This window comes from Sorghum bicolor, chromosome 3, assembly GCF_000003195.3.
Source record: "Sorghum bicolor cultivar BTx623 chromosome 3, Sorghum_bicolor_NCBIv3, whole genome shotgun sequence".
Taxonomy (NCBI): domain Eukaryota; kingdom Viridiplantae; phylum Streptophyta; class Magnoliopsida; order Poales; family Poaceae; genus Sorghum; species Sorghum bicolor.
In genome coordinates, this window is record NC_012872.2 from 17,720,006 (window position 1) to 17,792,094 (window position 72,089).

The 72,089-nt window shown below is 43.2% G+C and overlaps 1 protein-coding gene across 2 annotated transcripts; it reads right to left on the reverse strand.

The window, feature by feature from the left end:
- LOC8075324 (2-oxoglutarate-dependent dioxygenase AOP2) lies at positions 39,582-42,028 on the reverse strand. 2 transcript variants are annotated; one of them, XM_021457520.1, is made up of 4 exons: positions 41,644-42,014; positions 41,205-41,532; positions 39,901-40,008; positions 39,582-39,841 (listed from the first exon to the last, which is right to left on the reverse strand). In XM_021457520.1, the coding sequence occupies exons 1-4, from the start codon at positions 41,991-41,993 to the stop codon at positions 39,833-39,835; spliced, it is 795 nt and encodes a 264-aa protein (XP_021313195.1). In that variant the 5' UTR covers positions 41,994-42,014; the 3' UTR covers positions 39,582-39,832. The 2 variants fall into 2 exon arrangements, with proteins under 2 accessions (XP_021313195.1, XP_002457795.1); XM_002457750.2 differs by having other exon boundaries at positions 39,582-40,008; positions 41,644-42,028.

Genomic DNA, 72,089 nt, shown 5'->3' on the forward strand with positions numbered 1-72,089 from the left:
ATAACCATTTCTCTTGATCATCCATTTCATCTTAAAAGCTGACTGATGTGCTCCACACACTCCTTCATGGATTTCACCCATCAAACTTTTAGCTTCATCATCACCTAAACATCTGAGAAGAACCCCATCTATTGTTTGATAATAAAGCTCATTCTCGAGGAGCACATATTTGGTAGCTTGAAACCGGACACGCCTCTCAACCTTCTTAGATGAATTCTTTAAATAATCAATAATCTCTTTTCTCCAATCATCGGCACCGATTGCTGATACTGTAATCAATATGGGCTGATATCCCGAGGCATGCTGAGCCAACCAATTAGCCTCCTCATTATGTAACCGAGGAACATGCTCTGATCGGAAATTTTTGAATTCCCTTAATAGTTGCATACTCTTTTCATAATAAGTTATCAGAACTTCACTTCGGCATTCATAACTTCGGCACTCATAACTGCCAGCCCGAAGATTTCAACAGCATCAGCATGAACTTCTTTTAATAATTCCAACCCCTTGATCAAAGCTTGATACTCGGCTTGATTATTCATTGACGTGGCAACAATCGGCAAAGAGAACTCATATTTCCTTCCCTGAGGGGAAATTAACACTATTCCGATTCCAGCCCCCCTGTCACACGTGGATCCATCAAAGAAGAGCGTCCAAGGCACAATTTCCAAAGTCTCCACTACACCGCAATGTTGAGTCACAAAATCGGCCATAATCGGTCCTTTGACCGCCTTATCCGATTCGTAACGTAGATCAAATTCCGACAGTGCCAAAATCCACTTACCGATTCTACCACTCATAATCGGCATAGATAGCATATATCGTACCGCATCATCTTTGCATATAACAGTGCATTTAGCCGATAATAAATAGTGCCTCAACTTAGTGCAGGAAAAATATAGGCATAAACATAATTTTTCAATGGCCGAATATCTGGTTTCAGCATCAATCAATCTTCTACTTAGATAATAAATCACACGCTCCTTCCCTTCAAACTCTTGAATCAAAGCCGAACCGATGACCAGTCAATCGGTAGACAAATATAATCTGAAGGGCATTCCTTGCTGAGGTGGAATTAAGACTAGAGGATTTGTCAAATAATTCTTGATTTTATCTAAGGCCAGCTGTTGCTCTTCTCCCCACATAAATTCTTGATCGGCTTTCAATTTAAGTAAAGGACTAGAAGCATGAATTTTACTAGACAAATTGGAAATAAATCGCCTGATAAAATTTATTCTGCCAATCAGAGATTGGAGTTCAGTTTTGTTGGTAGGAGCAACTATTTTGTTAATAGCATCGATAGATCTTCTGCTAATCTCAATTCCCCTTTGATGCACCATGAAACCAAGAAACTGTCCTGCCGATACACCAAATGCACACTTGTTAGGGTTCATCTTTAAACCATGTTTTCATGTGCACCAACATTTTTCGCAGATCGGCGAGATGCTTTGTGAAATCCCCAGACTTAACCACCACATCATCAATGTAAATTTCTTCCAGCTTACCGATGAACTCATGAAAGATAAAATTCATAGCCCTTTGATAGGTAGCACCAGCATTTTTCAAACCAAAGGTCATGACTATCCATTCAAACAACCCAACATGACCAGGACATCTAAATGCAGTCTTTGGAATATCTTCTTCAGCTATGAATATCTGATTATACCCTACATTGCCATCCATAAAGCTTATGATCCGATGCCCAGCCGCAGCATCAACTAGTAAATCGGCAACTGGCATCGGGTAACCATCCATCGGCGTAGCTTTGTTAAGATTCCTGAAATCAATGCAGACTCGAAGCTTCCCATTTTTCTTGTAAACTGGAACGACATTGGAAATCCACTCGGCATACCGACACTACCGAATAAATTTAGCTTCGATAAGTTTGGTTATTTCAGCCTTAATATCAGGAAGAATATTAGGATTACATCGGCGAGCTGGCTGCTGATGTGGCCGAAATCCAGACTTGATAGGTAACCGATGTTCAACAATTGATCGGTCTAAACAAGGCATCTCGGTATAATCCCAAGCAAATCAATCTTTATATTCCTTTAGCAAATCGGTTAACTGTTGCTTACACTCAGAATCTAACTTAGCACTAATAAAAGTAGGTCTAGGCTTATCTCCATTACCTATATCTACTTCTACTAAATCATCGGCCGATGTGAACCCCTGGCCTAACTTTCCATCATCGGCGAACCTATCCATTAAAACTCTTCATCAGAACTGACTGCTTGGATCGGTGGAATCTCGTAATTGGCAACTTTGAGGAAATCCTTCTCCCAAATCTCTCCCGAGATGCACCTGGTTCTCTCATAAGTATCTGCCTCTGCCGATGCGATGACATAAGAAGAATCTCCTGGGACAATCTCAATCTTGTCGCCTACCCACCGAACCAAACATTGGTGCATTGTAGACGAGATGCAACAATTGGCATGGATCCAATCTCTCCCTAGTAGCAGATTATAAGCACCCTTTCCACTGATCACGAAGAAAGTTGTCGGCAAGGTTTTGCTGCCGATGGTCAACTCGATGCATATTGCCCCCTTAACTAGAGACATGTTCCCCTCGAAGTCTTTTAGCATCATATCGGTCTTGGTCAAATCTTGATCTCCTTTCCCAAGCTTCCGATAAACTGCATATAGCATAATATTGATAGCAGCCCCACCATCAACTAATATCTTGGTCATCGGCTGCCCATCAACCCTTCCTTTGACGAACAGAGCTTTAAGATGCTCCCTCTCATTGTTGGTAGGCTTTTCAAAGATGGCGGTCATCGGATCCAGAGCCAACTGAGCTATCTGGTCGGAAAAATCCAGCTCCTCATCATCACTGGACGGCGCAAGGAACTCCATCAGCAACATAAATATCATGTTAACATCTGCCGATGGCCCTTTTTCCTTAGGATTCGGTTGCTGCTGATATTCAGACTTGCTAGAATTCTCCCCTTTGCTTAGTTCTTCTCGCCTTTCGCGCTGCAGTCTTCTTTTCTGTGTTCTAGTCAACCCTACTGGACACCATTGCGGCTGCCTTACCGATGGACGACGATTTTCCCTTGACTCCACTTGATAAGTATTAGCATCCCTACAAAATATGAATTCATCGGGAACTCGTGCATCCGCCATCTCTTCAAGTTCTTCCTGATTCCTGGGAAAGTACCCGACACGGTCGCCAAGTCTGTCATGCACACTGAGCCTACCCCCAAGTCGATCATGAACTGAAGCTCTCCCCCTAATGGGCCCATTAAATCGCCGATCATCATTCTGATACCGCCGATTAGGTCTATCATACCGATCATAACCATTGCATTCAGGGTAATCCCTAACAGTGGGCAATTTAATGTTTTTCTCCCAACAGTGGATAAAGAACGGGCAATTCCAATGATCCTTGTGCCGATTCCACTCTTGTCGGCGTCTTTCTTCCTCCCGACGATAATCCTCCGGTTGGCGTCGATACCGATCCTCGCACTGCTGCCAGGTCTCTCGACGCCTTCTATGAGTGATCACAATACCAGATCGGGGAAGCCTTCCTGAGCTGGATCCTTCTTGAATTAGATCCTTGCCTTTAGCGTCATCGGTAGTAATCTGATGTTGAGGATCTACCGATGCACTTCTTTCAGCTGCTTCCGACGTTAAGACCTTAGTTTTTCCTTTAGCATCCAACATATTTGTTGGGAAAGGATGTTGATCGATCTTCATCGGCTTCTGAGCTTTAGAATTATCGAACTTAATTCTCCCAGATTCTATAGCCGATTGCAGCTGTTGCCTGAAAACCTTGCACTCGTTTGTGCTGTGAGACGTTGCAGTGTGCCACTTGCAATATTTCATCTTCTTTAACTCTTGAGCCGATGGAATCACATGATTGGGTGATAACTTGATTTGCCCTTCCTGAAGTAGAAAGTCAAATATCCTATCAGCATTGGTGATGTCAAATGCAAATTTCTCTAGCTCCTTATGCCCAAAAGGGCAAGACATCGGTTTTTTGTTCTTCACCCATTCTGCCAACCCGATGACCGGTTCCTCATCAGAGTCTGAGCTTGTTGCCTCATCAACAAATGACACCTTTTTATTCCATGCTCTCTTGGGTTCAAAAGGTTTAATATCTTGGTCAGAAATCCTTTGTACCAAATGACTCAGGCTCTCGAACTCATGAGAAGCATACTTGTCTCTGATATGCAGTAACAATCCTTGGAAAGCCAAATCGGCTAGCTGCCGATCATCCAAAATTAGACTATAGCATTTATTCTTAACCTCCCGCAATCTTTGCACAAAACTTTCAACCGATTCATCATTGCGTTGCTTCAATCTGACTAAATCAGTAATCTTCTTGTCATGAACTCCAGAAAAGAAGTATTTGTGGAATTGTTTCTCTAGATCGGCCCAAGTGATCACTGTATTAGGAGGTAACAAAATAAACCAAGTGAAGGCCGATCTAGACAAAGATGATGAAAACAAGAGAACCCTCAACTCATCCCTGTTAGCAGCTTCTCCACACTGGATAATGAACCTATTAACATGTTCCATAGTTGATGTATCATCCTGCCCAGAAAACTTAGTGAAATCTGGTACCTTGTACCGATTTGGAAGTAGGATTAAATCATATGCAGGAGGATACGGTGTCCGATAAGAGTAAGTATTGACTTTGGGTTTTATCCCAAACTGGTCTCTCATTACTTTAGCTATCTTATCGGCCCAATAAGCATCGGCATCTTGCCGATGAGGTGGTTGTGGATCTGGCACCTGCTGATAATTTTCCACATGTCTATGAGGTGCACGATCTCCATGGAATGTTGGATTAGCCATCACCTGCTGACCACCGAGCTGCTGGCCAAGATTCATCAGCTGGTTGATCAACCCCTGATTCTGGAACCTAGGTTGGACTTGTCCCTGTTGAAATCCAATAGCCTGATGATTCTTTTGAGGCATCTGTGGAAAGACAAACTGCCATGTCCATCCACTATTAACATTCATTGGCGTAGGACCTGCCGATGACTGGTAATTGGGTATCATCATCGAATTGACATACCCTGGTTGTGTCATAAACCTCTGCTACGTCGGCATTGGATCTGCCGATGCGTTAGGCATCTGGAACGTTGGAGCTTGAGAATTCCCAGTGTAAGGTCTCACAGTAGTTGTTGTAGAATACTGGAGATTCTGATTCATCGGCAGATTTGGAGGTGCCGATGCCATAGGAGCCTTGCCTGTTACGTGAGCCACTTGAGAAGTTCCAAGGCTCTTTGCCATCAACTCCGGGGGCATACCATAACCCCACCAGTTGGGAGGAACAGATCCTGACATTGCCGATGCCAATAGATCTGTAGCAAGCTTAATTTGCCCATCTGATGTTGATGGATTGGTCATCACCGGTGTAGATTGCGCATTAGTAATCCCTAATGTGCTTGGAGGAGAAGTAGCTTCTGTACCCGCAACGGCTGTAGTAGCCGGTGGAGTCGTAACCAATGATGACCCTGGCTGATGATAGGCAGAACCCACATAATTTGGTGGCAATTGTCCTTCCTTGAAAGTTCTAGCCACAGCATTGAAAACTGTGTTGGACAGGACACCAGCTTGGTTCATCAAGGCATGGTTAATAGCGCTGTCAACCATGTCTTGAAGTTTACCAGGATTGGCTTCAAAAGTTATCTGCCGAGGTACCGGCAGCGCTTCCTTTTGGATGACCTCGCCACTCCTGTTAACACTGAAGGATTTCAAGCATTGCTGCTTGTACTCCTCCATACCTTTTGCCATAGCTTGCTTCTGCTCGTCTCTGAGATTGGCTTCTGTCGCGGGGACAACGTTCTCCAAGTCAAAATCGGTGTTCGACATGTTGATCTTGATCTTGAATCTGTCCCACTGGGCGTGCCAAAAGATGTGTTGATGCAAAAGCTGATCTGCAAACACAAAGGGCTAATACCCGATTCAAACGTTAAGGCGTGCCAGCCGATTTGACCTTACAACCGACAAAGGTGGTAACTCGAACACTTTGGTCCTGACAACAGCGATGCGCCGGGATGTCACGGCCAAGAGGTGCTCATGCAGAACTTTGAGAACATGCCAAGTTTGACTCGACGAATTCCTAAGAACTCATAGTAAAAGGAAAAGATGACGAAGTCATCGAAAAGTAGATGCTAAAATATGTATAAAACATGTGTTTGATTGATAGATTCATTCATTACATGGCCCTAGGGTCTACATTTATACCCTATCCGAAGAGCTACAATCAGACACGACAAGGATTCGAATTCCAAATTAACCGGAACCCATACATAAAACGAATTCTAATAACTAAGGAAAACATTAAACTATTATTTGTAACCGATCGGGACACTATCATGAATCAATCGGCAACTTCTACGTTTTCCTCTAGAGTCATCGGCAGACTACTTGTTACAGCTATCGGCAAACACCGGCATCGGTCATCAGTACAAATATGGCATCACCTCTGGACTTAATCATATTCGGTCGTTTCCCCATCGGTAACAACCTTCATCGGCAGCTTCCCTGCAGACCAGTTACCATGGCTCCATCTGCCGATCAGTATTCCAGGCACGTGTCAAAAGACACACGTCCAAAAATGGTGTCAACAATTAGTCAGACCAAAGGACATGACTAAATACTCATACAACCCATACCTGGTAGAGAAAGCTGTCTTGGGAACGTCTTCGGGTTGGATCTTGATTTGATGATACCCAGATCTCAAATCAATCTTCGAGAATACCTTAGCCTTGGCCAACTGGTCAAACCAAATATCAATGTGGGGCAGGGAGTACTTATTCTTGATGGTCACAACATTCAGAGGACGATAGTCTACACACATACGGAGAGACTTGTCCTTCTTCTTGACAAAGAGAGCCGGACAACCCCATAGAGAAGAACTAGGCGGAATAAGACCCTTCTGTAGGAGTTCTTACAATTTCTTCATCAACTCTGCTAGTTCATTGGGTGGCATTCGATATGGCCTTCTAGAGATAGGTGCGGTGCCTGGAATTAGATCAATTTTAAACTCTATGTCTCTGTCTGGAGGCAACCTAGGTAGATCCTCTAGAAAAACATCCGGAAACTCAAATACTACAAGAATTTCTGCCACAGTTAGTGGTTTTATAGCATTCGCAGCATTACAGATGTCATCATCTCTAGGAAGTTGGACTAAGAAAGCTTCTTTACTATCAGGTTCCCTCAACATGATTACCCTTGTTGGGGTATCTATTAACACACCGTGGCCACTCATCCACTTCATCCCCAGAATAACATCTATTGCCAATCCAGGCAAAATTACAAGATCGGCTAAATAGTTACACCCTTCAATGGCAAGGTGCACATGTCTTACCAACTGGTTAGTAGAAATTTGATTACCACCAGCACTAATGCAAAATTTGCCCTTGTCAATATCCACTACAGTTTGCCCATGCTTAGATGCAAATGCTTGACTCATAAAAGAATGCGAAGCTCCAGAATCAAACAAGACAAGTACAGGGTGTTGGTTGATAAGAAACATAGCAGCCGTAACCACTTCACCTGTAGGAATTTCCTCAATGGTGGTGTAGTGCATTCGGTTGGGACGTACATTGCCCCCAGCTACAGAATTCCTCTTTGGATAAGGGCAATCTCTCACCCAGTGACCAACTTGCTTGCAATTGAAGTAGGGACGGTTAGTAGGGGAAGTATTGGAGCTCCCTTGACCTGTGGCGCCCCTGGGAAGAGCAACATGAACGATTTGCGAACCCTAGTTTTCACATTAGACTTCTTCTGATGTGGCTTGTATCTTGTCACAATATTAGGCGGGCGATAAGTCAGCTTGGTTGCCACTAGAGCATTGGACTATGAAGCATCTGCTTCATAGGCCCTCTTGCGATTCTTGGATGCAGCATAGATTGCATTAGAGTTCTCTTGCATCAAGGCATCGCTCACTTACACATTGAAGGTGGTACTCTTGTTACCAGCCATATTCTTTGACAGCTTGGGCCTGAGTCCCCTCTTGAAACTAGCAAGCTTCTTGGCATCAGTGTCTACAAACTCAGTAGCATAGCGAGATAAGTTATTGAAGGCGTGAAGATACTCGGTCAAACTCTTGGTGCCCTGAGTAAGTTCATGAACTCAGTTTGTTTGATGGTCATTAAGCCCTACGGAATATAAGTGTCCCTAAAAGCAGTTTTGAACTGATCCTAGGTTACAACAGCATTAGTAGGCAAGGTGGCCCTATGATGACTTTACCAAACACCTGCTTTGCCTTTCGGCTGATGTGCTGCATATTCCGTCTTCAGCTCTTCCGTCACCCTCAGCAAGCGGAACTTCTGCTCGAGAGTGTTGAGCCACTCATTACCACTTAAGTAAGTAGCATCCATACTTTTGCACGCTGTATGGACAACGAAAGGAAAAACCCCCAATTAGTATTACTTATAGCCACCTAAAAGTCCTTATGCGGGCATAAAGGGTATGACCACTGGCATGGTATATTTTTGTTCAAACATTTTCAAAACAACCCTATGCATATCCTAAGTTGCCAAATAGTTTGGGAAAAATAAATTTATTTGATTTTAAGTACATCTATGATGGTTAAATGCTTAATCTTGCTCCGATGCCAGCTGTAACAGAACCATCCAATTTATAAGAATTCAAGTGAATTAACGACGACGAAAGCAGTCGAGCCAATGGATTTGAACCCATATAAATCCGGTAGTCCGACGAAACCTCAAAATATCTTGATTCAACCAACATACAACCAAGATCGTACATGATCAAGCATCTCCATCACAGATTACAAACATTCAACACAGAACATAGTTTTACATCCATCGGAGTTCAAATAAAGTTATTACAACACAAGTTTGATAGCGGAAGCAAAGTAGTTTTGAAACATCACACACACATGGTCTTGTTACATGCCAGTCTGGTGATCAGCCCAACAAAAGCATAAGTAAGATACAAGAGATGATCTTGCCTGAGATCTACTCTTCATCCGCAGCCGGATGGTGACAGTTAGCACAGTAACCGTGATACACGATGTCATCTACAGCAAGGGTAGATAAAACCCTGATTATGATAATGTACTCAGCTAGACTTACCCGTCGTAAACCAGAAATAAAGTGACACCAAGGATTATGCAAGGCTCATATTTGTGGGCTAGTTCGACTCATATTTTGCATAAAAGCTTTAGTTTGAAGTAACACATTTACCTCCTTATTAGCAGGAAGTTAATTACTTAAAGAGCTATTCACTAGATTAGCACCTGTTCTAAGCAACCACTTGATTATTAAGCAACACAATAATAACCATATCCAGATTATCACATAGCTATCATTATCCTGAACATAACCATCAAGTTCATTTAGTGAGTTCTACGTTGCCGCTTCTCAAGTCAAGTTCTCACTATCCGAGACAGACGGCGATTCAAATCGATTCCTATCCAGCTGGAGGGGTATTCCTAGCACTCACCTAGGCGTACTTTGCAAGAGCAGCCTTAGGTCACCTTTAGCACAACTCAGGACCAATTCGCGGATCCGATCAGCGCCGCACCCCAGGGACGATAATCTGCCAGGGCCAGGACTCTAACATGACACCTTGGGCTTATGCCATTGACTCCCCGCACATACTTACTACCAACCGGGGTGCGCACTCAAACAGAACGGGGTGCCCGGCCTGAGTTGACTCATAGGCTTCGCGGTCCGAACGACTTATCCGGCCAACTAAGTGTCAGTCATGCGTTCAACATGACGAGAGGACGTACAGTGTCTCAGTCATTAAACGACACAGACGGGGATAGATTCACACCCAAGACCTCCATGCCTTGTTGCTTCACTATCGCATTCCCACTCGGTCTCCATTCATTATATCACATGGCTATTCCACGATAGCAATATAGCCAACCGTGATCAACATATCCACCTATCTCTCGTAGGTTACATGAAATCACCCAACTTCTACCGAGCTAAGCATGGCTAAGCAATACTTCGATCCTGAACCTACTCAAGGTGAGGTATAAGGTGGACAAGGTAGTCATTATGCAGCAAGGTTATCATATCAACGCCTAACACTTAATGCCTCAATACATAACCATAGTTAATTAACAGCTGAGCATGATAACAAAAATAGTGGGAGTCTTATAATACTCCGGGGCTTGCCTTCGATGTACGTAGAAGGACGGTGGTCAGGGCACTCTGGTAAGTCCTTCCTCTTGGGGTTGCTCCCTCTGCTGCTCCTCCAGCTCTGGCGGGGTGAACTCCAAGACTTTCATGCCTTTGGGTGCACCATGGTATGCATGACAAGGTGATAAACTTAGGGAATGCACATAGGATGCAATATGTCATGATGAGGAACCAAAGGAACATGTAACAAGGTGCAAACATGATCACAAGCTTCTAAGATCAAGTAAAAAACAGATTAACAAGTAAGTGAATACTTCTTCTCCGGTAGATAGGCTAACTAAACAAACTATTCAACCTACATTACCCTTACTCAGTAACTGGGTTGAGGGACAGACTGGGCAGTCACAAGTTTTAGTTATAACTTAGTCATCTAGTGGTGAAATTAAGTAAGTAAGCACTTTCTGGAAAGCTTAACAAATTGTCTACAATTCACTTTTAGACATCACAGAATGATTCCCAACGGAAATAGGTCAAAACAGACAAGTTCTCAGGTCTACTGTGGAAAATCCAGAGAACAAGCACTTCGTAGCAGCTACTTGCAACTGCCATAACTTTTAAACCACTCAGCAAAATGCTATGAAATTTGGACACAAGGTAGATAAGTAAGTTAGCTACAAGTCTGTTATAGACAAGTTTCCCAGCAAACGTCATCTTCAAGCAGTGTTTAAGTAACTTCTATCAGCTTCACAGAATATGCTCTAGACAAGGCATAAATAGCAAAATAATATTTTAGCACATATTAAGAAAGTAACATTGGTCCAAACCAAAAGTACCAGTAGTTAGAACATGTCTAAGAAACTTCATAAAACATCATGGCAATGTCAAAACTCATTTATTTGATTATTAAGGTTAATTAATGAGCATATAGTACCATTGCTCCAAAAATTCCAACAAAATTACAGCATGCCACTTATGTTACAACAAGCTTACTATAAAACTTTCATGGCCATTGAACATGTAGATTGTAGTGTACAAAAATTACAAGCTACCAAAGGCATTAAAGGCATAAATGTGAAACCCTATCAAAAAGTGTCAAACAATAGATTTCAGATTTTTCTTAGCTTTAACTTCACATAATTACATCACCCATCAAGTTTCATCACAAAAGGAGTTATAATCTATTTATTAAAAATACCACAAGAAACACCTATTTAAACAAGGGATATTTATAACTTCATCATAAGACATCCAAAAATCATGAGCCTTATCAGAGCCTATACATAGCATAAGTAACATCCTCCTAAATTTGCATGGCCATAGGACTTACAGATCTCAAGATATAATTGCCCTCTTTTTATTAAGGATTAAAAGAGATAAATCATAACTATTTATTTCTGCAAAAACATGGCATGTTTCATATTTTTATTAAACATTAGACTAACTCAAGAGTACAGCAAAATTGGAATCACTCTATTTGGATCTGCTTAGCTCAAGTTATGAATTTTCCAAAACAGCATTGAAATCTGCCAAAAACAGAATTAGGGGGAGAGAGGGACAGAGGCTGACAGAGGGGTTCCACGCGTCTGTGACACGAAGGGCAGAGGCGAGCTCGATCGCCGGAGATCTCAACAACAGGAGGTCTTCGGGGAAACCAAGGGCACCATCATGTTCCTCACTTCGAGGCGGACCTATTGACCTACTTGGCTCGCGCTCTACTGGCTTCTAGGGGGCTCGCCGTCGAGAATGGCAGAGCGGCGGCGCTGCGCAGCGGTAGGCCGGTGAACTGGGGCCATGGTGACCCAGTAGAGGTTCAGAATGAGCAAGAGTGAAGCAACGGAAAGTTGTAGGAAGAAGAATCATGGCCAGAGGTGGACCAGAGAGGTCTGGCCACGTCGCCGGTGATCTCTGCAAACTCCGGCGAGGTGGAGCTCACGGCGGAGTGAGCAATGCGGGCCCACCGGTGCTCGGCTGGGACAACTGAGATTACGACGAGGTAGAGGATGTCGTGGTGGAGCTCTAGACGGAGTAGCTTGGCTCGTGACGCGGTGACGCGGGGGGAGGAGCTCGCCGAGCAATGGCGGAGCTCTGGTGAGCGATGGCAGGGCGAGAATGTGGTGCGCTCGGTGGACGAAGGGCGTGTCTGAGGCGTCCAGGAGGTGCGTGGCGACTTGAGGAGGGCTCCTGAGTGGGGCCGTCGATGGTGTACGGCCAATAGGTGGATGGACACATGGCAGCACACGGTGGCTCTGTCCAAACTGAACGCAACAATCGGAGCTTCCAATGGCTGACTGAAACTCGATTTTCATCAACATTTTACTCACGATTCACTCAGTGGTTTTTGCTCAAATTTATCCTAATGGATAGAGCTACACGAGTTCTACAGGTTTGCTTAAAGGATCAAGGTCTGGTTTGGCCTAGATTTCAAACTACATGGCTCCCAAGAGACCTCCCTCGAAACTGTGTGGATTCTGACTTAGGCAAATTCGGCTACTTGTAAAAACAGACCCTATGTTTGCCTTGTGAGCTAATTTTGAGTATGTTCCAGGTATTTTTGTGACAAGGTACCAAAACAACTTTTGTAGGTTGTAAATTTGACTACAACTTTTCTTTAGATGTCATTGACATGCAAGGTCTCTAACACTATATTCTTAAAGGACCTTTGAAAAGAGGTTTGTGGGTCAAACTAGGTCAACCTAGGGTTAACCATGGCTTAGTGGCATTTTTGAAAGAAACGTCGAACATAAACATTGTTCCAAATGATGTTCTAAGCCTGAATAAAGTATTTTGGAAGACAATGTGCACTTGTGTACATTGGTCATACATTACTTGTACACATAGCAAGCAAGATAAGCAATCAAATCACATAGGGTATACATAAAATGACATGTGATCATGGTATGATGCTTATGAGTGAGTATGATGATGCTCATGTTGATGTAATTCTCATGATTAACATGCAAGCTAACACTAGGAGTGTTACAACTACTATCCGTGAGTATAGTAGTACATGCAGGTAAGCTATAGCCTAAGTACCAACTGAATCTACTATCTCTACTTGAGCTCAAGAATAGAGACACCTTAACCAGATGACATAACAATTACTAATTATTGTAGACAAACACTAAAGGAATGATAACTATTACTACCAATGGTTTAAGGCCTATTCTTACTACTACTAGGTAGATGCATGAACAAGACTTGCATAAAGGCAATAATGTAAAGTAATTACTCAAATAGTAAGTACTGAAAGTAAAGTACTCAAAGTAGATATTATATTGAATAATAAATGTAATGCTTACAAAAGAGCATAGTAGACCCAAAGACCTCTAGAAGACTCTTCTGGACTCTAAGGCTGAGACTCCTCCTGACTCTACTCTTTCTCTAGCTAGCTCACTACTACTTCTAAGCATGTAGAGAGAGCTTTGCTAGAGCTAGAGCTAGAGTTAGAGTTAGAGCTGAGCACTAATAGATAAAGACTTGAATGAGCTAACTTCTAGATGTTGGTGAAAAAGTGAGCCAGAGGCCTCCTTTTATAGCCTCCCAAGGCAGAGAGAGTACTGCTTGTAGGCCGTTTGGAGGTCGGTGGCTACTCGAGGTAGGTCATGCACCCTCCAAGTGGGGCAGACGCCCCCTTGGATGCCCTGGATTCTCCCTAGGGATGGTTCCTAGGTCGGTGGAGGTAGGTATGTCAGTTGTTGAAGCGGTTTGTGTACCCAAGGTGTATGATGGTGGGCCCATGGATCCATGGCACATCAAACATGCACCACTGGATCAAACCGACATAGATGAACAATGTACAAGTGATGTAGAGCAGCTCTCATATATTGGTGATGGGCTAGGCCACCTATTTTTTGCGGGCACGCTAATGAAGAACACATAAATCCAAACATTTGTCAGTTACTGTTGGGGTATAAACCCATATACCCTTACGGCTAGACTTGGGCTAGGAGGTTTGGCCCATCATGAAGACAGTTTGAGGCTTGATCCAACTGCTCGGAGTTTCGCACAAGGAAACAAGACGTGGAGATCAAGCAGGATTCTAGTCGGTTAGAATAGGAATCGATATCGTACTATCTATGGCAATTGTAACCGACTAGGATTAGTTTCCAGATTTGTAACCCTGCCCTCCAGACTATATAAGGAGAGGCAAGGGACCCCCCTAGGACAACTCATCTCAACTCGACACAAACCACAGGAATACAATCAGACGCAGGACGTAGGTATTACGCCCACACGGCGGCCGAACCTGGATAAAAACCTTGTCCGTGTCTTGCGTCACCATCAAGTTCGTAGCTTGCGCACCGTCTACCGATAAACTACTACCGTGGGTATACCCCAAGGTAGACTGCCGACTAGCTTTCGTCGACAGTGGCGCGCCAGGTACGGGGTGTGCGTACAGCTCTCCCAACAGACAAGATGGTCATCGTTCCAGCTTCCGCGGCCATGGCTGAAGGCCTCACGTTCATCGTCGGGCAGATCACTTGGACCACTCGTGGCGGCGGCCTTACAACCATGACCTCGGGAGAAACCCAGATCTGATCTGGGACAGTAGAGGCGTCAATTCCGATCACGCCAACTCCGAGGACCCGACCTCCACCCCCTCGCTACAGGGCAAAACGACTCGACAACTCGGACATTCTTCAAGCCCTTGATTGCGCTGACCACAAGCTCCTCCAAGCCTCCAACCTGGTGGATTCGATCTCGCACAAACCCGATCAGGCGGCATCTGCAAATTTTTTCGACTCCCGTCGATCAACTCGTGTCACCACGCAAGAACAACTGGAGACGTCCTTGACAATAATGTCGACCCCCACGGGACGAACCGTCAAGCTCAAGACAGCCTCCCCAGACCAGAACTGCCCTTATGGTCTGAATAATGTGGCCGACCAGTATTTGCGGCATACCCAATCTCTATTTGGCAAGGCGGGTTTGTCGCTGGGCTAGAGCAGTCGAGCAGCTCGTCACTTCGTCAACATGGTATCCATCCGAGTCCTGCCTGATGATAAGGCTACCAGTACAAACTCCAGTATAGGATTTGTCCCTACTGAGGTTTTACACCCCGAGGACGAAGACTACGACCTGGATCTACCACCCTACCCCCCAGGTTTTTCTCGTTTTCCAGTCTTTCCACCCCGGTGAGGAGATCTGATCTTCAATGTCAACAACGATGAACCAGTTGTCGATGGTGAAACCGACGAGCAAAGACAACTCCGTGAGCAGCGCAACGCCGATCGTGCTCAGCGGTGAGTGGATGAAGAATGGCAACTCACACCACACAACCTCAGCGATGCTTTCGACATGGTCGGGAATCAGCAAGTCTACAAGACGCCAAGCACCAACGTGGTTGTTGCCATGACAAACCTAGACCGACTCCCCGATACTCCAGAGTACCAGGGCATCCCATCCAATATACGAGCGCATCTGATCACCGTGATGGGGCAGACCGCTACTTTGCTCAAAAGGGTCCAAGCCGTCTCCTACATGGAGGTTTCCTCCGATCAGACTCATCGCAGCCAGACTTCACCACGACCCAGCGGGCGCCATCATAGCCGCTCCCCCAACGATCGCAGGAAGGACACTGGACGCAACAACCGTGGTCAGGACACGGGCGGTTACCGCGACCAGAGGCGTGGACGTGGTCAGGAAGTAAACTAGGACCAGGATCTACGCTAGAACATCCCTCCTAAGGATGCCCGTGACCGCATTAACAGGCGTGCTACGGAAAGAGCAGTACACGAAAACGTGTGACGCATTGAGTACGATGCAGCACATGGCCCCCGCGGCCTAAGACAGTTCTCCTCGCACCTTTGCCAAGTCATATGGCCCCGCAACTTTAAGCTCGAGAAGCTTAAAAAATATGACAGCAAGGAGAACCCTGAAAACTGGATCACTCTTTACGAGATCGCAGTCCGGTCAGCAGCGGGAGACGAGCACGTCATGGCAAATTATTTTCTAGTCGTCCTCAACCAAGCTGGCCATCAATGGCTCCTCGGCATACCCGAGGACTCTTTCAATTCTTGGGAGGAACTGCGCTAGGCGTTTATTGACAATTTCATTGCTACCTGCGAGCAGCCTGGAAACAAATACAATCTCGAGAGGATAAGGGACAGGAAGAATGAGCCCTTGCCTGATTACATCCGACGCTTCTCGGATATGCGCCTCAAGATTCCGAAGATTTCTCACGATGAGGCTATATCGGCCTTCATCAAGGGCCTATGCTTCCATGAAGCATTAAGAAGCAAGCTACTACGCAAAAGGCCGACCACGGTCGCCGAGCTCCTCGCCACGGCCAAAAACTACACCGATGCCGATGACGCAGAAAAGCTCATCCAAGAAGATGTGAGAGGCGCCAACCAGCCTCCCCGACGAGACGACAGTCGTGGACGCTTCGACAACCGGAACACTCGCCGCGGTGACTGGGACAGGCGTCGCGACAACCACGACGATTTCAGAGGCAAGCAACCTCGTGACAACGATCACTAGGTGAACACAGTCAAGCGCCCCAATGGACGGCGAGATTACCAGGAAGACTATAACAAGATGCTGAAAGGACCGTGCCAACTCCATCCCAAGTCTAACCACACGATGGAAGAATGCCGTTTCCTCAAAAGCATCTACACACAGCGGGCTGCTCAGGGGGACCCCATCAAGAAAAATGGGAAACAGGATAGACACGGTCAAGAAGACGACGACGACCAGGATAGGGACCCACGACACCGATATGTCAGTCCCACTAATGTGGTGCACTCCATCTTTGGTGGCAAAGTTTCCATCGAGTCCAAGCGAGAAAGAAAGCTCCTGAAGAGAGCCTGCCTTAATGTGGATAGCCCCGATGGCCTGATTGCCGATCCAAAATTTCCCCCATGGTCGCACAGAGAGATCTCCTTCAACAGACAGGACTAGTGGGCCACCATCCCAGAACCAGGTCGTTTTCCTCTGATCCTGGATCCATGCATCAACAGCGTTAGGTTCGAGCGCGTGCTCGTCGACGGGGGTAGCTCTATTGATATCCTTTTCCGCAACAGCTTGCCTACTCTCAAGCTAACTCTGGCGCAGTTGAAGCCATATGACGCCCAGTTCTGCGGTGTCTTGCCGGGTCAAAGTTCAGTACCCCTTGGGCAGATAACGCTGCCCGTCCAGTTCGGAACACCAGACCACTTCCGCACAGAGTTCGTGAACTTTGTGGTCGCCGATTTCGACGGGACTTACCACGCAATCCTAGGCCGCCCCTCGCTAACCAAATTCATGGCGGTACCGCACAACTCATACCTGGTCCTCAAGATGCCAACTGAGAAGGGCATCTTAACTGTCAAAGGCAACGTCTACACCGCATACACCTGCGAAGAAGAAAGCTTCAAGATCACTGAGGCAATTTATCTCTCGATTCGCATGGCAGAAACCGTAGCACAAGCCACGCAAGCTCCACCCGACCAGCTCCAACTACCCGAACAGGAGACTCCAAGGAAAAGCTCAAAGTCCAAAGAGCACAAGGAAGTACAGCTGGTCGACGGTAGCCCCGAGAAGACGGCTCTCATCGGGGCCAACTTGCACGCCAAATAGGAAGATGCGCTCATGAGGTTTCTAAGGGACAACGTAAGCGTTTTCGCATGGAAACCCGCAGACATGCCCAGTGTCCCACGAAACCTGATCGAGCACTCCTTAAAAGTCTCGAAGACCGCAAGACCCATCAAGCAGAAGCTACGACGGTTCGCTCGTGACAAAAAGTAGGCTATTAGGACAGAAATCACACGGCTTTTAGCAGCCAGGTTTATTAAAGAAGTTTATCATCCCGATTGGCTTGCCAATCAAGTTCTTGTAAGAAAAAAGAATAATGAATGGAGAATGTGCGTTGATTACACTGATCTCAATAAACACTGTCCTAAAGATCCTTACGGTCTCCCTCGTATCGACGAGGTGGTCGACTCAACGGCCGGATGCGAACTCCTTTCTTTTCTCGACTGTTACTCTGGTTATCACTAGATCTCGCTAAAGGAAGACGACCAGATCAAAACTTCCTTCATTACTCCTTTTGGCGCATATTGTTATACCACCATGTCCTTTGGACTGAAAAACGCTGGGGCCACCTATCAACGCGCTATTCAGCAATGCCTCCACGACGAGATACGTGACGACCTCGTCGAGGCTTACGTTGACGACGTCGTCATCAAAACCAGGGACGCGAGCACCCTGATCGACAACTTGGACCGCACTTTTAAGGTGCTAAATAAATACAAGTGGAAACTCAATCCCAAAAAGTGTAGCTTTGGGTTCCCCTCTGGTCTACTGCTCGGCAACGTCGTCAGCCGCAACAGCATACAGCCGAACCCTTCAAAAGTTAAGGCAGTGCTCGATATGCGACCACCCAAGAACATCAAAGACATTCAAAAGCCCACCGGATGCATGGCCGCTCTCAGTCGGTTCATTTCTAGGCTGGGGAAAAAGGCCTCCCCTTTTTTAAACTTCTAAAAGCATCAGAAAAATTCTCCTGGACAGAGGAAGCTAACGCCGCGTTCACCCAGGTCAAAACTTTCCTCACCTCACCACCCGTCCTCACTGCACCTCAGCCTAACGAGGACCTACTCCTTTACATAGCAGTAACCGATCGGTTTGTCTCCACGGTGATGGTGGTTGAACGGGACGAACCAGGCCACGTCTACAAAGTGCAGAGGCCTGTTTACTTCATAAGCGAAGTCCTAAACGAATCCAAGACTAGGTACCCTCAGATACAAAAGCTAATCCACACCATCTTAATCACCTCAAGGAAGCTGAAGCACTACTTTGACGGCCATCGAGTTTTAGTTACTACCAGCTTCCCCTTGGGGGACATTTTGCGTAACAAGGACGCCAACGGAAGAATTGTAAAGTGGGCGATGGAATTATGCCCATTCTCTCTGGATTTCTAGAGTCGCACTACCGTCAAGTCCCAGGCCCTGGTCGACTTCATCGCGGAATAGACGGATCTCAATGAGCCCCCCCTCCAGATGCCTCCAACCACTGGTCAATGTTCTTCAACGGATCCTTGAACATCAATGGAGCCAGTGCCAGAATACTTTTCGTTTCGACAAACAAGGACAAACTCCGCTACGTCCTTAGGATCCTCTTTCCGGCATCCAACAACGTCGCCGAATACGAAGCATGCTTGCATGGCATCCGATTGGCTGTCGAACTGGGAGTCAAACACCTTTACGTCCATGGTGATTCTGCCCTAGTCATCAACCAGCTAAATAAGGAGTGGGACACAACTCACGAGAAGACGAACCTCTACTGCAAAGAAATCCGGAAGTGGGAATCAAATTTTTACGGCATAGAGTACATCCATGTGGTCTGGGACAGGAATCAAGTAGCAGATGCATTGTCAAAGATAGGATCATCCTGGGACCAGATTCTGCAAGTCATTTTCGTCCTGGACATTCACACGCCAAGTGTCGGCACGGATCTGGTCGACAAGCCACCCAACGAAGCAATGCTCATAGACGATACCACTCTGACAACCAGCAGCCACGACTGGCGCACTCCGTTCATCAAGTATCTCTCGGACGGTTCAGGATTTCAAGATAAAATGGAGAACGAGCGCCTTATCCAGCGATCTAAAAATTACATACTGGTCGATGGCAAACTTATGCGTAAGAACGCAAGTTCAGAAGTCTTGCTGAAATGCATATCCCAAGATGATGGCATCAAGCTCCTAGATGACATACATGCTGGGTCCTGCGGCAACCACGCCGCCTCCAAAACACTAGTCAGGAAGGCCTTCCGAGTAGGTTTTTATTGGCCAACCGCAGTCACCGATGCCGAGAAACTGGTCCGACATTGTGAAGGATGCCAGTTCTTCGCCAAGTGGACCCACGTACCTACTCATGAGATCCAGATGATTCCGTCGTCCTGGCCGTTCGCCTGTTGGGGCCTTGACATGATTGGACCATTCAAGCCGGCTCCCGGTAACTTCAAATTCGTGTTCGTACTAATCGACAAGTTCTCAAAGTGGATCGAGTACATGCCATTGGTCAAAGCGACTTCCGAGAAGGCCGTGGAATTCCTCAATCAAATCATACATAGATTCGGGGTTCCCAATAGCATCATCACTGATCTGGGCACCCAACTGTCACTACATTCTAGGACTTCTGTGATGATAGAGGCATAGTCATAAAGTATGTGTCGGTAGCTCATCCGTGAGCCAACGGTCAAGTCGAGCGAGCAAATGGAATGATCATTGACACCCTAAAGAAAAGATTATACAGAGAAAATGACAGGGCACCAGAACGCTGGATGAAAGAGTTACCGGAAGTGGTCTGGGGTCTCCGAACGCAGACTAGTCGGAACACGGGCGTATCCCCCTATTTTATGGTTTATGGGGCCGAGGCAGTTCTCCCATTGGATGTAGCCTTCGGATCTCCCAGAGTTGAAAATTTTGACCAGTCTTCAGCAGATTTTGCCAGAGAACTAGAGATCAATTCCACAGAAGACAGACGCCTGACTTCCTGCCTTCGAACAGCAAAATATCTCGAGACCATTAGACGATACCACAACAGGAACATCAAAGATCACTCCTTCGTGGTCGGTGATCTGGTGCTCAAATGGAAAACAAGCCAGGAGGGAATGCACAAGCTATCCACACCATGGGAGGGACCTTTCGTGGTCGTTGAAGTTACACGCCCTACATCTTATAGATTGGCGTACCCAGATGGAACACGCCTACCCAACTCCTGGCACATAGACAGACTACGACGCTTCTATCCCTAAGTTTCAATACATTTTACTTGTAAATCTTTTTTGATGGATAATAATAAAATTTACCTTTTTTGCTATATACTTTTACATACGCAGAATACTCGACAAGTGCCACAATTACTTTCCAAGACAAGCTCCTCAAGGGCACTCAACATGACTCAGTGATACATCAATCAAACAAATTTATAGCACTCAAAACCATGGTTCACAAAAATCCAACTTTATTACAAACTTTATATACAAAGTTTACAATAAACACCACTCTGGGTGGCTTCTAGTCTACTCCTACAGGCTACTCTATAGACCTACTCCTCGGGCTGATCACCCGCACGGCTCCTATCCCGCCGAAGGGGTCGGGGCCACCAGCGCCTAGCTGGTCCAGACCATAGGCGTCGACCGCCCATCTCCTACAATTGACGCCCCCGAAAACTCCCTTGCTAACCTGTCTGATCCGGGTTGGTTGGGGGGAGTTGACGTCCCGCAGAGTTTTATATCACCGATCACCATCGACGATAGGTCGAGCAGGCCGACACGAAGGTCACTGCCTGCTTCGGACCAACCTCCTTGGGATATCCCCTCTCTAGCAGAGACAAGTCGACCAGGGGGTAGTGAGCACGTACCATGCTGAGGATGTGCGCTCCGGCAAACTCCCTGGCGTCCTTGAAAAACTGCTGAAGCCAGCCCCACGCTTGGTGTGCCTTTTCGACCGGGGTTAGCTTCGGCGCGCGGGGCTGGTCCTCGGGGAGGTCGGGACTGATCAGGTCAAGTAACGGGGCTACTCCTTTCCATATCTTGAAGCAGTTGGTCTTCCAGGAGTCCCTTTCCTTGACTAGCTCGTCGAGGTGCTTCTTCGTGTTGACTTTAAGCACTATGATAGAGTTTTCAAGAAAACCAAGCAAACAATCAGAATAAACAAAAGGAAAAGAAAATTGCGTGGCCGAAAAGGGTGGCACGGCTCTTACCAGCCAACTCCCGACTCTTGTTCTTCAACTCCTCGCCAGCCTTGCACCCAGTCTCCAGTGCACCGGCACGCTCCTGGTCGAGCCGATCCATCTCTTGTCGGAGGCGTTCAATCTCCTCCTCCAGACCTGAAGAAATAATTGCTTGTCATCAAAACCGAACATGCAGTTAACTGCAACTGCTCGGAACATTTGACTTACCTTTCTTCTAACGATCCTTGTCGGCTAGTTGCCGATTCAGATCCAGCAGGCGCTCCTCCTGCGCTACCTTCTCGGCTGTTCCCTCATTGGCCTCTAACCGAAGGCGGTCCACCTCCGTGGTCAGGGCTTTATTCTCGGCGACTATGCCCTCAATTTGGTCGAAGCACCTTTTTCGGTACTTCGCAATTTTCATCACGCCCTGCAAGAATTATACATATTGCACAGTGAACAAACAACAATATATGCACATTCTGGCAGAATACAAGACCACTTACCTTGACTTCATCAATGAGCCGCTTGGCAACGCGCTCTACCCTTGCCGCCACCTCGGTCTCGGCGAGCTCCTCGTGACCGATAAAGTGGTCCCCATGTTGGCGCCACACGTAAACGTGTTGGCGACCATCGCGGGGACGCCCCTGGATCTCCTCCACTTCATCATCAGAGGCCGCTTGGGCCTCGACAGCCTCCCCGTTACCCCCAGCCCTCTGGTGTGGAAGCTTCGGTCGGGACCGGAGTCGGGGCCCTCTCTTCTTCAGCAGGAGGAGGGGTTGGGACCTTGTCTCCCACCTCTGCAACGCTGCTCGGGGGAGGCGTCCTCTCCGTCTCATCACCCCTTGTCGGGGTCCTCGCCACGGCTCTGTCTTGAGCCGGGTCCTCTTGGGAGGTTTCCGCCACGGACACAACCGTTGGCTGTTCCATGGGTTGCTCGTGGTCGGTCTGGTCGGCGGCATCCTTATCGGCAACTACCGGCTCGGCTATCCCCAAGCCGGCGACATTGCCCGGATCAACATCCGAGGCCGCACTAACAAAGACAAGATGATGCCAATATCAAACTCTGCATAAGATGCAAATATAGCACAGAAGAAGCAATCTTGAACTTACAGATCAGAGCTCCGGTGCGTCACCGTGAAGAACCTCCTCCTGGTCCTCCCAGCCGCCACCGCCGTTTCAGCTCCTCCTAGGCGCCTCGGCTCGACGTGTGCGGCAGGCGGATCACTGGTTACTCGACCAGTGTCGATCGACGCGACGTCAGGATGGATGCGTGGTCTTCGGACCAAAGATGGCGCAGCCAACTCCTCTTCCTCCTCGTCGTCGGCGATCCTCATGAGCCGGCGACGCTTCGGGGCCTGGCTGGTCTCCGCCGGCATTGCCTCCGTGGGGGATGGCTCTACAGGTAGTGGCCTCTTTCCTGCCACTCTGTCTTCGATGGTCGGTGCTGGTCGGCGCTGTTCTTCGTCACTGCTGGTGTATTGGAGGCATCAAGCAGCATTGCTTGCCGGCGGGTCCACCCCAACGGGATGGTCCATACCGGGTGCCAACGATACATACACCGAGCACCGTTCAAGATCTCCTATTTGCAATACAACAGCGACAAGTCATCAGTCAAAAGGCTACAGTATTGACATAGCAATATAATCAAAAAAATGTAGTCATTTACCTTAGGAGCTGGACGTCCTAGCTTATAGGCATGCATCCGGTCATTACTTCTAATGAAGTTGTCGTCAGTCAGGTTGAACAGCTCGTTCATCCACCGCTGGACCTCTGACTTCTCCAAACCATCTGGGTGCATCCTAGTTGGGTCTTGGCTTCCTGCATACTCATACGCTGAATGCACCCTCCTCTGACAGGGCATCACTTGTCGGATGAGGAAGTTCCCGACCACTCCAGGACCATCCAGGCGGGACCAGTCGATCAGGCTCATCAGCTCTGATACTTGACCACTAAACTCTGTACGATCTGTCCAGCTAACCCTTTTCTCGGGGATGTAGCCGACATCACAGAACGTGGTGCTGCCCGGCTCTTCCCTGATGTAGAACCACCTCTTGTACCACTCAGTGAGGGAGGTGTTCCATGGGCAGCTGAGGAAGCGGTTCTTCATCCCGTCGCGAAGATTTAGGTATACTCCACCTACAATCTTGGAGCCTCCAACTGCTCCCTTCTTCCTTCAACAGAATAGATAGCGGAAGAGATCGAAGTGCGGCTCTATCCCAACATAGGCCTCGCACAAGTGAATGAAGGTAGAGACAAGGAGAATGGAGTTCGGGTGCAGATTGCAAATCCCGATCTCATAGTAAAGAAGAAGGCCTTGAAGGAAAGGGTGAACCGGAATCCCAAACCCCCTCTTGAAAAAATCTTCAAAAACTACGATCTCACCCGCACGAGGGTCGGGGTAGCTTTCCCCTTCCGTTGCTCTCCAGCCGCCGAGCTCCTGATTGTGCAGCAGCCCCATTCCAATGAGGTCGTTGAGGGATCTCGTGCTGCTCCAGGATTTTTCCACTCCTTGGCCATCATCTCTGCCCTCTTCTTCGAGTCGCTCTTCACCATTGATGCCTTAGGGAGAACTTTGAACTGGGTGTTGAAGATGGCAATGGTAGGAGGCAGCAGTGGCAAGGGCAGGAGGTTTGTAAGCAAATGCTGGGTAAAGGGTATGGATGCCACATCGAGCTTTTTATAACAACAAACCCACCTTTCCCACTTCCCATTTTTTGGGGGAGTGAGCGGATCTTGCGGTGGCTGTGATGTTTCGTTTTTCAATGATTAACGCACATAATTTGGTGGTTTTTTCTGCGTAAGTGATGGTTTCCTTTTCTTGGACCGCGCAAAGAGCGGCTGCACAGTTACCACGAGCACCTTTTTATGCAACAACCTGACAATACAGCAGGACGCCCTATCATGTTGCACATTAATACGACGATATAATTTTTAAAAAAAGAAAAGCAGGATCTTTGGTCAGATAGACATGATATACCTGGGGACTGTACCGACCACCGAGCATGTTATACTCGGGGACTGGTCGACTAGTCTGCCCATTCGACATCTTGGAGACTGTACCGACCACCGAGCATGTTATACTCGGGGACTGGTCGACCAGTCTGCTCATTTGACATCTTGGGGACTATACCGACCACTGAGCATGTTATACTCAGGGACTGGTCAACCAGTCTGCTCATTTGACATCTTGGGGACTGTACCAACCACCGAGCATGTTATACTCGGGGACTGGTCGACCAGTCTGCTCATTTGATAACCTGTTGATTGCACCGATCACCGAGCACGCCATACTCGGGGACTGGCAGGTTAGTCTCATCTTTTTGAAAGCCTGGGGACCGTGCCCAACCTCAAGCATGACGCACTCAGGGATTGGTTAATCGGTTCTCTCAGATACAAGAAAGTGCAACACGCTCTTGGCATTGAAAAGTCTAATTGCATAACGGCTGATCGGATAATTTTAATTTTTTTAGACCTTGCTACAAGACTCATACTTCGCCTTCCAGCAAGCTCGGGGACTACATCGATACGATGCATTTGGCAATGCATTTCAGTATCAAAATTTCTACGTGGATTTTTCTTTTTGGACCCTGGCACTACGTGCCTACGTCACCTACTACCAGGCTCGGGGACTAAGTGGGCACACTTCACCTTGCGGTGAATTTGCTTGCTTTTTGAAAGCCTATACTTTCTAGAAAAGTAAAGTGGGCACACTTCATTAGGAAGAAAATCTTTTTTGATTAAGAGCACCATGCATTCTTCGAACAGCCTGCTTTTTCGACGATATCGAGGTTGATCAACTATCTTTTGAGTTGTTCAAAATACCATTGCAACTGTTCGGGCGACTTTCATGCTGGTCGAAGAAGCTCAAGATGGCATGTTACATCATAATACATGGAGCTCGGGGACTAGCTGTGGGGGTATAAACCCATATACCCTTACGGCTAGACTTGGGCCAGGAGGTTTGGCCCATCACGAAGACAGTTTGAGGCTTGATCCAACTACTCGGAGTTTCGCACAAGGAAACAAGACGTGGAGATCAAGGAGGATTCTAGTCGATTAGAATAGGAATCGATATCTTACTATCTATGGCAATTGTAACTGACTAGGATTAGTTTCCAGATTTGTAACCCTGCCCTCCACACTATATAAGGAGTGGCAAGGGACCCCTCTAGGACAACTCATCTCAACTCGACACAAACCACAACAATACAATCAGACGCAGGACGTAGGTATTACGCCCACACGGCGGCCGAACCTGGATAAAAACCTTGTCCGTGTCTTGCGTCACCATCAAGTTCGTAGCTTGCGCACCGTCTACCGATAAACTACTACCGTGGGTATATCCCAAGGTAGACTGCCGACTAGCTTTCGTCGACTGTTATCATATTTGATACAATACTAGACATGACTTTGCAAATATCTTGAGAAGCCATGGGCTCATTAGTTGCCTTTAGAGTAGAGAAGTTTGGTCATACATTGGGAGGTCGATGTTTTGAACCAACCATCAAGGGTTGAAGGGTCGAGATGGCGGACTAGAGGGGTGAATAGTCCTTTCTAAAACTTATCGCGCCGGCTAACCGAAACAAATGTGGAATTAAAACTATCGGTCTAACCAAGACTACACCCCTCTATATAAGATCTCTAGCACCGTGTAAAAGATCCTAAGTGAGCTAACAAGGTGCTACTTTAGCTAGAGCTCACCTAACCAATTCTAGGAGCAATGTCACACAAACCTATGCAACTAGTACTTTGCAAACCGAGGGAGCTCCGACACAAACTAATGAGGCAAAGTGCGCCAAGCCTAAGCTCACTAGCAAACTCAATAACAAGGCAACTAATGCCAAATTAGAGAGCGCTACCTACTTAGCTACACAAACTAAGCAATGTGACTAACAAGGTTACACAAACCTAATTAGCCACGCAAGGGAACTACTTCTAGCTACACAAGCAAGAAGGTAACTAGCAAGCTACACAAGTTAGATTAATTACAAGAGCAACTACACAAAAACAAGTATATTGAATGTAAATAAAAGCTTGTGTAAGGCAAATGCAAACCACCGAGAAGAGTAGACAATGTTGACACGGTGATTTTTATCGAGGTTCACTTGGTTGCCACCAAGCTACGTCCTCGTTGTGGCGATACACCCACTTGATGGATCACGAGCTAATTGGCATTTCAAAGCCAAACCGTCAGCGGGTGCCGCACATCCACTCTCAAGATGGGGATCCTCCAAGCCACAAGCAATCCACTAGAGTTGCTCTTCGCGATCCCCGTAGGTTGAGCACCGTACCCCTCACAATCTCTTCTCCGGAGCACCACACAATCTCCTTGCGTGCTTTGATGGAGTCACAATCCACTAAGCCATCTAGGAGGTGGCAACCTCCAAGAGTAACAAGCACAACTAGCTTGCAACATGAACACCTAGTGCCACTCGATGCAATCTCTCAATGCAAGACACTAGAATCGCTCACTCACACAATCGAATGATCACTATCAAGCATATGTGAGTTAGAGGCTTCATTAGCACTCCACAAACATAGACACTAAGGTGCTCAGCACCAGCCAAGGCCAGCCACCACTTCTCTATTTGTAGCCCCAAGGGCTAAACTAGCCGTTGCCCCTTCACTAAGCAAAAGTCGTGAGCACCGGACCCCCCGCAGGGAGCCACCGGACGTTGGAACAGTGCGTCCGGTGCTCCAAAAACAGCCACGTGTCACTAGCTGTTTGAACTCGACCATTTCCGCCAATGGCTATCACACACGTGCACCTAGAACAATAGCACTGGACGCTCTGCTGCTTCACACCGGACGCGTCCTGTGCGCACCGGACGCGTACATAGAGAGCAACGCAATCTCGCAGGGGCACCAGACTCACACCACCGGACGCGTCCTATGCACTCGGACTCGTCCTATGCACACCGGACCCGTACGTAGAGAGCAACGTAAACTTGCAGGGGCACCGGACTCACACCACCGAACACGTCTTGTGCACACCGGACTCGTCCTGTGTGCAGTTTAACTTGTTAGGTTGCTAACTTCTAGCTCCGAACTCCGAATTTGATGATCTTGGACATTTTGGAAAGCTTACTCAAAGTGCTATCCAATCCATATGAATACTCAATCCAAATCAAAATGGATCAAAGTAGTATTTCAATCTAAAAGCCGTCCTAATGTCCGGAGAACACCAAAAGACTTCTCTCTCTTCACAAGTTGATCAAAATCAACTCCAACAACTTCTCCTTTGCAAATGTGCTAACACCACCAAGTGTACATCACCATGTGCATGTGTGTAAGCATTTCACAAACATTTTCCCAAAGGAGTTAGCCTCTCAAACTTGCCACGCCACTCGATCCTATCACGTATGCAAAGTTAGATCGCTCAAGCGGCACTAGATGACCGATATGCAAACAAGTTTGCCCTCTTGATAGTACGGCCATCTATCCTAAATCCGGTCATCAACTTCTCTACACACCTATGACCGGTGAAATGGAAAAGCCCTAGGTTATACCTTTGTCTTGCGCTTTCCATTCCATCTCCTCCAATGTTGATGCAACACATGCACCAACCAATCACCAAATGATATGATCCACTTCATATCATCACATGACCGTATTGGTTCATCGATCTTGACCTCACTTGCTGAAGATTCACCGTCACACGTGGTCCCTCGAATCAAGCCTCATCTTGATCTTATCCACCTTGGTCACATGACTCCATGTCATGTCTCATATGCAATGAGCTCATCCATCATCACATAATCACCTGTGGACTAATCTCCTGTGTATCTCACATAAACACTATTAGTCCACCTAAGTTGTCACTCAATTACCAAAACCAAACAAGGACCTTTCAAGGGTGCATTAGGAAGAAACCTTCATAGTCCTCTGGATCTGTGAGGTTGTATCGCTCGCTAGAGCTGTTTGGTCTCCGTATTGAGTCTATTTCTTGTGTTTTAGGACTCTCTAAAGAATTATGCAGTCTTTCTCTCAATTTCTTGGTTGCCTTCGAGTTTTCCAAGGGCATTGTCCTGCACGTGGATTTTCGTGTCTTCACCTTGGTCTTTGCTGTGTGGGCCATCCTCTAATCCACCTTTGGGTGTTTAGGGGTAATGGCTCACCTATCTCTGCTCTGCTAGGTAGGGAATCTGCTGCGGCAGTGGCTTCCTTCATGGCCCTAGCCACCTTTGATGATTCTATAGCCACTGGTGCAGGACGGGGCATTAGCACCGGTCGGGAAGGGCCTGTTGCCCCGGTTCCTGAGCCAGTGTTGTCCTTCAGGGACTAAAGGCCCACCCTTTAGTGCCGGTTCGGGGAACCGAGGCTAAAGCCACCCCCTACCGGTGTTAAAGGATCCTGCCAGGGCTTCCACGTTGCAGGACCCTTTAACACCGGTTGGTATTACCAACAGGTGTTAAATGGTTTCTTTTTTTTCGTTCAGTTCTTCGGTTCTGTTTATTATTTTTATTTAATAATAATAGATTTTTCAATACATGTTTTTGCTGATACAATAGTATATTTATATTACACACATATTAAGCATATATAAATGAAAATTATAGGCTTAGCTTTATAATTAAGCTTTGCCTATAATAAAATGAATAGGCCACATCAAAAATTAAATAGATATGTAAAAAGCTTTATATATATATAGTTTTATATGTACAAAATTCGTGACACATATATACATAGAGTTTTTTCTCCCAATGTCTACAAACGATACAAATGATCATCGTTGTTTGAAATAAGAGTTTCGTTGTCGTTGAAGTGAAACTCGCCGTTTGGATTGATCACTTGCCCGCGGAGAAATCGTCTCTTGGATAGCTTTGATTCGGTCTTTTTGTATGACCTTTTCCCTCAACCATTCCGTCTTTAATTTGAAATAAATAAAAAGGTATTAGTTATCTAAGTTATTCAATATAATTCAGGAGATAATGAAAAGAGACATGAAACGTACTCTGAGCGTCTCTATGGGTGTTTGATTGACTTGTGCCATCATGAATTTGCACACGTAATATGCACATAGATTGTTCCCCCCTTCTTGTCTTAAACACCATTGTACGATATATATATAAAAAAGTATTCACGACCACGACAATAAGAAGGCTAAAATTTAGCGAAAGTTTGCTAGCTAGTAGAACTTACTTGTGGATGTATTATGTTAAGCGGCGCTTTACATCCACTGAGATGTTCACGGTCAATGAATCTTTCCCAAACCCTACACACAGCCATTGTGGATCGTGAACTAATAATTACAGAGTCATATTATGATATTCTTCTAGCTGAGATCGACATTACGTACCTTTGAATAATGTTTACCATTTGTTGATAATTTTCTTGTGGTTTTCTCATTGAGTCAAAGATTATCAACCGGTTCTTGGGAATTTCAATGACCATGAGTATCCAGTGAAAGATGTTTACACATATATATAGTCAGGCCTATATATAACTATATAAAACTTGTCTCGAGTAATAATTATTAAAATAAAATATGCATGCACTTAATAACTATATAACTCACTCGAAGTTGAAGGGGAAGAGTATTTTTTGTTTTTCTTTTTGGTCCACAAAGAACCTCATAAGAATGGTGCAGACTTCTGTCTCATGAGCTGCTGTCCACACTGCCTGCGGAGCCTTGAAAACAATATAAGGGTCAACGAACCCAATACTATTGTCATTTCTGATTCTGAGCTCTCTCATTTGGTGCCTGCATATATACATACAAATCTTAAGTGTGTAAAGATTATATACATGTAATTAAAGAAGTTAGAAGTATAATAAAAAGAAAAAATACTTACAGACAAAAGCAGCTGACAAGAGATTTGTCGAGAGCGTCGAGGTGACATAATTGGTGCAATTCTTCGAACTGCACGTATATGAGGTCATCTCCACGGAAGTAGTGATGTTGTCTAATACGAACAGAAATCCAATTCTCTCCCCTTTTAGACGCCTCAATGCACCATTTGTTTATTGCAAACATTTGTGTGCCGAGCTCATGTAAACGCTGAGGGTCAAATAGACTCCTGCCCGGTTCATATCTTGCCCTCCATTGATCAACTATCTCAGCTTTTTCAAATGTTTGGCATCCAATAATGGTGGCCATTTCATCCATATTTAAACCGCTCTGTCCAAAGTAACGCTCAAGCGAGTCTAGCTCAGACAACGTTAAGGATTTCTTTGGCATCAAGTCTTCATTTGAGTCGTATTGATTTGGCATAATCAAAGGGGGCACCGGTTTTGATACTTCTCCGAGCTGTGGGACCCCCTTTCTTACTCTCTTTCTAGGCTGTGAAGACTTGACCAGAGACCGTTCATAGTCTGAAAGTGCTGGCTTTTTCTGAGCTTCGCGTTGCTTCTTTTGCTGGTCCGCCACCTTCTGCCTCAGTTCCGATGGCTTTACATAAAAGTACGGCTTTTCTGGGTTTAGCCACTTTTTTCTATTCTCCTTCAATTTATCAAAAAATTGTTTCACCTCAGCTTTGGATGCAGCAATTAGCTCCTCTTCACTCTTTTCATAAGATAATTTTTCTAGTGTCTTAGCTCTCTTTGCTGAGGCAGCTTTCTTTGGAGGTGGAACCGATGACTTCGGTCGTTCTTGGGCGGACCGCTTCTGACTACCTCGCTTTGGAGGCGAGAGGACCGACCGTGTACTCTTTGGAGAGGGCGGTGCAGACGGTGGAGGTGGTGGGGCCGATCTTTTCGGTGTTGGAGAACGCGGTGGAGGAGTTGGAGACCTCGGTGGAGGAGGTGGAGACCGTGGTGGAGGCGGTGGCGGGGTCGGTGTGGCCGCCGCAGGTGTTGGAGGAGATCCAGCATTGTCACCGCCAGCAGCACTATGATGCGCTGGGGAGAGAACTGGACTTAGGTTGGAGGAGTCCCTACAAAGAAAACAATTACAAGTTTTGTGAGCAAACTTTTTTTTAATTTCAATACATAATAAATAATATAAGAAGTAAAATCACACGCAAACCTATGTTGAGGAATAATTATGAAGCGCTTGCGCCAACAAATAAATGTCTTCTCAGCTTCACCTAAGGTCTTCTCTCCGTCTCCCCCTTCTATGTCTAGAGGCACATTGCCACAACCTTTCTCAACCCTATCAACCGAGACGCTAGCATATCCACTAGGTACTGGTCGATTATGGATTCTTGGAGTTCTCGTTCGGTCGATAGGGTTGACAACAACGATAGCCACCTTTTTTTGTTGCATTCCCATCTGGTACATGCAGCTCACAGGTAGTAAAAGCCTCTGTGACATCATCCACGGGGAAGTGTAGCTTCGTGTCATCCTGAATGGTTGGTACTTCCGTGGATGCGCAGCTGCTTTTCAACGGGCCTGGAGGGCTAACGTTGACCTCAGGCTGTGATGTACCTTGCCCTTTCATCATTTTACTAAGTGCTGCTTGCACTTGGCTTTGAATCTCCGCCTACATCCATTCTTCACGAGCTTTCTCGCGCTGTTCTGACTGTAGAACAAAACCTTCTAGGCGGCGGATCCGCTCTGCCTCCTCATCCTTCTTTCTCTGGCGGCTTCTGTAGGTATCTTGATCGGCTTGGAATGATTGCAGCCACGGAACTGCCCCATAGCCTCTCGTACGCCCACCGTGCTCAGGATTTTCAAGCGCATAGGTGAGTTCATCCTTCTCCCTGTTAGGCCTAAACTCACCAGACCGAACCGCCTCTCGTGCACGGACTAGTCTCTCTGCTGCTCTAGAGATTTCTTGGCCCCAAACTAGCGCCCCGGTGTCTGGGTCCACGCTTCCCCCATGACCGTAGAACCAATGCTTGCAGCGCTCGCTCTAATTCTTTGCTATTGTCTCAGGTGTGACCCCCCTAGCAAGCATCTCCTGTTCCATTCGGTCCCACTTGGGAACATCACTCTTATAACCACCTGATCCCATATGATGGTCGTATGTCTTTTTACTTGCATTCTCTTTGTTTCTAATGGCTCGTTCCTCGCCCTCTTCTGATGTTTTGTACTGCACGAAGTCATCCCAGAAGGCCCTCAGCTTTACGTATTGCTTGAGGTTGAAATTTGGAGTCTCGTTTTTCTTACAAATTTATTGTACAAAGTCTTCTTCCAATTCTGGAACAGTAACGCCATCTTCTTCATAGTCCAATCATAAATTCGCACTTTCAACTCTTCATCATTGGTGTCGAAGGTGAAAACATATGCGACGGCTTTCCAAACTACCTCCTTGTCACGATCAGAGACAAAAGTGATCTCAGAAGCACCTCGCTTATCTCTCCATTCACGAGCACTGATCGGTATTTGATCTCTCACAAGATATCCACAGTGACTAACATATTTATTTGCATGTTCACCAAGTGGTCTGTCTGTAGCTATCTCAAACTCAGAGATTACATAGCGGCCCTCCAACGACTTATTTGGCCCTCGTGGAGGTACGCTTCTCCCCGTAGAGGTCGATCCAGAAGGCTACACGTAGATATAGAAACAAAAATACTAAATTAATAACCAAGTAAGTCTAAAACCTAATGTAAGAGATGCATTAATTATATATGTTTACATTTACATACCTCGCCAGTATTTCCTTCTTGTTGCAATACAAGTTGTTGCTCAGGAGCATTGCCCTCTTGTTGCTCAGGGGCATTGCTCTCTTGTTGTTCAGTCGGATTGCCTTGCATGATCTCGTTGTAATCAATAAAGTACTGACTACCGTCGTCGATCATATTTCGAATGGCATCTTCCATATAATCAGGATCATCATAAGCACAGTCAGCCATTTCTATGTCTGCAACCATACATATATATATTCTATATAAGATAAGAAATACACTAGAATAATATACTAAAAAAATAATACTAACAATAATACTAGAATTAATAATATACTAGAATAATATACTAAAAATAATACTAGAATAATAGTACAAACAATAATATATATACATAACACTAGAATTAATAATATACTAGAATAATATATAAAAAATAATACTAGAATAATAGTACAAACAATAATATATACAAAACACTAGAATTAATAATATACTAGAATAATATACTAAAAATAATACTAGAATAATAGTACAAACAATAATATATATACAAAATACTAGAATTAATAATATACTAGAATAATATATAAAAAATAATACTAGAATAATAGTATAAACAATAATATATACAAAACACTAGAATTAATAATATACTAGAATAATATACTAAAAATAATACTAGAATAATAGTACAAACAATAATATATATACAAAACACTAGAATTAATAATATACTAGAATAATATATAAAAAATAATACTAGAATAATAGTACAAACAATAATATATACAAAACACTAGAATTAATAATATACTAAAAATAATACTAGAATAATAGTACAAACAATAATATATATACAAAACACTACTAGAATAAATTTATGATAAACAATTGTATATATGTATATATATATATCATAACAATTCAAAACACAATATATATAAATATATATATTTATTATATACATTTATTATATATATACACATATATATACATTTATTATATATATTTATGATAAACAAATTGTATATATGTATATATATATATATATCATAACAATTTATTTATTTTGCAGATTATTTAGCCGGAGTTCGATTAATCTAGTACATAGGAGTGAGGAGACGGCCGGAGTTCTCGATCGACGTGGAAGATGTGGCCGGCGCGTGCTGGTGGGCCGCTCCGCCGGCGCTGGTGGATGGCCACGGCGGCGGCGTTGGTGGAGGGCCGCGGCGGCGTTGGTGGAGACGGTCGCGGCGGCGAGGGAGTCGAAACGACGACGGTGGCGAAGATGAACGCGGCGGCGCTGGAGACGAAGACGAAGACGAAGCAACTGTCGGATCTAGAGCGTCTGTGCGCTTATATAGGGGCGGACCCTTTAGCACCGGTCCGTGGCTAAAGGGTCCCTGCACCGACAGCACCTGTCAGTAGCCGTTGGGCAGGACCCTTTAGCACCGGTTCGTGTTACGAACCGGTGTTAAAGAGGCCTTTAACGTCAGGCCGCAAAAAGGCCGAGGTTTTTGACCATTTTAGACATCGACCAATGACTCATTCTGTAGTAGTGAGCTTTTGCTCCTATCTTCATGCTCTTTCTAGGGTCATAGGAAAGTTTGAGCATCAACCACGGGTGGCCGCCAATGTTCTTCTAGACCGTGGCCTTCAAACTCTGGGGGGCGCTGAACTAATCTAGTAATCAAAAGGTGTAAAACAATAGCAGGAAATGATTCATGAAGAGAATAGCAAAACTCTTGTGGTGTAAACGGGATCACTATCCATCATCCTTTACATTGTCCACTGAGGGCACTATTTATAAGTATCCGTGTACATTACATAGGATCTAAGTACCCTCATGCCTATCGCAGATTCAAAGCACATTATCTGGTTGTGAGGGCAAATTAGTCAAATGGTTACATTAATCCAAGAGACATTGAAATACACCTGACACGTGCGGACCAGTAGGCTTCGCTTCGCTTCAACAGCACTGCCAAATCTCCTTAATCTGGGGTCGGCCTTCTCACCTGCATTTTTTCACTGTCGTTCGCTCCACCTCCACTAAACAACACTTCCTTTACATGTCGAAGGACTGTCTAGTTCCTGGCACCTACAAACTATTTTGCGAAACCCAGCGAATATCTGCGGCCAATGTCAGACGAACACAGAGTATGACGGATGAGCGACTAAAATCGATTTGTTGTCACAACATTAACTGAGTTGGGCTTCATAGGATGCTCGTCTCTGTTAAAGATTAATAGAGACTAGCATTTTCCTATGCTCCCCTTCATTAACAGAGGCGGCTCTCATTTGTGCTTATCTATATTAAACGTGCGGCCTTTCTCTGAAAATCTTTTTTTTCCCGTAGTATGAGATGGTTGTGCTAGCCAATCACGAATATTGTTAAAAAACTTTATTTCTCTGCAGTAAGGAAATCATTAGTCATACGAAACAGGACAATAATTTGGTTGTGTTGGCTTCATGACGTTTGGTGAACGTGGCTAGGGATATATTTTTTTGAGCATATTGGGTGATGATCATAGTCTTAGCATTGACAGTCATTAGTGGCGAACGTGGCTAGGGATATCTTCTTTCGAGAATATTTGGGTGACGATCTAGTCTTAACATTGATACTCCCTCCCATAATTTCAGTCGTTTGAGAGAGAGAGACGTTGTTACCAAGGAGAATGGTAATAGACCTGTATACCCCTGTCATCCCATAATTATATCAGGTAAAGATGTACTCCCTCCGTCCACGAAAGAATAAATTGCTAGGATCCGTGCCAGTCAAACTTTTTAAAGTTTGACTAACTTTATAGAAAAGAATAACAACATATATAATATAAAATGCGTATTATATGAAAATATATTCTATGATTAATCTAATGATACTAATTTGATACCATAAATCTTAGCATTTTTTTCTAGAAATTTAGTCCAAGTTTAAAAAGTTTGACTTAGAACAACTCTAGAAATTGGCTCTTTCGTGGACGGAGGGAGTACTAGTACAAGCAGCAGCAGAAGAGTGACGCATTTTTTAATTCCTGACCGCGCTCTATTGGATGGCAGGAGCCAATGGATAAAGGTGAGGCGTTGCCTGAGCAAAAGTGGATACAGATAGCTACTGTCTGCTAGTACCGTGCCTATGTGTAAGACGTTCGACCACAGTTTTTTTGGGACAAAATTCAAATCCTACAACGACACTTCTTCTGGGACGGAGGGAGTAGTCATTAGTGTAGCAGGCTTTTTTTCTTTTTAGGTTGTAAGCTTTTATGCAGATGCCGGATTATTCATTCAACTGGATGTAATGATTATGAACTCTTAATAAAACCCCTACTTCATCTTGAAAAACGGTGTTGGTGCCATAGGAATGTCTTCCGTCGTTCACCTTGAGATGCCATATTAGAACTTTTATTTCTTTATTACAACACGAACAATTATATATGGAACGCCTTCCATCGTTGACCTTGAGGTGTGTTTGTGCGTAAGCATTGTCATGAACACGACACGTGTGTGCATCGCCACTAGTATACAACAAACAATTACATATGTGGGACTAAACAAGGCAAAGCCGTTTATTTGAGTTACATGCATGACAACAACTATAACTTGATGTCCGATCGATGTATATCGGAACAAAATGATATCTTAATTAGTCCGTTCACCAAATCTCAGGTGAGGGATGCAATCTTCTAAATGGAGCATAATAAAGCTCTAGGACCGGATGGATTTCCTACGGAATTCTATCAGGTGTTTTGAGAAATTATTAAAAAGGATCTTCTAAGCCTCTTTGCAGACCTCCATAGGGAGGCCCTTGATCTCTTCAGCCTAAATTTTGGAATCGGTACCTTAATTCCAAAAATTCAAAATGCTATAAAAATTCAGCAATATAGACCATTTTGTGTCCTCAATGTGAGCTTCAAAATCTTTACTAAAGTGGGCACAAATAGACTAAATATGGTTGCAAAAACAGTGGTGAGCCCAACACAGACTGCTTTCATGCCTAGCAAAAATATCATGGAAGGAGTAGTTATTTTGCACGAAACTGTCTACACCAAAAAAAGAGATGGGTCATTTTCAAAATTGACTTCGAAAAGGCATATGATAAAGTGAAGTGGTCTTTCTTATAGCAGACTTTACGCATGAAAGGCTTCTCCCCAAAGTGGTGTAGGTGGGTTGAGAGTATGGTCACTAGGGGAAGTGTGGGGATTAAAGTCAATGATAATATTGGCCCCTACTTCCAAACCAGACGAGGACTCAGGCAGGGAGATCCTATGTCGCTAATCTTATTTAACATCGTCGCTAATATGCTGGCTCTTCTTATCAATAAAGCAAAAGTCGATGGTCAAATAAGAGGAGTCACCCCCACCTTATTGATGATGATCTATCGATGCTACAATATGCAGATGACACCATTATCTTTATAGACCACGATCCAGAATAAGCAAAGAATTTAAAACTTTTGCTACGTGCCTTTGAACAATTATTTGGGCTTAACATCAATTTCCACAAGAGTGAAATTTTCTGCTATGGGACAGCCAAAGAGATAGAACCTTATTATACTACTCTCTTTGGATGTAATGCAGGGAATATCCCGTCAGAATCCCAATGCACCATAGACAGCTCCTAAATTCTAAATGGAGAAAGGTTGAAGAACGATTTCAACAAAAACTCTCTTGCTGGAAAGCAAAGTACTTGTCTTATGGGGGAAGATTAGTTCTGCTTGACTCTGTCTTAAGCAGTCTACCCATGTTTATGATGTACTTCTTCAAGATTTCTAAGGGAGTACTCAAAAACCTTGATCATGTCCGATCAAAATTCTTTTGGCAAGGATCTAGTGACAAACATAAATATAGACTTGCCAGATGGGACATCTTATGTCGTCCTAAGGACCAAGGGGTTTAGGAATCCTAGATTTACAGTCGTAGAATAAATGCTTACTAGCAAAGTGGCTGTTAAATCTACTTAACACGGAGGGCATGTGGCAGTCCCTTCTAACGAATAAATATCTAACATCAAAAATCCTTACCCAAGTGATAGCTAAACCCAATGATTCACATTTTTGGAGAGGCCTCATGCGCATCAAAGATGAGGTCTTGTCTAAAGGTTCTTTCGAAATTAAAGATGTGACCAAAACGAAGTTCTGGGATGATACATGGGTAGGAGACAAGCCTCTAAAAGTTAAATATCCTTCTCTTTATAATGTAGTGCGTGATCGCCACACAACTGTATCGAAGGTGTTGGCTTCTAGTCCCTTAAACATCTCTTTTCGTATGGCTCTAGTGGACAATAAACTTTTAGAATGGCTAAATTTAGTAGCACAGATTTCTAATGTTCAATTGGTGGGTGGTTCAGATTTTTTAGATGGAAATTAACCAAATCTGGGTTATTTTCTGTCCATTCGCTGTATCTCCATCTCATTGATACACAATCATCTTTTCTTCATTGGGCATTCTGGAAAATAAACTGTATCGAAGGTGTTGGCTTCTAGTCCCTTAAACATCTCTTTTCGTATGGCTCTAGTGGACAATAAACTTTTAGACTGGCTAAAATTAGTAGCACAGATTTCTAATGTTCAATTGGTGGGTGATTCAGATTTTTTAGATGGAAATTAATTAAATCTGGATTATTTTCTGTCCATTCGCTGTATCTCTATCTCATTGATACACAACCATCTTTTCTTCATAGGACATTCTGGAAAATAAAAATTCCCCTCAAGATTAAAATCTTTCTTTGGTTCCTACAAAAGGGAATTTTCTTAACCAAAGACAACCTCGCTGGGAAGAATTGGAAAGGAAGCCAGAAGTATATCTGTTGTAATATATGAATGAGACTATCCAACACTTATTCATTCATAGACTGCCCCTTTACCAAAACGATTTGGAGAATTATTTTCTTTGCTACAAATTTAACTCAACCAAGATCTATCAATCATATATTTGGCACTTGGCTTCGTAATCAGCGCAAGAGGTTTAGAGGTGTGATCTGGGTTGGGGTGGCTGCCATGTGCTGGGCCATCTGGCGATGCCGGAATGATGTTATATTTAACAAACTCAAATCTAACTCCATTATGTAGGTTATTTTCAGGGGAGCGTATTGGCTCCGCTTTCTGGCCCCGTTGTAGTGTGATGAGCAAGCTAAGGACATCCTCACATCGATAAGCAAGACATTAGAGACAGTTGCTTTAGAGATTTCTAATAAAGGATGGAAACATATTTACTGTTTGACTGGTCAATGTTTAAGACCTTGGCTTGCTCTTTCTCTTTATTTTATTTCAATAGTTGTAATAATTGGCTGTGTATCGGATATTTATATATCCCTTATCTAAACAAAGCATTGTCATGAGCACGACACGCGAGCATAGCCATCAGTATACAACAACACAATTACATATGTGGGACTAAACAAGGCAAAGGCGGTTATTTGAGTTACATGCATGACAGCAACCATAACTTGAGGTCCGGTCGATGTATATCTGAAGCTTGATTTGTGATCACTCCATGGATGTACCCTTGTGGACTCCGCAGAAAGCCTTGAGTGGGTGAACCAGCTTGCGGCCTTCCTTGATGAAAAGGAAGTCGACGTATTCATCGAGCCTACAAGGATTATACATCAGAGGGTGTTCTCCGTCGACGAGGTCGTCCATCGCGCTGACCTCATCGCCGTCCGCAGACCAGCTGCCAAAAACCAAAGAGAAGCGCTCGCGGTTGCTCAGCGTCCTAACGCGGTGAACGGACGCCGGCACCCTCCCGTTGGTGAGGATCTGCAATAAGCATGCAAATATGACCCCACATTGAATTGAAACATATATAGTTCCAATTCCGGTTCCACGGACTGGGACTAAAGGTCCACCTTTAATTCCGGTTGATAACATCAACCGGGACTAAAAGGGACTATGTTTGTAATTTTTTATACAAAAATTAAAGTAACGAATAACCTAAAATTCTCTATCTCTAATTTTTCTAAACAAGCCAAATTAAAAAGACATAAAAGTTCTCTATTTTTCTAACTAATCATGAAATGTGGCTTGTATACTAGTTATAATTAACTAATTAACCTTCTCACAAATTGCAAATTAAAGTATTATAATACAAAAATTAAAGTAACAAATAACCTAAAATTCTCTATTTCTAATTTTTCTAAACAAGCAAAATTTAAAAAGCACAAAAGTTCTCTATTTTTCTAACTAATTATGAAATGTGGTATGCATACTAGTTATAATTCACTAATTAACTCGGTCACAAATTGCAAATTAAAGTATTATAAGTTTTTAACTTTTTTCTAAACTAATTAAAATAAAAACCCTAATAGCACTATTTCTCTAACTAAACCATTAAATGTGGTAGACATAATAGTAATGCAAAGTTAATTTTTAGGGAACTAATTGTAGTTGTTATCTTTCGAATATTAAGTGAATGGAGTTTAAAATAGCGTAAAATTCATAAAATAAAAAACAACATATATAACACTAGGAAATGACATATGCCGCTGCTAATCCTGAGAAGATGAAGCTAGTGACCTCTTAACAAGTCGATGACGGCGTAGAAATGATGAAATGAATCAATAGCCGGAGATGAGAGCGAGAACAAGCAAGAACACATGAAGAACACAGCAAAAGAGTGAAGATCAGGCTCGGCCAAAGGAAGAAGAAGAGTTCAAATATGGGGAAGGACATTTAATCCCGGTTCCAATTACCAACCGGGACTAAAGTCCAACATTTTGTCTCGGCCAGTGAAACGGAGCGGGATAACACCTTTTAATCTCAGTTGGTGTTACCAACCGGGACTAAAGGTCCCTTCTGCCGAACTCTGACACCATAGCCGTTGGGTAGAGGATTTTTAGTCCTGGTTGGTCTCACAAACAGGGACTAAAGATATTTTTGTCCTGAACGATGATTGGGCCGAAACTATTGTTCGTTTTGGGAAGTGATAAAAGCTTCTGCAGTAGTGTGAGCCGTACCGTGAATAGCTCGCCAGCTTGGAAGGTAAACGTATCCGGCTCGGCACGAGTGGGCAGCCAGCTCCCGTCCTTTGCCAGAACCTCGAGGCCTTCCACTTCGTGCTGTACGACCAGGGTGCTCATGTTGAAGTCGCGGTGCACCGCCATGGACAGTCGGCGGCTACCTGTGTCTTGCTGTACGCCAAAACGCGACGCGCGGAGAGAGTGGGTAAGCGAGCGGAGGTGTGAGCGGATAGTGTCTTCCCGGACGCCGAGGCCTTCCAGGGTCATCCTCTGCAATGTCTGGTCCAGTTGCAGCAAGTTGTTTGCAAATCGCAGCATTATGCCACTGGACCGACCGACAGGTTCAGGTTTAGTCCGGAGCAAATAAATTAAACTTTTGTAAAAATGCATGCAGTAGTGTTAAGAAACGACCAGGACTTGATTGGAGGTGTATTACCTGAACTCCGGGTTACCCTGCGGCCAGAACAAATTGGTGAATTCGTGGATGTTGCCGTTGTCCGTGGGTTCATTGACACAGACGCTCTCATAGTCCGTTTCTGCTCTTGCCATGTAGCTTCTGAACCACCTGGCGGACACGTTCCGCTGCTTGGTCTCCGGTGGAAGCTCAAAGAGCTCCGGCAAGGCACGGCCGAACATCACCTCCCGGAGCGCCGGCTCTAGTGCGTCGCACGCGACAACGACGCAGCCGTGGGCTACCATGGAAGCCGTCACGGCGGCCCGGGCTTCCTCCCAACGGCCGGGAACCCCAGGCTCGACACCGCGTAGGTCGACCTTTGGGATATCCATGAAGACTCGCTCTGCACAGTTCTGCGCCTTGCTTGGTACATGGAGACAATTGCTTAATTTGGCTACTTATAAACGCCTCCATCCGGGCCATGTTTGATTCTTGGGCCTTGTTTAGTTCACCCAAAAATCAAAAACTTTTCAAGATTCATCATCACATCGAATCTTGCGGCATATGTATGGAGCATTAAATATAGATGAAAACAAAAACTAATTGCGCAGTTTGTCTGTAAATTACAAGATGAATCTTTTAAGCCTGAATGAACAATGTTTGTCAAATAAAAACAAAAGTATTACAGAATCCAAAAAATTTTCGTATCTAAACGAGGCCTTGGTTAGCGAGAGCATGAAGTCGCATAGTATACCAAGAATTCAGAATAATCGGTTAAGCCGTAGTGTCATTTTTCATCGAGATACGGACGCACGCATGTGCTGTGTCAAGAGAGTCGTGGGAGCTGCTAGCTTATTTCAGGGGACAACCGCGTCATAACTGCCCATGCATGTACTTTATAATCTAATTAATGATTTGATGCTCTTTTTCAGACCGTTAGATCAGTCTCAATGTATAGTTTCATGACACCGTTATCAAGACTGTAAACTAGGTAACCGAGCCACAAGAGTTTCATGGGGATGAAACTCCTCTCTCATATGATGAAACTCCTTCATTTAATGACCCTGCCAAGTCAGCAATTTTGCTTATGTGACATCCTATTTAATGTGCATGACACTCTCATGAAACATGTTATCGTCTCCCATAATGAGCGGGGCCTCCTCACCTATGACTATCTCCAACTATTTCTTGCTTTCTCCAATATGGAATGCAAAAATGAATCTAAAATGGCCAAGGAAAGAGGACGCTCATTTTTGAGTCTTTCGGTACTCTGTTAGACCCTGTTTTCTCAGTCTAGGGCACACATCTTGGGTTTGGGTGCCCTTATGCCTAGCCTGTTGGAGATAATCTAAGCGCCCATCTCCATGTAACTGCCGTCCCATGTTGCCAAGTTCATATTCCCCTCGCGGTCTTTGCAGGTTCCCTTGGAACACCTTAGGGGGCATCATTAAAATCAGCCAAGGCGCTGCTGGCATAGAGATTTTACCTTGGGAGATCACTGTATACGCCAGATAAGTAATCGTTGCCAAACCATTACTACATGTTATGATGGAGCCGACAACAATAAGTATATCACTACTACTTTGTCACTTCAACCGACAGTGATAGCACACTCGACATTGATAGGTGGACTATCACTGTCAATTTGTAGCCATAAACCAGCAGTGATAACCTGTTCTATACAAAAAAAAATCTTAACTTTTTTCATGAGATGAGACTAATATAAACTTTGTATCATAATTACAGAGTTTAAAGAGATCTAAAACTTTGTAGTTGACAACTTGTTCATTTGGGATGGTTTACAAGTCCAAATATGCAATATACGTTCTCAAGTCGAATTTGAGAGGATTAACGATTTCAAATGGAGATGAATTCAACATCACAGTTGTTGTGTTCAATGAGATGGACATCTTTGCAGTTAACAAATTTTTCATTTGTAATCGTTTGGAGTGTCAAATATAAAATATAAGATTTGAAATTATGTAGTTAAAAGAATAGTGCCAGCTGTACACTCACATGTGTTGCCCCATCATTGCCGATTGCCCACTGTCAGAGCCAAATTAGGTAATGGTAGGGGGTTCCCACTCAGCAGTGATGTCAAATCTACCCTTTATCAGTCTTAAGATCGACGCTGATGAGGCTGCCCGTATCACTGTCGATTGCCCATTGTCGGAGCCAAATATGGTAGTGATAGGAGGCCGGAACAAGTCACTAGAGAAGGCCACAATGAAGAGCGAAGGGTACAAAGCAGTTGAGGAGGGATCCGATAGCGAAGGCCATGACAATTGCTAAGGGCTTGCTGGTCCCCTCAACCGAGATGTTTGGGGTCCCTTTTTCTTGTATGGCAGAATTGGCCAAAAGCCTCCATGTAGGGGAATATCCTCAGCATCTGTAGCAAGTGTGGGGGTATGACGGTCTTTGTAATGTAATACAAGCCCTATAAATAGTGACCTAGAGCAACAGTGTAAGAGGAGGAAAAATAGTGATTACACTATTTTTCCCAAATAAATGGTTTTCATAGTTCATCAAAACCCAGTGTTCATAGACTTTGGTCTAGAATTACATTGGCACACACCCATAGTTGTTGCTCGAACTTTCCTATGGCACCAGGAAGGGGCACAAAGACAACAACCAAAGCAGCGAAGTCCTCAAGGCGGCTGAGGCCACAAAGGAGAACACCATTGCACCTATTCACCCTTTGGATGAAACCAATAAAAATTGCTAGTGAGCCCAAACCCCCAAAAGATACATGGAAGATCCCTTGTCCGGCAAAGATGAAGACACAAAAAATTATGCATATGCCAAGGCCCTCAAAAAGTTAGAAGCATATAACCAAGAAATCAGGGACTAGCAAAAACAATAGCTATTGCAAGAGGCCACAACCAAGAATAGGCCAGAAAGATTGTACAATTCACTCAAATAAGCTGAAGATACGCGAAATAGGCTCTACAGAGAGATTCAACATCTTCAGTGTGCAAACAACATTGCATAGAACAAGATTACGAAGGCTTCGTCCATTTGCATCCTCGAAGCCCAATAGCAAACATAGGGGCTTCCAATGTATAATCACACTTCATCACTTTTATTGCATCTACAACAGTACCCTTGGCGACCTAATTACAAGCAACGACTTTTATGCTTTAATGGTCAATCCAATCCTAGGATGTTCCTGACTAGTTATGAAACAACAATCATTTCAGCAAGGTGACGTCACAACTTAAGTTGGCTGGGGAGCATTCATGGGGCGGTTGTCAGTCAAGTCCCGGAATCCCCAGCGAAGGGGCTGGTGCAGCCCCCATGGCCGTGATGGGCCTTCTTGTCAACGAGCAAGGTGGTTTCTCCATGCGCCCCCTCCTTATGATGCCTGCTGCAAATACTTGATGGTGTTGGATGGAGTTGATAGCGAAAATGTCGCACTTAGTCAAAATCACCATTAACAACCTTAGAACAGAAGTGTGAGTGCATCTAGCCCTTTAGTGGGTTTTGGTGAATTGAATGACAACACAGTTAAAGGTCTAACAAGTTTGCTAAGTGTATCAAAGGTTCAACAAGAAAGCAAACTTGATGGTATTTCACATAATGTTCAAATGAAGACCAAAGTTGTGTATTGTTATAAACTGAAGCTTGATTGATATCAACACTCATATCAAGAAGATATTCAAGCAAGGATCACAATATTAAAGAAATGGTTTTCCAATGGATGCTTAACATGTTGTGACTTGAGTATGGCTCGATAGGGTGAAGATAGCAAGGAAAGGGCTTCGAGGGACTAAGCAAAGGTGAAGGGAAAGCAATGGCTTGTATGCCAAGGTACCATGGCTAAGGTGAAGAAGAGAGTACCTGCATTGAGTTGAGGTACTAAATGAGCTATGAGGAGTCATATGTTGTTAAGGATCAAATCATTTGTGGAAGTGACTTGAAGCCATGGATTGAACTCACATGTGTTGAAATGATTCAAGTCACATGCTCAAGCTATATTTACTCAAAGAGAGGAGACAAAGTTAATTGCATTCCTAATGAAGTGATAGTGAGAAGTGGCATATGAAGACACTAAAGACTCAAGTGGTTAAATGGTTATATACTTTTGATCTTGAGTTTAAGATATGCCGTACTATAAAGAGGGATGCAAATTTAGTTGGTCCGAGGAAGATAGAGTGCTCAAGTATTAAAACTAAATCAAAAGAGAGACACTCTAGCACTTCACGAGCACGTAGAATAGTTTTGTATGACTTGGGGTGTCGGAAGTCCCAACGTACGTCGGAACTGATGACGTATGTCGAAAGTGATGACATTCGTCGGAAGTCCCGACACCTGGCCCTCTTGCTACCTCTGCTCGCGCTTGCGTCGGAAGTCCCGACATACGTCGGAACTGATGACGCATGTCGGAAGTGATGACGTGTGTCAAAACTGATGACGCGTCGGAACTGATGACGTGTGTCAGAACTGATGACGTTGACTGGTTTTGTGCAGACTTCTGACTAAGGTGAACAGTGTTTTCAGTGTATGTCAGAAGTCCCGAGATCCACGTCAGAACTTCCGACTTAGATCTGAACGGTTAGTTTTCAGCTTCTTGTATAAATTGCTTTCTCGACACCTCTAACCGTTGGCCAACTTATTCACTCGACCAAACCTTTAGAAGAGCACCTCTCTCGCTCCCAAAAGCTCCTCTCTTCTATCCCCTTTGCTCCTAACTTCAAATCTTGCAAAGGGTGGAGTGAGAGAAGGATTCTTGGTGAGAGAAACATGAAAGCAAAGCTTGAGCACTTGATTTCTTTGTCAAGCCGGTTGGATTTGTATTTGTTACTCTTGGAGCAAGGCTCCTAGCCGGCTAGGCGTTGCCTATGGAGCTTCCAACTTATGTGGTAGCCTCGGGATGTTTGTAATCACTCAAATCATCTAGTCAAATCAGCCCTCATCTCAAGAGATTGCTCTCTTGACTTGAGAACGAGGATAGGGTTGAAAGAGACCCAAAAAGCCTGTGACAATGTGTACATAGTCAAGCCTTGCTGGCAAGCTGAACCACGGGATAAATACCTTGTCGCTTTGTGTTCTTGCTATTTGTGTTGCTCTCTACTTGTTTATTTGTGATTCTAGGGTTTGGTCCCGATCTACAAATTGGTGGCTCTCTAAGGTCAAGGAAGCACTTGGATAACTTTATCTTACCACTAGGAAGTGGGGTTGTAAGTTATTGGCTTCACAAAGTTCATTTAAGCACTTGTAGTTCATTTCCCATATGCGTCGGAACTTCTGACAGTTTGCGTTGGAACTTCTAACGACGTCGGAAGTTCCGACCTAAACTGTCATCACTTCCGACTGTTGCTGACAAGTGACTTTGAGTTGTGTAGAAATTTTTAGATACGCCTATTCACCCCCCTCTAGGCGACATCAAGGTCCTTACAAGTGGTATCGGAGCTAGGCTCTCAATTTCGGGCTTAACCGCCTTGAGAGACGATGTCGACAAGTGAGGTGGTATCTATAGAACTTCTACTTTTAGATGGTTCAAATTATGCATCTTGGTCCATTAGTGTGCTTGATGTTTTTAGGGCCATGGGTCCTCATATCTTGCGGATTGTAGATGTGAGCATTTCACCTCCTAGTGATGATTTGGACTACCTATCCTAGAAAGGAAGTGAAATGCTTACAACACAATGCTCAAGCTACTAATATCTTATTTAGTGCTTTGAGTGAAGATGCTTTTGATACCGTCATATTTGGAGATGGTGAACCACTTATGGATGCTCATCTTATTTGGACTACACTCAAAGAAAGATATGATAAGTCCAAATATGATGAGAGGTACCTCTCATTGGAGGAACCACTTGAGGAGTGCTCAACTTCACCAACAAGTGACGAGCCTCGAGTGATTGTGTCAAATGGTCAAAGTGATCATGTCACATCCACTTCCTCATGAACATATGACTCATCGGAAAGTGATGAATGCTTGGTGAGAATAATGTTTTTACATGTGGTACTTCTACTTCCTCTTGTTCTTGTGAGACTAACATTTTGAAGGAAGAAGAAGATTGTGATCGATGGAGGCCAAATGATGAATCCACCTCACTGAAAAGCTCAACTCTCTATGTCACTTCTCATGTGGGTCTCATGGCTAAGAAAGAGAAGAATGAGGCAAGTGAGAGTGAGAGTGAAAGTGAAAGTGAGAGTGAGAGTGAAGATGAAAGTGATGATGATGAGATCGATCAACATCTTGCACGCCTAAGCAAGAAAGACAAGTTGATGGTGCTCAAGCTCATAGAGAAAATTGAAGATCAAGAAGAAAAACTCCACGAGCAAGATGAGTTTGTCATCAAAAAGATCAAATGCTTGGAGAAGTTGACCAAATTTTGGCTGATGTGCTGCTAGTGCGTCGGTGTCGCGCTGCTACTGCAGCTGTGTTGCTGCTGCACTTATGTTCCAGCAAGTTGAAATTTGAGACTTCTTATCTGATGTAATGATTTGGTGGATGGATGTAATGGTATTGAATTTGAATCTGATTTGGTATGTATTGAAAAATTATGTGGACACAATTGTATGTGATGAAATATTATATATGGGCTGAATTGTGTGGGATGAACTGTGTGGGCTGAATTTTGTGGGTTGGAAACAAAATGGGCTGAATTTGTGGACTAAATTTTATGGGCTGAAAGCAAAGCATGGGCTGAATTTTATGGGCTTGGAAAAAAATAACCTGAAATATGTGGGCTGAAACAGTGGGCTACATTGTGAGGACAAAAAAAAATTATATGGGCTGAATTGTTGTGGGCTCGAAATTTATATGGGCTATAACTAGAAATAATGAACCAGCTAACACCACTCTAAATAGATTTCAGGCCCATGAGCTATGTGGGCTTTAGTAGGCCAAAACTCATTTTGTGACATTTTTCTCATGCCATGTCAGCTGCCACGTGGCAAGGTCTACGATTTTGTGACAATAAACCAATGTAATATGCTTGTGACATGAACCAAACAAATGTCACATAATCATTTTATGACGCGGGCTTTTCCACGTTTTGATTTTTGTCAACTTGATGTCACAAATCTCAATTTGTAACATAAATTCCATATATTGTAACATAAGTAAACGTTAAAAAGCCATGTATTTCTTGTAGTGAAAGAGCATGAAAAACTTAAGTGTTCTCATGCTAGTTTGGTCAAAAGGTATGAAAACTTGTCAATTGAGCAAACTCGTACTATTAACTCTCTATCTTGTGTTGCTCAATTAGAAGATGAGAATGATATGCTCAAGGACAAAGTGGAGAGTCTCACTAGCAAAAATGAGACTTTGCAAGAAAGTCATGATGAGCTCTTGTGCTCTCATGAAAAGCTTGTTGATTCTCATCTCATGCTAGAAATAGGTGATGAGGTTGTGGTAACATCGGTAAAATCATATTAACCTCACAATCACAAGTGCACATGCACACAAGTTCCATATATTTTATCATGTGCTAACAATTGTTGCTCTCAAGCAAGTCAACCTTCCGTTGAGCATGTACTTGTAAAATCTTCTGATGACTCTATTACAAAAGAAAATGAATTGCTCAAGGAAGAGGTTGAGAGGCTAAAGAAGGGATTTGATTCAATGGAAGGGTAAGTGCAATGCTCAACCATCTCAAGATAACCGTGAAGACATGGTGAAGAAGCTTGAGAAGGGATCAACCAATGCATGCATCAAGCTCCATCTAGAAGGCCACAAGTCAAACAATGGCAAAGTCAAGGGACAAGCTAGAAATGTGCAGTCTGTCCAAAATGCAGCAATTGTGCTCAAGGCTGTGAGGGTTCAAGAATGTGGTAGTGCCGCATCCAAGTGCGGCGGTGCTGCACCTTGACAGAACAGGAAAGTCCCCAAGGTCACAAAGGTGCAATGTCAACCAAAGAAGACTCTTATCACTTGCTTCAAGTGCAAGAAAGAGGGTCACCATGTTAGAGATTGCACTCTGAAGAAAGAAGAGAAGGGCATGAGCAAGATCCAAGAGAAGAACAAAATGGCTCATGTCAAGTGCTCCAACATGGGACACAATGCCTCTATGTGTTCCAACAAGGCTAATGACCCAGCAACACTTCCAAACATGAAGATAAGAAGAAGCAAGAGGAAGTGTTATGGATGTAATACGAAGGGTCATGAAATTGCATCATGCCCCTACATGAAGGATGAAGGCTTGGCATCATCAAGGAAGAGGCTTGTCAACAAGGTAGCAAACAAGAAGCAAGATAAGAATATGTCTTGCAAGAACAAACATCACACTTGCTACACTTGCCGAGGAAAGGGACATCTAAGTATGGATTGTCCCAATGGTAACACTCCTAAGCTCAACTCATCAATTCATTCAAGTGTGCTTAGGAGGCCTAAAAATGACACTTGTGCGAGGAAGGTGATTGGTTCACCACGTGCTAGCACAAAGGCCATTTGGGTGCCTAAGTCTCTTGTGACTAACCTTGATGGACCCAACAAAATTTGGGTACCAAGCTATGCTTGATGAGTATTGTAGGTACTTGAAGGTGATATGAAGTTTTGGGGTGCTTGAGCAAGTTGATTGAAAACATTTACTCAAGCTATCAATCGATTCATATTGTATTTTCTTATATGATTGACCTAAACATGAATCAATGGAAATATTTCAAACTTCATATTTCTTGATATTTGGTAACGCAATAAGGAAATGGTCCGCAAGCGCACGGATATCGGTGAGCATTTCACCGGGAGGTTATCCAGAGTATCGTATTTATATTTTTACCACTGGGAGAAAGGGTGCATCTGACTAACCAAATCTATTGCCACTACCCCTTTAGGCTACAAAGAATGTTTCTCGATGTGAGCGATGTATAGAGAAGACTGCAACCGTAGTCTCGTTCTAACCTTGGTAAGGATGATCTACTGTTCTGTTGGGGAGGCTCACGGAATCTAGACACCACAAAGGATGTTCGACCCGCACCTATAAACCCTACCCGTCCTGCTAACAAGATGTGGGATACAAAGGTAACTTAGAAATGTCACGTTCCTCGCTACTACCACGGTCCAGCTAGTCAGGGGATATCTATGAGTACCCTAGCCTAAACACCACGTTTACGCTAGCAATGATTACTCTAATACTCAACCAGAAGAGATTAAAGTAAACTCATAAACCAAAGAACAATAAGAACAAGAACTTACTAGAATTTTGAAGTCGAATTACTGAAGAATCCTAGGAGCAAGCCTTGGGTTAGAAGACTTGATCCCGCAGGTACAACCTCGGAGTAGACACCGACAGGCCGGGCTTCCTCCTATCTACACCTCCACTCTATATCTCTCAATCTAGTAGAAACTAGAAGATCTAATTCTACTCACATTGGATGCTAAGCCTAAAATAAATTTTATTTAGAGGAGAGGTATTCCTTCGAGGGCTCCTCTCAACTCTATGAAAATTAAACTTGTCTCCTCCAGGGGCCAAGGGGTCTGGTTTTATAGTCCCCTCAAGTGAACCTGGGCCGTCGGATCAAACCGACATTGATTGGACGGTTATCCTTGATCCTTTAGGTCAATGGAGAGTAATCCCCAAAGAGAGTCCTGATCGAACTCTAGGACAGGGCGGGCGCCCAAGGAAGGAGGGCGGGTGCCCTGCCTCTGGGCCCGTTCGGCCTCCGCTTCCTTCCTGTGGCTTCTGGAGTCTTCTAGATGACAGAAAATTACGCGGCACATTAATATCTCTATGTAAACCCGACGTGTGGGCCTTTCCTCCATATTTCCTGATAACCCCCTGCAGAAATAGACAAACACCAAAACTCGTGGAATTCTGTCAGATAAAACCCTAAGTCTGGGTGTTGGTTGCATTTGGATCCTTTTTCTTTATTTATTTGATGATTATATTTGGTACTTAAGGACCGTCAACAACTCCCCAAGCTTACCTCTTGCTCGTCCCTGAGCAAGTTTGAACTCAAGAGTTTCTGCAGTGGTTTTATGCTTTAAAAGTACACATGCATTCAAGCATGATCTCATCTCTGAGTTTAGAGTAAACTTGTTAAAACTTAAAACTTACTCATTTTACCTTTCACCATGGGGCTTGCAACCGTCACTTGTGTCTTGAGCAGTTAAAAGATAGAACGGTCAAGTTAAGTGCCATGTCTCTTGTTCTTTGATCATCTATAGCTCTGGAGTTTTTGTAGATTTTCAAATAAAACTCAGAGATTCCTTATATGATTCTCTCAAATCTCTCTTTTGTGGTATTTCTGGATCCTTACCAAGGCAATAATGGTATATGCCTTCTCTCAAAATATGTGGTATTTTTGGTATGAGGCATAGTGATATTGCCTTCTCTCTCACCCTACTCTAATAAGGTTTTGATATCTGGAGCTCATAGGTAGGAGACAGCTAATACATACTTACAAGACATTTATTGCATAGTCAAACCATGGATCTAGAGAAACAATTCAATAAGTCAAATCAAGATGTGCATGTGTGGTGAGTGAATGGTGTATGGTGATGATGGTGATAACAATGGTGAAAGTCTAATTCTATTTTTGCTCTTTTAAGGGGATACATACCTTTCTTGCACTTTGAAGCTTTTTGAGGAGAATGAGATGCTCTATATTTTCTTTTTCTTTCTCTCTCAGGTGGGTATCTTGTTCCCCTAATTCTACTGTCGGACACTTGTCCATTTTTACCTCTCGTCTCACTTTTTCTTTTCTTTGAGGTTCCAGGCACTTGCCCCTTTTTATTTCCTCGTATTTTTCCCTTTTTCTTCTTTTTTTAGAGAGCACTCATCTCCTAAAATAATATAGCAAGTGGTAGTAACCAAGATAACTCGAGCATTTATTTCACAGAGAAAAATAAAAATAGGAGAATGTTTTTGGCTATTCTCTCCTAGATTAGGAGTAGAATAATTGTAGGTGAATCTGGAGATGGAATTGAGTGGATGTATGTGGATGCGTACTTCCGGAGTAGAAGAAACATGTGTGAGTGAACGTGCAAGTGAATCTTGATTTTAACCACATGACAAGCTCCTAAGGGTCTACACAGCTTGACTACACTCAATGCTCATAAGCAGTAAAAAGTAAATGTGTGGCTCAAAGTCTAATAAGCATGTATATATGGCTGTGGTAGGATTTTAAACTCTCATCATACAGGAACTCATCAAGTGTTATTTTAAAGATTTTCAAAGATAAAATTCTCCATAATTCTAGCATCTCTAGGAATAGATAAACATCAGCTCAACCTTCCCATATCATATCCGTTAACGGCTTAGACTTTAGATCAAGTACTCTTCCCACAAGTTCAGGTTTAGAGCAGGTTTAAATTATAATAATTATGCCTAAACTTGAGAGAGATTTCAATTTTAAGTAGTCATGGCAGAGCAACTATTCATCATTTCCATGTGAGAGCTTATCATAAGGGTTCATAGCAAACTTTATTTATTAAAAAAAACTAAGCAAAGATATATATAAAAGCACAAAATCTTTGTTTGGGTTTTTTATGATTATTCATCTTTTTATTATTTGAGTAAAGTATAAACGCGAGTAGAAACACTTAGCTGGATAAATGGGGGTGCTCTCCCCCAAGCTAGATTTTGACGTAATTTCTTCTTATGTAGCTAGCAGGTGACGGAGTTGTATTTGAATGTTGGCAGCACCCTGACAGCGATTAGGATGTCCTCCGTCTGCTAGTCTTCTTTGATCCTTGAATTCTGTGTAGCTCAAATAGACAACAAAGCTTTGTGGAACTGGTTAAGTGTTAGCATAAATTCTCTTTGCTTTTATCATATTGAGCTTCCTCCTAATAAATTTTATTTAGCAGGATCATGCACTTATTATTTATATTTTTATTATAAGATGAAAATATATTTATTTTATGCCACCACAGTGAATGTACCTATGGGTTTTATGCCATGAGCATACTCACATGGGGCTTACTATTTTTAATATTTTTATTTTATTTTCAAGATAGCATGAACCTGATTAACTAAGCAAATTATTGAAAGGAAAACGATAACTACCAAGTTTACCTCTTGGCAAGGCGTTCGGTGTTTTTAAGTTCTCCGAACGGGACTCTCCGTTTTCTCAGTCGTCCTGGGATTCGCTGGACGGCGTAGTCGGTGGTTTCGGCGGCGCCTCCTCTTCGTGTATAACTATCTTCTCTCTCCACACCTGACTCGGTGCTACGGTCTTCTCAGGACAGTTCTGTTCAAGCTGTATATCTTCAGACCTTATCACTTCTCCTTCATAGTCTACCTATCCATCCTTGATGATTTGCCTCCTCTGGTTGCGGTTGCGTTGTCTTCTTGTTGTCCTGAGCTGCTTAGAGTTTTCAACTATATAGTTAGGGTCAGTAAAACAGCGGTATACCTTCTCAGAGGAGAAGTGTATGTGGACTTCTCTGTTTCCAATATAGATGATAACTTTGATAGTGTTGAGGAACGGTCTTCCAAGGATGATAGGTGGATCGTACTCGTCTTCTCCCATGTCAATGACCTGAAAATCATCTGGAGCTGAATATATATTGGTTGTAGAGGCATGGTTCCATGCAGGAGCTGATAAGTAACTGTGGCCATTATATTGTCGTCAGATCCAGTGTCGTAGAGTGTCTTTTGAAAAGAGTATCCATTGATTGTGCACTCAATGCTTGGAACACCAGGGTCGTCCTTCTTAATCAGGAATGGTGACTTAAGTCGACGATTTTGACCTCCTTGAGCTGCAGTGACCATCTTAGCTGTCTCGGTCCACATTTGCTTGTTCCTGTTCCTCCTATTGGTCCTCTTCCTTAGTTCATGTCGGGATTGCTCTGAGATTTGTGTAGTCTTGTTCTTGAAGGTAAATATCTCCTTCCTCCCCTTGATGTAGAAATTGATCTTGGCAGCACTAGCGTAGATGACAGCTCCCGAGGTGTTCAGGAATGGCCTCCCTAGGATGATGGGTGCCCTCTCATCAGTACCAGTCTCTATCACCATGAAGTCTTGATTTTGTTGAGGACGGTTGTAGTAGTAGTTGTTGTTGTTGATGTAGTTTACGTCCTCAAGCATCTTAGGGCAGTGATTGCCTGAGTGTCCACTATCTCCAGTGTGTTTATGCTCGTAGATCTAGGTTCTTCACTTGGTGGAGTCTAGGAGTTGTAAAACTCCTCCATGTTTTTCTTGAAGTGTACCTGTTCATAGAGACAAGGCAGAAATCAAGTGCATGGGCCCTGTTGGCGGAAAACACCAACAGAACCAAAAGTGTATTTGTTCTTTTCTAACCTTAATTGAAGAGTGATGGTATAGTATCACCTTGTGGAAGCTTCCCATTCTTAGCGTTTATGCATCGTGTTTGTGGTACTCTTTGTCTCGTTCCATGGATCATCTCTCTATGATGAATGAGCTATGTCTTACTTGTGCAAATTGTTAAACTTCATGTGTCTCCTTTATCTCCAATGAGTTTGTATCTCAGGACTTCCCAGGTTGATATTGAAAGTTTTCCTGCAGGGGTGAGTCCGACAAAATATACCAATGCCTACTCAAGCAGTTTTTAGTTCAGTAACCAAACTAGACTCCATGTCTAACTAGATTAAGGAAGGCTATTTAACCTAAGCACCACACTTAATTTAAATGCCAATGGAAGTATGTCGAGTACTTCCAAACCAACACTTTGCTTGTGAATAGACAAAGGTAGCATGACAGCATTTATAGAGATCTACTCAGGTGGAGATGAAGTAGTGTGATTAGTATTTAACAAATTGAGCATGTCTCAAAGGTAAGGACAACCAACATAGCAACATGGCAAATGATGTTTTTATGTAAAGTACTCCCCCAAGCTTGAATTTTGCAAAATTCAAGATTGGATGAATTTAATTCAATGTTGCATGATGATTGGTTGGGCATACCTTGTGCTTGTCATTCCTCGGATGTTCTTGCTCCAATCCTAGAAAGGTTAGTGACACGAATACCCGAAGGAATATTTCTACAATTATCTTTATATCCTCAATACACAAGGCAATGTTACAAATAATTAGAAGTTCATGTTACGATCTGATAAGTGCTTGTTTTCGGACACTAAGCTTGTCCTTGGGAAACCTTCAATCAACTCAATGAGATCTGTAATATTTATTATAGACATATGCATCAACAACCGCTCTTTTAAAGTTTTTATAAATAGAAAGAAAAAGAGGGTTGGAGATCTCAAATGTGGTGATAGCACATGGATTTTTAATGCCCTCTAGCCATTGATGTTGCTCTTCTCGATCCTCCTTATGGTCTTGGTGACTCTTATGTATGGGATGTCTAGAGAGATTCATAGGATCATCGGGAGGTTCAAGAGAAAGAGCATAGTAGAAATTATTAAGGATGGGTTCGATAACCGAAGCATGGGATTGGAATGTTTGGAAATCGGCTATTGAAACTTCCTTTCCTCGTTTGGGAGATGATTCCTTCTCTATCTCTAAGATTTTTCTATGAAGACTAGTGCAAGAAGGATGTTCATAAAAGAAGACATACCTTCCTTTACTAATAGATAAAGAAAGAAAGACTCTACCAAAGGTTATCTGATAAAGACCAATGTAAAAATATCGAGAAAAGACATGGTCTTGTAGGGCTAGGTCTAAACCAGAATTTATAGAAAGATTAACAGATTCCCTAGGTGTAGCTAAAAGTGCATTATCTTCTGGATTAAAAGATAGGACCTCGGCTATAGAAAAGGGTTGGTTTTGACCTATTGTAATCAACTCCGGGCACAGATCATAATTAGGGGCAGGACTTCTTGACTCCCATGGTCTATGGCTGGTCACCGAAGGTGCAAAAAATTCAATAATAGGTATGGAATTTAAGTTATCCATAAAGATAAAAAGATAAAAGAATAAAAATATAAAAGTATAATACAAGATAATAGCAAGACTTAAAGTTATCTCAGCAAACCGTCTTTCTCCCCGGCAACAGCGCCAAAAATGCTTGTTGATATTTGGTAACGCAACAAGGAAATGGTCCGCAAGCGCACGGATATCGGTGAGCATTTCACCCGGGAGGTTATCCAAAGTATCGTATTTATATTTTTACCACTGGGAGAAAGGGTGCATCTGACTAACCAAATCTATTGCTACTACCCCTTTAGGCTACAAAGAATGTTTCTCGATGTGAGCGATGTATAGAGAAGACTACAACCGTAGTCTCGTTCTAACCTTGGTAAGGATGATCTACTGTTTTGTTGGGGAGGCTCACGGAATCTAGACACCACAAAGGATGTTCGACCCGCACCTATAAACCCTACCCGTCCTGCTAACAAGATGTGGGATATAAAGGTAACTTAGAAATGTCACGTTCCTCGCTACTACCACGGTCCAGCTAGTCAGGGGATATCTATGAGTACCCTAGCCTAAACACCACGTTTACGCTAGCAATGATTACTCTAATACTCAACCGGAAGAGATTAAAGTAAACTCATAAACCAAAGAACAATAAGAACAAGAACTTACTAGAATTTAGAAGTCAAATTACTGAAGAATCCTAGGAGCAAGCCTCGGGTTAGAAGACTTGATCCCGCAGGTACAACCTCTGAGTAGACACCGACAGGCCGGGCTTCCTCCGATCTACACCTCCACTCTATATCTCTCAATCTAGTAGAAACTAGAAGATCTAATTCTACTCACATTGGATGCTAAGCCTAAAATAAATTTTATTTAGAGGAGAGGTATTCCTTCGAGGGCTCCTCTCAACTCTATGAAAAACTTGTCTCCTCCAGGGGCTAGGGGGTCTGGTTTTATAGTCCCCTCAAGTGAACCTAGGCCGTTGGATCAAACCGACATTGATTGGACGGTTATCCTTGATCCTTTAGGTCGGTGGAGAGTAATCCCCGAAGAGAGTCCTGATCCAACTCTGGGACAGGGCGGGCGCCCAAGGAAGGAGGGCGGGCGCCCTGCCTCTGGGCCCGTTCGGCCTCCGCTTCCTTCCCGTGGCTTCTGGAGTCTTCTAGATGACAGAAAATTGCACGGCACGTTAATATCTCTATGTAAACCCGATGTGTGGGCCTTTGCTCCATATTTCCTGATAACCCCCTACAGAAATAGACAAACACCAAAACTCGTGGAATTCTGTCAGATAAAACCCTAAGTCTGGGTGTTGGTTGCATTTGGATCCTTTTTCTTTATTTATTTGATGATTATATTTGGTACTTAAGGACCGTCAACAATATTCACCTCGGTAACTAGTACCTAACCCTCGCTAGCTAGCCACTTGACTTGTGTAGTTTTTAATAGTTCACAAATATGTGTTTGTTTGTGAATTATTAAGAGTGGCTAGAGTACCTTACGCTTAAATGAATCATTTGCCATATGATGCTTTTAATGGCTCTCTAGTAGAGCAATATCTTATTCATGATGTAGGTAATGAGGAACCACCTTGGGTGCATATCAAGAAAATGGACACTGGTGATATGAGACCAAAGAAGTCCAAAGTTACAGTGATAAGGATATCATCAAGATGCTGTTACACATAATTCCGCTGACACCTCTAATGCAGCAGTGCCATGCCTTAGAGTGCCAGTGCCGCACCTATGTAGATAGTAGCAGCTGACATCAGTCCAAGACATGGATGAAGTCTATAACATAAGCAAAGTGAAGATGAAAAGACCACTTCATCCATTATATCTCAAGAAGGGTGGTAACAACTATATCTCAAGTGCAATTTATTTTAGGACTAAACTCCTTTGTGCCTTGTGTAGTCACTTAGGATAAAGAAAGCATTTGGAGATATTCATTGGTTGCTAGTCATGAAAGAAAAGTATGATTAGAGTTGAATAGATTATCCACACCAAGCAACATAGATAACTTGAGTTTCCTCTGTGGACCTCAAACCATGAATTTCAAGAGAGCTCAACTAGAGGCACCTATTATTCACAATTCAAGAACTCTCTAGTTGTTGGAATCTAGACATATGGTAGATTGCCAAAATTCTCATATTCATCTTATGGGCATCTACATGATATAATGGTTGTTAGTATCTCTTAGCATATTTCAATTTGATTACATTATTATTGCCATGACCTAGGCATAGAGTGAAATCCTAAGTTCTTAAATGAGTATAGTGGTTTGTGAGAAATTCAAATGTTAGAGCACTTATCAAAAGGGAATTTACTCTATGACTAGAGTTGTGAGACTAACCATTTCTCTAAGTGATTTATGTAGTCTCACTAAATGAGAATATTTTCTCAAATGGAGTGTGCTATTATATAAAGATCATCATTCTAAAACCATGTGATGTATTCTCTCTAGCTAATTTGTAATTGATTTATCTATGATTATCCACTCACCATAATATGGCTTAAATCTACCCTTTGGACTTAATTGGTCAATCATGCACCTTCACACTTCCATTCCACTCAAAGAGTGCGCATGACACATCAAGGGAGATTTAATCCATGTTATGAGGATTCTCTATTTAGTAACCCATTTGCCTTCCACACATAAAAGCTTACTAAATGAGAAACTAGTACTTGTGTTACTAATGCCCTCTTATGATTAAGCTTATCCACAGAAAATTTATGAGAAGTGGTTGTGCTTGGCTTAATTGAATAATTCACAAGTTTGAAGGTTACTCTTCACCTAAAGTGAGATGTTGCTGCTAGAGGTCATATAGATCAAAATCTAAATTTGAATAAAACAAGTTTGAGGTTAAATTAGATGGGCTATTTTGGAAGCATTCACAAGATTACAGGTATTGATAAGAGGACTGAATGGAAATTATATCTTGTGAGTTTTCTCAACCAAATACACCTCAAGATTGGACAAGAAGTAAAGAAGAATTATGAATTTTAGAAGATCACAAGTGCTTTAACTCACCATTAACTATCAATTGAGAACAATGGCCATCCAAATATCATGGAAGCCTCAGTTATGATAGTCATACCAATTAAAATTTGTGTGGTGATCTATCTACCTTGGTGGTGGTATATCCTTTGGCATAATTTCAATTATTGCAAAATTGTTATGCCTTGACTAAGATATAGGACGGACTCCTCTGGACTCTTAAACTGGTTCAAGTGCATTTAATAAGTAATTCGAATACTGGATGCATATATGAAGGGGGAGCTAGTACTATGTCTTGTGTTTTTGAGACTAACCTTTTCTTCTAGTGAATTTGTATAGTCACTTGTTGAGAATGATTTTCTCATGTGTATGCTATTTTAACTCAATCCAAATGGGTAAAGTTATCTCTCATATTCATTTGGATTGCATTTTTATCTCTTAAGTAGCTATTGTCCATAATATAGCTTAAGTTCCCTTGTTTGGACTTAATTGACCAAAAGTGTTACGTTCTTGCCTTCCACATATATATGTATGCACTACAAGAGGGGAATTTAGTCTATGTTATGAGGTTTTGCAATTAGTGATCAACATGCCTTCCACATCCAAATGGTCACTAGTTGTGAGACTATAGCTTGTGCAATTTAATGTTATCTCTTGTCTTTGTGAGCATTGTCTAGGGGATATTATGACATACAAGAATCTATTTCAATTGACATCAACTTGTGAAGACTCTTTCATTTGTGTCAAAATTGTGAAGACCACATTTCATTTGGTATTGGTGGATGATTTTTCAAATTTGGTATATCAAGAAATATGTCTTCAATTGGTATCTCATAATGACATCAAGAGCTAGCAATGAACTTTCAATCAAAATCAAGCACAAGTTTTGTATATCTCCTTAAAGATGATGATGAAAAGAGATGGGCACATGAAATATTTTTTTAAAGAAATGCTAAGCCCATCAAAGCACCAAATTCAACTCATAAAAATCATCATTATGGTGGAAATTACAAGGCTTAGAACAAAGGTATATCGCTCCATAAACTCTTGTATTATCTTTGTGCATCTAGGCCCTTACTTGCTAGTGTGTGCATGTGTGTGCAATATTTTGAGTCACACCATAAGTTTGCTCTTGTGGTGACAATTAGAGAATGAGTTAGATATTTGGTTAATACCTCTTGTGGTGATGAAGTGAGTTTGTCTCATGTTAAAACTATCATCTAAGTGAGGTATGAACTAAACATGCTAACTTCTCAAGAATCTTGACTTAAGGTGTTGCATACTTTGCGTGGTAGAAAACTCAGAAGAGAAATCCTAAATGCTAAACTTTTACCTACCTCTTGCCCTCACTTGTCTGCCATTGTTTCTTCCTTTTGGTGGAGAGATCCTTTTGGGAGATTAATGCCAAAGGGGGAGAATTATTGGGGGAGAGTGTATGAGAGCAGAGATTGATATGTGGATTTAAAGGGGTAAAAGAGAGGCATATAAGATTTTTCAATTTTTTGTGTGGAATGTGCAAAGATAGTTTAAATTGATGCTCTTGATAAGGACCATTTATGCTAGTGTGTGATATTCATGCCTTGAATGATGTATTGTTTATTTTTCTCTGAAGTGCATGAATTGTCATGAGCATCACGTCTATCATGATGACACCTTGCACCCCACGGATGCTAAGATATAGAAGAATTTCCACACCTTTTCTTAAATATGTGCATTTGGCATGTGAGGCCAAAATTTGAATTCTATTCAATGCACACATTTAGGGGGAGCTCACTATATCAGAAGATTCAAAATCTTATTATTTATCAATCTCTTGTAAGCTCTAATTATGTTGTCATCAATCACCAAAAAAGGGGGAGAATGTAAGTGCATCTAGCCCTTTAGTGGGTTTTGGTGAATTGAATGACAACACAGTTAAAGGTCTAACAAGTTTGCTAAGTGTATCAAAGGTTCAACAAGAAAGCAAACTTGATGGTATTTCACATAATGTTCAAATGAAGACCAAAGTTGTGTATTGTTATAAACTGAAGCTTGATTGATATCAACACTCATATCAAGAAGATATTCAAGCAAGGATCACAATATTGAAGAAATGGTTTTCCAATGGATGCTTAACATGATGTGACTTGAGTATGGCTCGATAGGGTGAAGATAGCAAGGAAAGGGCTTCGAGGGACTAAGCAAAGGTGAAGGGCAAGCAATGGCTTGTAGACCAAGGTACCATGGCTAAGGTGAAGAAGAGAGTACTTGCATTTTGTCGAGGTACTAATTGAGCTATGAGGAGTCATATTGTGTTAAGGATCAAATCATTTGTGGAAGTGACTTGAAGCCATGGATTGAACTCACATGTGTTGAAAGGATTCAAGTCACATGCTCAAGCTATATTTACTCAAAGAGAGGAGGCAAAGTTAATTGCATCCCTAATGAAGTGATAGTGAGAAATGGCATATGAAGACACTGAAGACTCCAGTGGTTAAAATGGTTATATACTTTTGATCTTGAGTTTAGGATATGTCGTACTATAAAGAGGGAAGCAAATTTAGTTGGTCTGAGGAAGATAGAGTGCTCAAGTATTAAAACTAAATCAAAAGAGAGACCCTCTAGCACTTCACGAGCACGTAGAATAGTTTTGTATGACTTGGGGTGTCGAAAGTTCCAACATACGTTAGAACTGATGACGCATGTCGGAAGTGATGACATTCGTCGGAAGTGCCGACACCTGGCCCTCTTGCTACCTCTGATCGCGCTTGCGTCGGAAGTCCCGACACACGTCGGAACTGATGACGCATGTCGGAAGTGATGACGTGTGTCGAAACTGATGACGCGTTGGAACTGATGACGTGTGTCAGAACTGATGATGTTGTTTGGTTTTGTGCAAACTTGTGACTAAGGTGAACAATGTTTTTAGTGTATGTCAGAAGTCTCGAGATCCACGTCGGAACTTCCGACGTAGATCTGAATGGTTAGTTTTCAGCTTCTTGTATAAATAGCTTTCTCGATGCCTCTAACTGTTGGCCAACTTATTCACTCGACCAAACCTTCAGAAGAGCACCTCTCTAGCTCCCAAAAGCTCCTCTCATCTATCCCCTTTGCTCCTAACTTCAAATCTTGCAAGGGATTGAGTGAGAGAAGGATTCTTGGTGAGAGAAACATCAAAGCAAAGCTTGAGCACTTGATTTCTTTGTCAGGCTTGTTGGATTTGTATTTGTTACTCTTGGAGCAAGGCTCCTACCTGGCTAGGCGTTGCTCGTGGAGCTTCCAACTTATGTGGTAGCACCGGGAGGTTTGTAATCACTCAAATCATCTACACTACAAGAAACCTCTCAATCCATGACGGATTTTGTGTGACAGATTTGGTGAATGTCACTAGCACTATATCTTCATGCAATGCATAACTGAGAGCGAAGTGGATATCTAGCCCAAACCCAATACACACTCGCATACATAAAAACACACCCCAAAACTTAAATCCATCCACCGGTGTCCACCAGCCGCCGCCACCCTTCGCGCAGACGCCCCCCACTGCTACTCCTTGCGAGAGCTTCCAACTTATGTGGTAGCCCCGGGAGGTTTGTAATCACTCAAATCATCTAGTCAAATCACCCCTCATCTCAAGAGATTGCTCTCTTGACTTGAGAACAAGGATAGGGTTGAAAGAGACCCAAAAAGCCTGTGTGGCTTCCTCAAAAACGTGGACATAGGCAAGCCTTGGTGGCAAGCTGAACCACAGGATAAATACTTTGCGCTTTGTGTTCTTCCTATTTGTGTTGCGCTCTACTTGTTTATTTGTGATTCTAGGGTTTGGTCCCAATCTACAAATTGGTGGCTCTCTAAGGTCAAGGAAGCACTTGGATAACTTCATGTTACCACTAGGAAGTGGGGTTGTAAGTTATTGGCTTCACAAAGTTCATTTAAGCATTTGTAGTTCATTTCCCGTATGCGTTGGAACTTCTGACTGTTTGCGTTGGAACTTCTGACGACGTCAGAAGTTCCGACCTAAACTGTCATCACATCTGACAGTTGCTGACAAGTGACTTTTGTTGACACTTGCTAACACCACTTGAATACTAGGTTGTCATCCCTAGCATGACACTAGAGTGTACTATGGTATTTATACGCACACAGATAAATCCGCTGGCGCACGAATACCGTTGTAGCTTTTACCCGGTTAAAGGTTTTATTGTATCCTCAGGGAAACGGGAGAAATGATCTATGCTCTAACTTAACCTAGATAGATAGATAGGTGTAAATAGGAAAGATGGTAGAATTGAATAAGAACAATATTAAAGGTAAGATAACAATGGGTGATAATATGGGAATAGAGAGTAGAGCAATCTAGTATATGGGCGACGGTAGGAGAATAGAGAGGATAACTATGGTTTCTCTACTTCAAAGGGGTATGTCTATGTCTGGGACGAACCACGTGATAAGAATTCACCACAAAGGATGCTTATCCATAGGCCGATAAACCCTACCAGTCCTGCTAACAGGAGGTGGACTACAGGGGACCAACGTAACTGTCACCTACGTGGCCTACCACACGATCTGGCTAGATAGGGGATATCCACAAGTAATCTAGGTCTAAGCACCACGCTTACACCTATACTACAACTCTCACCTATAGCGTCCTATAGATTAAAGTACTCAAAAGAGTTGTGAACCAGAACATATATGGATAGTAATTGCATAATGAAATAAGAACTAGATTACTAGAGTCATCCAATGAGCAAGCTCGATTAGGGCTTGATCATGGCAAATTACAGCCGAAGGAAGAACCGACAGGCCGGCCTCTCCTCCAATCCCCCCTCGCTCTCCATCTCGCTACTATCTAGATCTACTATAGTTTAGAGATGAGAGGAGAGCTCTCATCTCCAAACCCTAGCTTTTGCTCTGTCTATGAATAATGAATAGGGATCAAAGAGGTGCCTCCTCTAGGGGCCAGGGGTCCTCCTTATATAGTCCCCTCGAGTGAACGTGGGCCGTCGGATCAAACCGACATTAATTGCACGGTTTTCCTTGATCCCTTAGGTCGGTGGAGCATGATCCGCGAAGTTGAACCAGATTGGCTCCTGTAGCTAGGTGGGCGCCCAAGGGGAGAGGGCGGGCGCCCTGCCCCCGAGCCCGCTCGGCTTCCCGTTCGTTCCCGTGGCTTCTGGAGTCTTCTAGATGATAGAAAATTGCGTGACACGTTAATATCTCTATGTAAACCTGACATGTGGGCCTTTCCTCCATATTTCCTGATAACCCCCTGCAGAAATAGACAAACACCAAAACTCATGGAATTCTATCAGATAAAACCCTAAGTCCGGGTGTTGGTTGCATTTGGATCCTTTTCTTTGTTTATTTGATAATTAAATTTGGTACTTAAGGACCGTCAACAACTTTGAGTTGTGTAGAAATTTTTAGATACGCCTATTCACCCCCTCTAGGCGACATCAAGGTCCTTACAAGAAGGAAAACCACTGTGGTTGATGAAGATCTGGAGGTCCATCGAGCTCTCAATTGCGAAATCGTCGAAAGCCCCTACCTAGTGCGCCAGCTGTCGATGTTTTACCATCGATAACCTGCCAAGTATACCCATGACGGTTGTTCGGGTTTGGCCGTATGCTGGAACTCAACGGTTAATGCAAGAGACAGTCGATTTATGCTGGTTCGAGCCTGAGTAATAGTCTTTACGTCCAGTCAGCATTAGCCTTTGCGCTGTATTGAGAGTATGATATCGTTCGTTGTTGTTGTGCCCTCAGCCTCTCTTCATACCGGTAGAGATGGTTGTGAGTTTAGACCATAAAGTCTGATCTGGTCTCCTCCAATCAGGTCACATCTATCGATCTAAGGAACGTTGCTCCCCTTTATATAGTCCACAGTCAGAATTCCTAGTCGGTTATAAGTTATGAGTTCTAATAGGATTACAGGATAACAATGGTATTAAATTACATATGGAGAATCCTAGTCAAACTATATCTTTTCCTTTTCTTGGATGGTACCCCGTACCAACACACATGTCGAAGTTAATCAAGAAGCGAGGCTAACTCATAGTCGTCGTGAGCTTGCCAATGGTCCTACATATTGGGTTTCTGATGTTTAACACACCAAATTAACATCCTGAGTTGCGTGGCTCTGCAGAGCCCCTAGCTCCATCAACACTAGCCCCATCTTGACATGGTGCTATGAGCCTCCCCCTAAATTATTAGCCTAGTTGTCATGTGTTTCTTTTTTCTGCTTCTTATTTGTAGGTTCTATAACAGTCTTTGATGAATACATATATAAATATTTACATGGCTCCTTGTTCCATGCTAGTTCGTTGGAAAAAATCATCAAATTATTTTGAAAATTTTCTTTAGTGTTTTAAGTCTTCGGGTAAGATACTTAGCATGCGGATGACTTCTAAGACAGCTAATAGTAGAGCTAAATAGGGCTAGTAGGATATAGCGGCTAAGTTGTACTAGTACATAGACACAAATAGCTTGACCTACCTCAAACAGCTATAGCGACAGCTCTAGCTGGAGATTTAAAACCTTAAATTTTTCTTAACTCGCTAATTCTTGAAACTTCGGTATTGTATGGAAAAAAAATTATACCTGTTGATGCAAAAGTAGATCTATAAACACAAAGTGCTAATACCCGATTCAATGTTAAGACGTGCCAGCCAATTTGACCTTACAACCGACAAAGGTGATAACTCGAATACTTTGGTCCCAACAACAGCGATGCGCCTGGATGCCATGGCCAAGAGGTATTCACGCGGAACTTGAGAACCCGTCGAGTTTGACTCGATGAATTCCTAAGAACTTATAAGTAAAAAAGAAAATATGCAAGTTGACGAAGTCGTCGAAAGTAGATGCAAGAATATATGTAAAAACTTTGTGTACGATTGATTGGATTGTCCTCTTACATCGCTACTAGGCCAATATTTATACCCTGTCCTAAAGAGTTACAACCATGTACGACTAGGATTCTAATTCCAAACTAAACAAAATTCGTATACAAAACAAACTCTAATAATTATGGAAAACAATAATTTATCTATCCTAGGTGATTGGCACACCATCATCATCTTTCCGACAATTTCTACGTCTTCCTCCACTTCATCGGCATATCACCCTCCATCGGCATCGGTCGTCATCAACATCAACCATCGGCATCGAGCAACTATTGTTCCTGGACTTGATCATATCCTGCTACTTTATCATCGGTATCAAAAGTCATCGGTAACTCCCTTGTCAACCAATTACTACTTTTCAATCTGCCGATCCAAGCTTCATTAACTTTCCTGATACATATCCAAAAATGGTGTCAACACATGCCCCCAAATTTGGGAGCATAAAATCATTAATGCTCCGAAATTCTCTCCTAATAATGGCGCCCTTTTCACAATTATTTCCTTCTGACAGCAATTAATTACCAGATCTAAACAATCTTAACCCAGATCTCCAGTATGCACCTCGAATTTCTCAACCACCCGAACCAAATCTCCTAAACACCCACTCATCGGCAACTGTTCTGTTAGAGTTGACTGCCGATGAGCCGACCAGGAGATCCTGCACAGTGAAATATCTCCTAAAATCATGATTACTTGCTATCAAATCACCTGCACAATCCCTTGATTATCGTGCGAACAATTACCATATCCACCTGAACACCCTCGAATTTCACGGATACGACAAAGAGATAAGTCAGAAATACCCCTGCCCACTTTATCCTATAATTACTTCCTCGGCACTCTTTCTCCATCTTGCCATCCTTCATCTCCCAAACTCATCTCTCTAACGGCGGCATTGTCGAAGAGCTCAAGAACCGAGCAAAATCTCCCCCAACAGTCTCTCAAGTCTTCGATCTTCTTCTTCCTCGGGTAGAAATGGCCGTCAACATCGTCGTCCCTGAGGTTAATCTATTCCCATCCTTTTCTTTCTTTACCGCAACCCTTTACTTTTTGCAAGTCTACTTACTTAGCATTTTTTCTTCTTCTTTCTTTCTCTTTGTTCTTTCAATCTTTGAACCTTAGGAACTGAGCGAGAAAATTGTTATTCCCACCGAACAACCCCACCTTCAATGCCTCGGTCCACTGGGTGATCCGGATCCTACCGATCTGATTTGTACAGAAACAAATAGAATTCCTTTTAGGGCTGAGAACTTTTCGTTAGATCTGTGGAAGGACACTTTCCAATCCTGGCCAAACCCCACCAAAGGATGGAAGGATTGGTTCTTGAGAGTTAGTAAAACACATGAAGTACGCAGGGGTGAACGTAATATAGACCAATGTGTTCGGCTTTCCATTGCCAATATGGAAAAGAATGAATCAATGCTGATAGCTGCCTCATATTTTTGGTCGGACACTTTCAACGCCTTCATCTTTGGCCATGGCCCAGCTTCCCCCACGCTTGCCGATGTATTTCTGCTTACTCGCTTGGATGTTGCCACTGCCGATGATGGCCAGTTATTTGGCCGTAAAGCCAAATTCAAGGTAGAAACCCGCAACATCGGCGGTTGGTCAGGGTACATTCAGAAATATCAAAAGACAGGATCGGTTGGTGAGAGAGAACATGCCACTTTCCTGAATATGTGGCTGGATAAATTCATTTTCTGAATAGGACCAACTTCTATCTACTTATCGGTAGCAGAAAGGCTAGCCGATGGCAACCGATTTCCCCTTGGCCGATATTTGTTAGGTTCTGTTTACCACCTCCTCCATCAAGTGGCAGAGAAACTTCTGTTGGGTGAACCTATCGGCAATTTAGGAGGTCCTTGGTGGTTCATCAACATATGGCTTAATGTTCACATGCACAAACTTCTTCGGTTCAATTTTTTTGCACAGCAGTTCCCCCGAGATATTGCAGAAGATTATGAACTAGCAGATGATGAATCGGCAACTCGCTCACCTCTCAATTATGGTGAAGCAGTTATAGTCCTCCATGGCATGGATCGGCAAATCGCTCAGCGAGCATGGATGCCTTATGAAGATCTAGAGACCAGATTTCCACTCACCTTCCATCCTTTTGATAATGCTCTCAACAAAGATAATGATTTGATGATGGCAATCATTACCCCAAGAGCAAGCCTAGTCAATAGCTTTGGCAGTGGAAAGAACATTAACACCACCTATGAGTTTTACAACCCATCGGCACTAGTTCACCAACTGGCTTTTGGTCAGCTGCTAATCAGACTTTGTTATGCCAATGTGGTAAAACCAAGAGAAACGATAACCACCGGACTAGAGTGGATCAGGGTAGCTCAACTTCAACCAAACGCCGATACAACAGATATTGACCTATCGGCTTGGGTCCCAGTTCTCTTTATTACCTAGTTATACAAACATTGGTGGGAAGAATGGAAGGAGCATCTATTCAGGGTATCGGCTCATACATACCGTGGTATAATCGACTCCGATTACCAAGTCCCTGATAACATTGTAAGTTCTTTACCGATACCTTAGTTCCTTTATTATTTTTTAACCTCATCGGCAACTTACTTACTCTTATTTCAACAGGTCAATGACCCAGCACCGACGGTGAGTAGAAGCGGAAGGCCGATTGAGCTCCTCCAATCAGGCCCGATTTCTTTAATCGGCTATAATGCACCGAGTCTAGCAACTTTGATGCATCACAATGTACGCATCAAAAAGACCACCAAATGTTCAAAAACATCTCCATCGGTCACTGCTGCTACTCTGGTGCAGGCCTTAAGGTAAACTCTTAATTTACTTTGCTTACACCGATTTCATCCTATACTCATATCATCCTTTCAAGGTACATCGGCTGCAATAGGAACTTCATCGGTAATTTTTTATTTTTCAACAAAACTTCACCAGTACCTTTTCTTATACCCAACTCATGAAATTTTATTTTCTATAATAGAAAACTCGCAAATTAGCAAAAACCAAGAGTGCTCAAATATCGGGTGCCGATGCCTCCCAGCCCAGTCAAGCTCCAACCAAGAGAAAAAGGTCCAAAGAGCATCAAGACCCAGCCAAAGCGCCAGAAGACAAGACCGTCCTCTCCACCTCGTCCAGTATCCCTGATCCACATAGCATCATCTCCTTCTCAATCAGAGCCCCAGACACAAGAAGTACCTTCTCCCCCTTGATCAGTCCCCCAGCCACAAGAAGCACTAGCCGACGTATCTAAACAGATTGTCGATCCAGTTGATCTGGGCACATCATCAACCGTCCCTCTAGAACAGACAATCACTATACGTCCTCAAGGTAAGGTACTGATCACAGAATTGTTACCGATGAATTTATCTTGTAAGCTATAATCATCTCTGTAACTTTTCAGCTGAAGTCATCCCATCGGCAACCCTAGCCGATCAAACCATAGTACCAGCTGCATCTCCACGTCAAAGATAGGAAATCGCCCTGAAGTAAGTAAGTTATCTAATTTTTAGACTATCAACACCTAATCTTGAGTAACTTATCTTCTTCCTTTTCTAGGAGCAAGACTCCCCAGACAGCCTATTCTCCTTTGCTATCGACATCTTTGATGATGAAGGTGAAGAAGCAAGCTCTTCTCAGGCAGTTGGAATCACATCGGCAGAGATTAAGGCCAAATTGGAAGACTTATTAGCTCTGTTGCACCAAGACACAGCTCAGCTAATAGACGATTCTGATCCGGCCAAAGTTATATTCAAGACCCTGCGTGGTCAAATTCCAGCCGATGCAGAAGATATCCCAAGCTGCTCACCTAGAAAGTCGCCAACTTCAGTATCAGAAGGCTACCCAGCACCTTGCCAATAGAGCTGCTCATGCCCGGCTCAGAGAGGAGATGCTGCAAGTAAACCATGCTGCCGATGAGAAACACAAAAGCATCGGCATTCTGCAATCCTCAGGGGATGAGCTGAAACAAAAGATCTCCACTCTATCGGCAAAAAGAGAAGCCCTGCTGGCTGAACTTAAGCAAGTGGAAGAGGCCCTGACTCAAGCCCAGAAAGAAGAAAGCCAGCTGCCTGACGCGCTCAAAACTCTTCAGCAAGAGAGAGATCTCCAAGCCTGCAAAGCACTACAATGAAGAAGAAGCAGAATCCTATGGAAGGTTCTGCCGATGAAGACACTCGAGAAATAGAAGAGGCCAACCAGATCCGTCTACGCGCTATATCAGCCATCCAGACTCTGCTGAATCTGTGAATTCTTCATCGGCAACTTGTTTAGTTCTGCATTCAGAAACTTTAATCATTTTGGTCCAACCGATAGGATGTTATCGACACTTTAAACACTATGCTTGGCCCCAGATACATTTCATCCAGCCGATAGGATTATTATCGGCATTTGAACCTCTATGCATCAATCCAGATACTAGAATAGTATTTCTTTAAATATTTTCTATTTAATGCTCTGGGAAATACAACTTCTTCGAGAGTTTCTAAAATATAAGCATTGCCAGGAGCAGATCGATTTATCCGATAAGGACCCTCCCAATTAGGAGACCATTTTCCAAACTTTGAACTTTTAGTCCCAATCGGTAGAATCAGCTTCCACACCAAATCTCCATCGGCAAACTTTCTTATCATACCATTTAGCAACTCTCTTTTTATTTTCTTCTATGCTAATTAAAGCTCTCAACCGATGCCCTGCTAAATCATCCAACTCATCTTTCATCAAAGTGGCATATTCATCGGCACTCAGTTGATCTTGAGAAAAGATCTGCCTGGAACCAATTTTAATCTCCCATGGCAATACTGCATCATGTCCATACACCAACTAATAGGGCGATACTTTGGTTGAACCATGACATGCCATCCGATATGACCACAAAGCTTCATTCAACAATGTATGCCATCTCCTAGGATTTTCTTCAATTTTTCGCTTAATGAGCTTAATAATCCCTTTGTTAGAAGCTTCGGCCTGCCCGTTAGCTTGAGCATAATAAGGAGAAGAATTCAACACCTTAATCCCCATACCGACTGCAAACTCATCAAACTCCCCTGATGTAAACATAGTACCCTGATCGGTAGTAATTATTTGGGGAATACCAAATCAGTAAACAATATGCTCCTTCACAAAATCAATCATATTAGCCGATGTTACTTTCTTCAAAGGAATAGCCTCGACTCATTTGGTAAAATAATCAGTGGCAACTAAGATAAACTTATGCCCTTTTCTTGACGGTGGATAAATTTGACCAATGAGATCAATAGCCCAACCCCGAAACGGCCAAGGTTTAATAATAGGATTCATGGCCGATGCGGGAGCCCTTTGAATATTGTCAAACTTCTGACATCCTTGACATCCTTTGAAATACTTAAAGCAATCTTCAAGTATAGTCGGCCAGTAATATCTGTTTCTTCTAATCATCCACTTCATCTTGAAAGCCGATTGATGTCCCCCACATACTCCTTCATGAATCTCACCCATCAAGCTTTTAGATTCATCTTCACTCAAACATTTGAGCAGAACTCCATCTATTGTATGATAATATAATTCTTCTTCGATGGGTACATACTTTGTAGCTTGAAACCTGACACGCCTCTCAACTTTCTTAGATGGATCTTTTAAATAATCAATAATTTCTCTTCTCCAATCATCGGCACTGTCTGCCGATAATGTTTCCAAGATGGGTTGATATCCCGAGGCATGCTGAGCTAACCGATTGGCCTTCTCATTATGTAATCGAGGAATATGCTCTAATCGGAAATCCTTGAATTCTTTCAACAGTTGTATACATCTTTCATAATATGCTATCAAAATCTCACTTTGGCATTCATAACTCCCAACCAACTAGTTTATGACAAGCTTGGAATCACCGAAAACTTCAACAGCATCAGCATGAAC

Bases quoted from the DNA above. Each gene is read 5' to 3' on its own strand.
- LOC8075324 (XM_002457750.2), bottom strand. From the start codon at position 41,993: ATGGATATCCCAAAGGTCGACCTACGCGGTGTCGAGCCTGGGGTTCCC. The intron at 41,533-41,643 runs GTAATACACCTC...CGGTCGGTCCAG, and splicing joins CAGGGTAACCCGGAGTTCAG to TGGCATAATGCTGCGATTTG. The intron at 40,009-41,204 runs GTACGGCTCACA...TGCTTATTGCAG, and splicing joins AAGCTGGCGAGCTATTCACG to ATCCTCACCAACGGGAGGGT.